Raw genomic sequence first — 72,089 nt, forward strand, 5'->3', positions numbered from 1 at the left:
TAGTAGTAGTAATAGTAGTATTTTCCCTAATTATCCTTGTTCCTGGTTATCTCTATGTGTAGGTCATTCATTTGAAAATAGTTGATGCAGGTCATGTAGTTTCATGTTCACATCACCATGGTGTTCCCTCCTATATTTGCTGATTCCAAGGACAATATTTTAGGTTGCCTATCTGCAAGACCTGTTTGCTGCCATTCATACCCTGTCTTCTTCAAAAAAAGATTGTGTTGCTACTGCTTTGTGAGAGATGGGTCTGGATGCTCACAAAGGAAGGGTCAAAGAAATCCCACCCAGTGATCACTTAATTCACTACTCACATGGAACGCTGGAAAATCTATCCCTTATACCTTAGAATCCTGTGCAATTGTAAGCATGGTGAAGCTAAGTTACTTATCAAAGTTCTTAATTGGCAGTATGCTGTATTTTTAAAAAATAGATCTGTTGATATCAGGCCACATGTCAAAATGATGGATGAAAGATTGACAGTTTCCTTCTTTTTTTTCTTTTCTTTTTTTGGTGTTTCTGTGGCCTGATGCAGAAATGTACATTTCACAGATCAGTTGATGACTGTAACTGTAAGTGATGAATGACATGCATGATTTGGTGATCACAGACATACCTCAAATGGATTGTTAATTTCACCACACATCATCAGCCACCTTCTCAAAAGTTGTGACTCGATTCAGGCAGCATGTACCCAAACCTCCAAATTATTGTTTGGAAGTTTCAGAATGTGACATGAGCACATGTGCTTCCCATGTACAAAGTAGGGACTGATGTTGTTGAACACAACACTCCCCACATTGCAACAGCAAATTCTGCAGAACTGAAGCATTAGCTGTAAGCAGGTAAGTAAAAAGGGGCTACTGGAGGCAAACACTTTATTCTCCTTTTAGGAGATCCAAATAATTACCTTGCAGTGGTCCACCAGTATGCCAATCTTGTGTTGAAGGAGATGCTTGACAGCAAAGTGGACTGAGTACTATTTCTCCAACTGTGGAACTCCCCAGTCTGAACTACATAGCAACGTCATGGCAACCACCTTAATTGGACAGCCACCTAACAGCTAAAACCACACAATCTTCAGTGGAGATGGATTTGCATAGGATTGTTCTCTGTCTGCAGCTGTGGATGGAGTAGATCTACAAATTCAAAAAGGTCTTGTGGAATTAGCTAGCCATCACTCATCACCCTCAAATCCTACAACATCTGTGTACCACCAGTGCCTACTTTTAGGCTAGATCCACCACCAATGTGACAGAGAGCCAAAGGCAAGCACAGCTACAGCAGCAGGAGAGCTAGCAATAAATGTTTTAATAGGCATTCTCTGGAACAACAAATATGGATCAATGCATGCCTCTGCTTGCTACAATGGGTATTTATGGTCAAGAGAATAACTTGCCTCCTCTGGCTCATGTTCTACAGAAATGTTTCGCACTGCAGAGACATAACATCCAAAACACATACCAGAAGTTTGATATGACATTTCAGTAACAGGAGTAAAGAACACAGCTCTATTACAATCAGGGTAAACCAATCTATTCCACTCCACAAATGCCTTTTCCCTGAAGAAGTGGAAAGGAAGGCAAACTTCCAATATGAAGATCTTGCACACATCCTGCTTTTAAACTTTGGAGTGAGGGTAGCTCACGCGCAGAACGAGAAGACAAACTGCCAACTTGAAGATTTTGCCTGCTTTTTGTTATCTTTTTCATGCACAGACAGCTTGGACTCACTTGCGCACATCCCAACAAAGAACGCAGAATAGGAACAAGCAAATGGAGAACACAGGGGAAGGGAAGGGAAGGATTACAGTCAGGAATTACAACCCTGATATTTTCCCAGCTCATCAATGTGGATGACTGGAGAAATGGGAACCTTTTGTGTTGTGGAAAATAATACTGAAATAACACATAGTTCCAGATTTTTTTTTAAAAAAAAATGCAAACCAACAACTCGCTCCCATAAAAATTCTACTATCTGAGTACAGAGAGAGAAAGTGAGAGCATTTCTGGCTCTGTAAGCATCTTAGGTTAGGGTGTTGGCTGTCTTCCTGGAGATTTATAGCTTTGCTACATGAGCAATTTATCACACAGTCATGATTGGCCACTCATGAAAGTTTATGGGTCATTTACATGATGCTGTCAACCACCAGGATGTCTCCTGTGCCTACCCCCAGTAATTTTGCTTTTAAAAAGATCAGAGATAGTGCACTACTTAAAATTATTGGAGGATGTCCCTGATATATAAAGTCCCTGATATATAAAGTATATATTGTTATACTATAATACAGCCACTAGACGGTGCTGTTTCACTAAACTTTAGGGAGCATTAACGAGAGGGGAAGTTTTTAATTACAGATCATGTGGTCTCTGTCGGTTGTTATCTAAAGGAGCTGTAGTAAACATGGAAAGCCCCCAGAAGAAGAAAGCCTGTTAAGGGTTAGGGTTTTTTCCTTAATGGAGAGACAGTCCTAATGTGAGAGCGGTGTGCTTTGGCTGTCTGTTGGAGTAATTAAGTTGTACCTCCACCTATACCCAACCTGTATGTAAATAAATGCAAAATGCAATAAGCCACCAATGATCTCCTTCCAAATAGGACAAAATCTTGGCAAGCACTGTACACCTGGAAATTCTCATTGGTCAGATGAAGCAGGGTAAGCATAACACTATGTTGATCTTCTAGATTTAGATCCATTCTAAAATATCCACTTGATCTGCAACTACTTCCTCAGTGCAGTTGGACTCTTCTGGTAAAACACCTAGAGAATTTTATTCTATGAGGCATTGAATAAAACTCTGCCTGCTTCCATTCTCCACCCACCTAATTCTTGGAGAGTGTTGATGCACACTTTTGCTGTGCCTTGGCTCAGAAGGTCAAGCCAGAAATGTGGGATGAGATAAGATTATTAAAACTTCACCTCTCCCAGATCAGAACACACAGATCAATTAACCAAAACATTTGTTTTATCAACAAACACAAAGCACATAATAGTTCAGTCAAGCAAATAAAAAGAAACTGTTCATTCTGACTTCTAATATTTGTTCTAGCTGGTAGAAAAGTTAGGTAGGTCATAGCTTAGGGACTAGAAGAATAAAAGATAATTATTGAGTTAGGAATCAAGAGTCTCTGTCATCCTGGCAGAATAGGCGTCATGGATTCCAGAAAGCATCATTTCCAAGAACTCCAAGCTAAGGCAAGGCTTGAGTGAACACTTATAAGAATTGGCCTGAGAAATGGATGCAGTGGCATAGCCTTCATTAGGATGAAGGGCAGCAGAGGTGAACCAAAGGTCTCCACCGTGCCAGCTCCAGGTTTGGGGAAGCCCTCAGATGGACCTCTCTCCTCCCCACTGCCTACTCATTCTCCCTGTTCTTCCTCTGTGCCCAATCCTGACTGCTGCCTACAGGCAAGTAAACTGGCAGTAGCAGCTGCTGCTCCTCTTCACTCATGTGCGTCTAGGGCCTAGGCTACAGGGAGAGAGCAGGTGAGGCGGCAATGGCAAGAGGAGGAGGAGCCAAAGCAGGGGGCCTCTGGTGCCCCCCTGATGAGGCAGGGCTCCCTGCACATGCCTGATGACACTGACCCATTAGGAAGGCAGGTGGGTTGAGTGGTCAGATAGAAACATATTATAGCCCCCTGAGGGATGCCTGGACCAAACCCCTTTCTGGCCCTTAGAGCTTCTGTAGGGGACTGAAGGGCTATAATCTGAGGAGCTTGACAGAGAAGCCTGAGGAGAGTTTCAAGAGAGGAAAGGGGAAAGTCTGAAGAGATCAACACAGGAGTTAAGGTCATTCAGAGAGAAGTTAAGGAGAAAGCAGCAGTTGCCACCTTCTGCTCTCACATGGCATCCAGCAGCAGTTCCCCAGCCAGGGACTGACAGAGATAGAGGCCTTCCGCTGTACCTCAGGTCAAGACTGTGTAGCCAGAGACAGGGCTGAAAGATGAATCATTCAATTCAGGGTGACTGAATGACTGGACTCCATCAGCTCCAGCTTGTATACCTGCACTGTTCCCTTTGCTTCCTCCCCTCTTGCATTTTCTATTATATTACATTGCACGCTGGTTTTCTTCCTATCTCTTTTCAGGAAATCTGTACACCTGGAGGCACCATGCAGTATTTTGACACCCACACCCAAGATTTCCCTCCTCACCCAGCCCACTACAGTTTGAACCTAGGTTAGTTATCACAGATTAACCTGATATATCCTTTGCCCCGTAAAACCATCAAATGACAATTCTCATGGTCTTTTGGAAATTCATGATAATTAATCAGGTAGAAAACCAACATACGCTTGTAGTCTATGGTTGGCTTTTTAAACCAGGCGAAGTTTCTTCACCTGCTAAGTGTCACTCTATCCAGAATTTGGGAGCATATAGGGTCTGGTGACACACCACTATTCATACTAAATACACCACATATTCAGTAACTAAACGCATGAAGCAAAGCAGGACAGTAACAGTTCCCCTCCCTCTTTTCCCCTGTCTAAATAGGTAAGGTGGTTAGAAAATCTATGGGGGGGCGGAGAGAAAGTGCACCAAGCTGTACATATAAACTGTGCTGCCCGATCCTTTGCACATTTTCTTGATAAAGAAAATAAAAACACCCTCCCACGGAGTTCAGTAGGGCTTACTTCCGAGTAAATTCACCCTCTTTCCTTCTTGGCCTCCCTTTCTGTTCCTCTTCTCTCTGCAGCCAAACTCTGTGCCTGTTTTCCTTCGTTCTCTTGGCTTATGATGCCAGCAGCGCTGCTGCTTGTGGCTGCCACCGCTTTTGCCACCTTTGCCGCAACCTCAGCCCGTCTTCCTTGCCCTCGGAAGACAGCAATCCACGCCCTGGGCAGCCACCCACGGTCGGTCGGTGGGCCCTGCAATGCTGGGGGGGGGGGGAGGGCAAAGATGCTCCCTTGGGGTTTGGGAATGAGAAAGGGGTGGGTGGGGCTTGCCTTGCTGGTTATGTTTGACCTGGCACCAGGCAAGTGATGAGCCTCTGGCAGGGCTCCAGTCCTGGGGGACGGGGGGGGGGGGAGGAAGGGGGAGAGGGTCTAGCCACCGTTGCGCCGGCCCCCTCAGCTCCTGTTTTGAGAAGACTACAGGGAGGGGAGGATGAATACATTTGGAGGGCGGGGGGAGAGATTCAGGGGTGGGGCTGGTGGGATCTATTATTACAGGCCCTTCGACCTTTCCCCCATCATTCGAGCACTGGCTTCTCGCTGCGTGTAGTTCCCCCCTGTTCACCGTCCACGCTCTTCCCCACCGACATGCTAAGGTGGCCCTCCCGAGCCCGGCCAGGGCTACCGCCGCCCGCTTGCCTCCTCCTCCTCCTCGCCGTCTCGGTCTCGCTGCTCTTGCCGCTCTCCCAGGCATGTGGCTTCATCCGCTATCACCCCTACGACCTGGTGAAGGTGCTGGATGCAGACACGCTGAGGGATAACGTCCTTTCCTCCCGCAGCGCCTGGGTGATCGAGTTTTATGCAAACTGGTGCAGCGACTGCTTTGCGTTTGCCCCCACCTGGCGAGCGCTGGCCAAAGACGTCAAGGGTAAGTACACACACACACACACGTTGGTTTTCCAAATGGAGCTGGCTGGGGTCAAAAAAGCCTTCATCCTCCCTGGGAAGTTGAGATCCTACCAGGGGACCATCAAACTCTGTCAAACGCACCCTCCGATTTCACAGTTGCCCTTAGTGGCTGAATGTGAGGGAAGATACTCTGCTCATGGTCAGAGGTACTTTTTTATGGTTGCATCATATGTTGTTTATCAGGACCATCCTTGCAATTAAGCCCTGGTTAAAGAAGCTATCATCCATCCTCAGCCCAAGGAAAACAGGACTGCTGCAATTTCAGGGACACTTACCAACATATTCTCTTTTCTCACTCAACCTTTGGGATGCCAGCATGCTCTGTCCCTTGCATTTCCTGCCCAGATTTTTTTTTAAAAAAATTGTTGTGTTTATTGGGTGCCCTTAACGTTGTCTTTTGGGAAAGAACAATCAGCTGTAGCCCCATATCCACCCCGTATCACTTCATGTATGCCCCTCTTTTCAGACTGGAGACCTACTGTGATGTTGGGTGTGATAGACTGTGGCGAGATGTCCAATGAGAAAATATGTTCAATCTTTGGAATCAAGAAATACCCAACTTTGAAGGTAAAGATTAAGGAAAACTCAGGGGTAACAGAATAAAAAGCCTAGTCTAGTGCTTTATTTATTGCCATCTGTTTAAATATGGTATTTGCCGTGATAATTTAAATTCCACTTATTGTTTAGGGTTGGTTTTTCCATCATTACGGTTTAATCTGTGCATTTGCTTTAAAGCACTATAATAAAGTGTTAATAAAAATTACATATATCTAAGTCCTACACTTTAATGTACATTAGTAATTCCATGAATCATCTCTAAACATGAATAATCTCTAAACAATATCTTACATTATTTTGCCTGACATTTTCATTATGCTTGGTTCTATTCCAATATCTAATGAAGCTATGTCAACACTCTAATGGTGTGTTTTGACTGATTCTTTTCTGTTTTCCCATAATATTTTAAAATATGTACGTTTATTCATAAATACATTGATGCCTTCTTGTGCCATTCATTTATTGTGGGTAATCTGTGCTGCATTCAGAAGCCCAGAGGGTCTAACTCATTGACAAGCACCCAGCAGACCAGAAATCTAACTCATTGGCTAGAATTCAGGAGACTTGAGGTACAACTCATTGGCTCCTAGTGTCCCTGTGTTCTCAACATCCTCAGTTCTAATGATGTTTGTCCTACCTTGCTTGTCCCCTGTGCCTGTGCATGAGCTTGGCCCCTGCTGCTATAGAATTCCTTCAACTCTTTTTTTATTCAGAGTCCAGTGCATAGGTGTATGACCAAGGATTGTACCAGGAGGTGGCGTCAAGCATTAAGTTGACTTCTGCTTCCTTTTAGCTCTTCAAATTCCCATTCTCTCTTCTTTGTTCATTTTCATCTGAAACATCTGACAGTTCCCATTCTCTCTTTGTTCATTTTCTTAAAAGCTTCAATGCAGATCCTGGTGAAATCTGTAGTAATTTAGCTGTTACGTATCTGGAACTAGAGTTCACAAGAAGGAACTTAAAAGCCTAGTCTATTTGTGGCTTTTAAGGTTTCAAGGTACATTTAACAAAATTAGATAAAAATCCCAGAGCAGGGCCAGGGCCAGAAGTAGGCAAAGACCATATCCAGGTCTGGTTTCAGGTTGTAGGTGGTCCTCAGCAAGATGTTATATAGCAGGCCTCATCACTATCTGTTCAGGTGGGCAAGTGGGAGTGAACAGTGCCACTATCTGCCATGAACAGTTGCCCCCTGCCTGCTCCTAGCTGACATTACCGATCACTCCTTGGATAAACAATGGCAGCTATGCACAGAACCTGCCACTGACCACTTGTTCTCGCTTGTTCCCTCCCCCATCAAAGCTGCCTGCCCCTGGATTGTGTGGTAGAGTGGCAGGAAGAGGACAGGGAGGAGCTGCTGTCACAGAGGGTGGCATGGCATGAACGAGGGCATGAAGGGGGCATCCTTCTAGGTGGCTCAGTGCCAGTGTGTGTGTGTGTGTGTGTGTGTGTGTGTGTGTGTGTGTGAGAGAGAGAGAGAGAGAGAGAGAGAGAGAGAGAGAGAGAGAGAGAGAGACTAAAATGAAGAAGAGCCCAGCTTCAGTTTGTTAAAAAAAACCTAAAAAACAAAACAAAACAACATCCTCCTCTTTGTTAGTACCAGATAGATGTGATCACTGGGTTGCAACCAGGTACTGAACTGTTCAGTGCCCTCACAATATATTGTAGCAGAGTTCTAAAAGTGGCATGTAATAGCAAAAACTGTTTCCTTCCAGTTTTTCAAGCCGTTCTCCAAGCATCCTGATGATGGTATAAAGATCAGTGGTACGTACATTGTGACATGAATTCTTATCTGAGTTTTCTACCTACATCTAGAACTCTCACTACTGAGGACCCTATGGGTACCTACTAATCTTGTCGTTATTTGTTTGATCACCACTTGAAATAATAACCTGCCCCTCCCCTGAAAATCAGCCATTTTGGTGTTAATTCATACTCTCATCTTGAAGTACAGAGATTAATAATTTACATGTACTCAAAAATAATAATCCATATCTAAATTAATACAGGTCATGGGAATATATGTTCTGGCCTTGAAACATTGTTTAGGAAGAAAAGATGTGAAATGGCTTCCTGACTTGGGTATTTGAGTCAAAATCAGGACACACGCTGTCATACAAGCAGTCCAACTTAGAATAGCCCAGGAAGATAAATGTTCTGATTAAGAAACATGGTCTCTGCACTTGTATTTTGTAATGCATCTGTTGCAAATTGAATTTTAATTTGTGATAGGTGTTTTTTTAATTGTCAAAATCTTTAATTGTACTGTTTGGTTGCTTATTATTGCTTTCTTTGGGTTTAACCTGCATTTGGTTACCTAATAAATGTATTTATTTATTTATTGCATTTCTATACTGCCCAATAGTCGAAGCTCTCTGGATGGTTCACAAAAATTAAGACCATTCAAAGTAGAAAACAACAGTATAAAACCATAATATAAAACACAATATAAAAGCACAACCAGGATGTCTTTTATTTCCCTGGTATTTAGTAGAATGGGAAAGAAAAGTGGGGGTGCAGCACATGAAAGAAATAAAAAAAAGAGGGAAAGGCTAAAACTGATGCTCAAAACAAAAGTAATAATTTACTACTACTCTGCAATTTTCTGTATTTTGATAATAGTCTTCCTTATGGTCAAGACATCTTCAGATATGTTACTCTGGAAAAGTATATTGAATTGACTTAACTGATGCATCAGAGTAACATACAGGAAAATCCCTTGAAGAAATCAGTTATCCAAAGGCTTTATTTTTTAATGTTAGGCCACTGTAAAGGGCACAGTAAGGTGGCGAGATGCAAAAGAGGACAGGTCTCCTGCATCTTTAATAGCTGTGTAGAAGAAGGAACATAGGAAGCCACCTTATAGTATGTTAGACCTTTGGTTCATCTAGCCTAATATTGCCATCATTGACTGCCAGGGGGTCTCCAGGGTTTCAGGGAGTAATTTGTCAAGCCCTGGGACCTTGCATTAATAGCATGTGTTCTACCATTGAGCTATGGTCTTTTTGGAATTCCAGCATGGGTAGTTTATATGAAAAGCCTACAGGAGTAGAATGTACTGGTGCAGGAGCCCTGCGGGAGCCCTGCCACTTTTCATCTGGCTAGTAGGTGGAGCCAGTTAAAAGGTTGGCTTTTGTACTGGACATCTGCAAAGCAGCTGGGAGCTCCATCACACCTGAATTTTTGCCCTTGTATTATCCCTCTCTGTTTACTTAGCATTTGAAAGCCTTACGTTTCATTCATCTTCACACCTCTCCCCTCAGAATCGCTGTTTTCCCCCACCGCACAGATCTCATTTGTACCTCCCCTTACAGTCTATTGGTTGTTCACAGGGACACCTCGCCCAGGCACGCCCCCTCCCTTCAATCAGCAATGCCTCCCACCCTCAGAACATCAGATTGAGTACGATGGGATAAAAATACACATAGAGGGTTGAGTGCATTGCTGGAAAAACTGTTCCTTTCCCACACTTGGAAACCTCGCAAAGAGTGGGGGGAAGAGGAGAGATCAGGGCAGGACATGGATGGTGGAGTCTGAGTCCTTTGTATGCAACACACCATGACAGCGGGCTTTAACGCTGTTGTGATGGAGCTCTCTGATTGCTAGTTGTGGCATCCTGAGATTTGCCTCCTACTAAACCAGTGGTTCTCAACCTGTGGGTCGGGACCCCTTTGGGGGTCGAATGACCCTTTCACAGGGGTCGCCTAAGACCATCGGAAAACACATATTTCCGATGGCCTTAGGAAACTGTATTGACTGAACTACGTCATGTATCATCTTTTGTATTATTAAAGCTATTGTTATGTATTATTTTCATTAGCAAACCATCCCATGACAATGGATCATGTAGAGAAGAACGAAAATAATTTTATGGTTGGGGGTCGCCACAACATGAGGAACTGTATTAAAGGGTCGCGGCACTAGGAAGGTTGAGAACCACTGTACTAAACCAACCACTGCAGGAGCCATATAGCATTTCCTCTCTCTTTTCTGGAAGCTTCTTATTATTGTAAAGCTGTAGGCCAACGCATAGCTACCCTCTCTTAGAAAAGCCCAGCAGCCGATAACTACACCTGAACTTGATCAAGCAGCTATTTTGCCTGATATTATCCCAATGTTTGAGAGGTTCTGTTCAAGAAAAATGTCCAGAGTGCCTCATGCTCTCTATGTGAGGCATCCCCATTTAAGTGGGAAACATAATAATAACTTATTGGTAAGAGAGGGCCTGTGGCTCAGTGATTGAGCACCTGCTTTGCATGCAGAAGGTCTCTGGTTCAATGTCAGGTATCTCCAGGTAGCACTGGGAAAAATCCTCCCTGAAATCCTGGAAAGCTGATGCCAGTCAGTGTCAATAGTACTGGTCGAGATGGACCAGTGGTTTGACTCCGTATGAGGCATCTTCCTATATTCCTATGAGCTATATAGGACCTAAGTGGTGAGTAGTTCCCTGGCTGTATTTTAGGGGTGTTGTTGTTGCTTTTGCTGTGCAGTGCTATCTTTCTCATATTCATCAGGCAGCAGTTACTGTTCTCTAACCTCTTGGTAGAGAACATTGGATTGGGTCCCCTGGAGTAGGATGAATGGTACTTTCAGAAGATCATGTCCTGGGATAGTGATGCGCCGCTACCGCCGCTGCCACTGCTGCTGGTGCTTGAAGACAAGCATTTGCTGGGGGTTTCCTCCTCCCATCTTTGTCTTGGCCTCTAAAAGGAACTCTGCAAGTTGTGGCTAGTGGGCTGCCCTTGCAGGACAAGGGAGTGGTGTTGCTGTGGGGAGAAGAAGCACCACAGGCAGGAAGCCTATACACCAGTAGCTGGGGAACATGGGTGGGAGGATGCTGTTCCACCATGTCCTCCTGTGGGTCCCTGGCCGACAGCTGGTTGGCCACTGTGTGAGCAGGGTGGTGGACTAGATGGACCCTTGGTGTGATCCAGCATGGCTCTTCTTATGTTCTTAAGGTTAACCCTCATGCCCAAATCTGTAAAATACCTTCACCTTATTCACATATTTGGATATGCAGCTGCAGAATGGATGTTGCATACTTTCCCAACAACAGTCAACTGGTGCAGTTTGGGTGTGGATTAAAAAATGCAAGCTAAATTGTAAGTGTGTGTGTGTGTGTGTCAAACATTTAAGAAACTTTATCCCATAATGATCCCCATAAGTCAGATATAGTAGAACCTTGTGCTGGCAAGTTGTTTTTGCTAACGCATGGCAACTATTTGTTAGTGCATGTGGGTTGGATAGTGCACTGCGGCTGACCTGTGAGTTAATTGTAATATGCTTTTATTTCCTACACAGAGACAGGGGATGACCTGCAACGCCTGAGGGAAAGCATAATTACATTGGTAGAGAGTCATGAAAATGCATTCTTGTCCCGTGACTCCCCTCTACTGATGCCACTCAGGTAACATAAGAAAAAGCTGTGACACGGAACAGAACACGTAGGCCTATTCTAAAAATGCGTTTTCTCTCTGCATTCCTTAATGCAGCTTTATTTCCCTTCACTAGGCCATACATCAGTGTGCCAAATCCAGTTAGACTGTGGGATCTTTGCTTGGTTTATATGTAGGAATGAATGCTGAGCAATTGGGAGGATCTCTTAAAGTGGAATGAAGTTGGGAAGTCCAGAGTTTTACACGAACGTAACAATCACAATTTTGTTCAATATATGATTTTTCTTTGTGTTTTTATAGTGCTAATGACTCCTTCCAGTTCCAGGACAATAATGTGGTTGTGATATTTGAGGATAAGGACTCATTTCTGGGCAGAGAGGTAACTCTTGATATTAATATGAGCATTACAGCAAGCTTGCAAATACCCACTTGCCTGGTTGCCTATGGGAACTAAGAATTGCCCCAAGCTACAGTGGCCAGATGCAGAAGAGAGCTGGGCACTGGTCCTTTTAGTAGTTGTGCAGACAAAGGAGCTTCAGCCGTTGCAACTTTCATGTCAAGCTATACCTGCTGAAACGGCCTCTTCTGCACACAGGCAGCTCAGCCTCCCTTTGCATCTGGCCACCAGCCTACTCCAGACAAACAGATAGTGACTGGCCTTAGCTAGACCAGGCTTTATCATGGGGTGATCCCCATGATCGTCCCTGTGCATCCACATGACGCACAGGGGATCCCAGGATCAGGGAGGGATCATCTCTCCCTTGCCCCAGGATAGAGCCCTCCACTTTGGGCCCGCTTTTTCCGCAGTCTCGGGCTGAGCCTGAGACCGCAGAACGTGTGGCCCGTTGCCGCAGTTTGATCCAGCTCCACACAATTCCTCACGCAGAGCCGTGAGCAGTACATGGAGCGCAACACTCCTGAGGAACACTGCGCCCATCAGGGGTAGGGTGAGGGGAGCAGGGAAATTAAGTTAAATTTTAAAAAGACTTACCTTAAGCACATGAGCGTTCGTGCGCTGCTTCTCCTTTAAAAATAAAAATGGCAGGCGCGATGCCTCTCTTCCTGAGGTCGTCGCACCTCACATGTAAATGGAGGAGGGATATTGCGTTAATCGCAACACGAGATCTTCCCTCCTCTGTCCTGGATTATCAGGTAGGTCTAGCTAATGCCACAGTTTACAAAACATTTCTTTTTATATTACAAGTGGCTGAAGGTATGTGTGAACAAACAGGCAAATAAAAACAAAACAGAGGCAGAACTAACAAGATTAGAATAGCCACCTATAGGGCATCTTCATTACTGGATGGTCTACTAACGGTCTCCAACGTGGCTCCCACCTCTCTTGGGGCTCCCCAAGGTTTTTATTTATTTATTTTTTATTTATTTATTTATTTAATTACATTTCTATACTGCCCAATAGCCAGAGCTCTCTGGGCAGTTCACAAAAATTAAAAAACTGTCCCTCCTAGCCTCTGTTTTAGTTCTCTTACGATTTTGTATTTTAAAATTTAACTGGTAGGCTGACATGCTGTAAAGTACAATGCTGATCTCTCACACCATCTTTATTTTCAAGAATGCTTCTGTGCCAACACGGGCCCCAAAGATTCTTGGCAAATAAAAATGGAGGGTGGCTGCAGCCACTTTGACTCAAGGGAGGGTATTTTGCCCATGTGAGTGTGTGTGATAGCTGGTTGTTTTGGCATGGTTTGTTTTGGCGTGGCGTATGTTTTTCCTAGTTTTGAAGGTGGTGTTTTGTGTGTGTATGTGTGTGTATGTGTGTGTGTGTGTTTGTGTGTGTGTGTGTGTGTGTGTGAGAGAGAGAGAGAGAGAGAGAGAGGGAAAGAGAGAGAGAGAGCATCATCACCTCTACTTTGTACTCAATTTCTTGGCCAAGTTACTTGTCTGAACCTCCTCAGTTTGCCTTCTGTGAAATGAGTATTAGAACAGAAAATTGTGCATTCAAAATAGGAAGATTAGAAGCTCCACATCAACCTCTACACATAGCGCTCACATGTCCTTAGCATGATTAATGTCATAATGGCTTGTTAACACCATTGGATATGTCAGCCAGGTTTCCCTAATTACTCTTGCTGGCACAGCTTGCCATATCATTCGAACCCGGGCAGTATGTTTGAGGGGGCAGCAACCCTCAAATAACTCATGTGCTCTGAGCTGCATGGCTTGTTTGCCAACCCCAAACAAGCCAGGCTGCCCAGGTCCAGATGACATGGCAAGCCACACCAGGTGATTACGGAAATCCAGCTGGCATGCAAAGCAGGAAAAATAAAGCACAAATAATTTCCCTCAGCATGATTGTGTGAACAGACCCACTGAATGAATGTCAAATGTAGCCAGGCCACTACTCCCTTCCCTATTAGCTTAGTTTTCCACCCAACCAGCTCCTTCTTGTCCCAACACTCCCCACACTCTCAAAATTCTCTTTCCCCCCCTACTCCCACAAGTGTTAAGAATTTCACATTACCTAATTTCCCCCTCCTTGTACTATCACCCCAAACCCCTCCCCCCCCCCCCCGGCCACCACAGAACGGACTGCTTATGCAGGTCTGCAACCTCATTTTGGGTGTTTAAGAATTGGCCTTGCTGAGAACATATCTAATTACTCCTGCAGCATACAGTTCTCAAGGAAGACTTGCAGGTTCATTGTCCATGTTACAACTGTGTTTAAAATGATAATGTTGTACCAAGTTAATGTATCCAAAACCAATTGTACATTTTAAATTCTTGCTGGAATGATTAAATGTGCCAAGGGTCATTGCCCTAAAACTTTTGTGTGAGTGTAATCCTTGGATGGGAGATCTTCTCTTAGCATAGACCCTCTATGGCCAATGTCTAAAAGTCCCTGTTGGGTTTAAAGAGTATGTGTCCGTGGGAATGTGAACAAGGGTATATATGTATCTGCACATGTGGGAGCATATTTGGTAACAAAGGCCTTAGCTAGATCTACCTTTTGTTCCGGGACAGAGGAGGGGAGATCTCGCATTGTGATTAATGTGAGATCTCTCCCCCGTTTACACGTAAGGTGCGACGACCTCAGGAAGAGAGGCGTCACGCCCGCCATTTTTTATTTTCTTAAAGTGACGGCAGCGCACGAATGGTCGTGCTCAAAAATAAGTGTTCTTTAACATTTAAATTAATTTCCCCGTTACCCCCCCCCATCCCCAATGGGCGCAGCTCCCGGCTCCGTGTGAGTAATCGCATGGAGAGGGGTCAAGCCGCGGAAATGGGCCACATGTTCCGCGGTCTCAGGCTCAGCCTGGGACCGCAGAAAAAGCGGACCCAAAGTGGAGGGCTCTATCCTGGGGCAAGGGAGGGATCATCCCTCCCTGATCCCAGGATCCCCTGTGCGTCATGTGGATGCACATGTGCAGATACATATATACCCTTGTCTAGGTATATAGCCTGGGCTAGCTAAGGCCATAGTTCAATCAGGACAATAGAGGAGGAGAGGTGGCATATAGCTGTAAGGGATTAGCAGTAACTAATGCAATATGTACCTTCGATCTTAGGTAATACTGGGCATGGCCCAGTTTGCAAATATTACTGTGAGGAGAGTCCTGAAAGGTGATGAAAAGCTAGTGGATAGATGTGGTGTCCCCACTTTGCCTTCTCTCTTCCTGCTTCCAAGCAAGGACTCTTGTGTTCCCATCATTTTGTGAGTTGCTGCTGTTTTCATAAGCTACCTTCCTACATTTTCTATTTTTATATAACAATGTTTTTACTGTGTTTGTATAATCCACAATCATTTTAAAGCCCCATGCCTATTCACCACTCTTATTACGTAGCCTGGGAACTGAGGTTCACAGATGATGACTCTTCTAAAGGAGTTTCCATGCAGCCATCAAGCACATGTTGCTGTAAAAACTCCATTCATCTTTGCGGGGCTTTGACAGTGTTGCTGTGCAAACCACATAGAAACAATTGTTGGGGTTGTGTTTAGTAGAATCATGTTTTGTTTCTGAGTACTCCAGAATAATGAACTAAAGGATCTTGAGTGTGATCAAAATCTGATTCTGGAGTTCATTATGCATGACAGACAGCTTTTTTTGAAATAGAATTAATTAAAGTGGGAAATGGATTATTTGTTGACTTAGGCCTTTGCTAGACCTACCTTTAAATCCATGTGGGAGGGGAGGCGAGCCCACGATTGAAGTAGTGCGGGCTGTTGCCCCAGTCTAAACGTCAGACATGACGGGCTAAAGGAAAGCCCCATCACGTCTGCCATTTTTTTTTCTTAAAGGGCCAGGTGCGTAGGAGTGCACGATCAACCAAAGTGAGTTGGGTTTGTTGTTGTTTTTAAAAAAAGGTTTTCCTGCTTCCCCCCAACCTGCCCCCAATCTCCCCCCTGCAGCAATCTCCCCCCTGCCGTGATTTCCCCACCACCACGATCTCCCATCCCCTGGCTGCGATCTCTCCCCGTGCCCCGATGGGTACAGCGCTCCTGAGGAGTGCTGCGCCCCATCTGCCGCTTTTCCTAGCTACTCGCGAGTAATTGCGGTAGCCAGGAAAAGCAGTGGAACAGTCTACATGCTCGTGGTCTCAGGCTCAGCCCGAGGCCACAGGAAATACCGGGCTACAATTGGAGCCCATTACCCTGGGGCAAGGGAGGGTTGACCCCTGCCTGAGCCCGGGATCCCCTGTGCGTCATCTGGACACACAGACAAGCCTGAAGTTCACCCTGGGCTAACCCATGGTCTAGCAAAGGCCTAAGGCGCAGTGTGAAAACTCCACTCAACGCTTGTGTTTTTAAGGGGCACTCCCCACACGACACGTTCTAACTCCACCATTGTATGAGTATGGGCTACCATGAGGTTGAGTAAAAGTCAACATGGCATTTGAGTGCCAGTTCCTCCTCCCTCTCTCCTCCTTCGATCCTCCTGATGGTATCCCATCCGCCATTGCTGCGAGAAAAAAAAACCCTGATGGCTCTCCTAGATCATCACTCCCCCCCATTCGCTGCTCTTGCCAGAGAACTCCATAGCCAGTGAGAAAAGTCAACTCAACACAATGGAAAACTCTGTGGGGCCCGCCACACAACATGCAACACAATGGTTGTGCAGGAACTCTCCTCTGCACAGTGTGGATATTCTGGGTGGAGTGTTTTCCCAAAAAAACTGCACTGTTGAGTGGAGTGCCCACACACACACACACACAGAGACAACACATTTCTCAATGACACTGTAAAACCAACATTGAGAATCATGTTGTCTGAACTGAGCCTAATTATGCTTCTTTATTATTTTAAACAACATAATTATTTATTAGGGGCAAACAGTGAAGATCCATGCCATGCCACAGTGGTCCAGTTGGTATCCAGTTGGGACTGATATGCAGTTCTACAAGGCTGGATAATCCAATACTATGACTTATCATTCTGAGTACATACCAACTACTCCTGCTGTATCTGCATATAGGTGCACACACAGCATTTTAAGCAGAAAGTAAGGTAACAAACAAGACCCACACCCCAGAGATAATTTGTCTCATAATGTTCTGTTGAAGAAAATGATGGTTCAGTTAGGTTGGAGATCTTTTTATAGACAGATAACTTGCAAGAAATTTCTCAGCTTTCTTTTCAAGGCTTGTGCAACACTATAATATGAATGTTGCAGGTCAGTCAGTGAGAGGTGGGGGTTGAGATTAGTACTGAAAGTTTTTTTTGGGGGGGGGTAGGGTTGCTGCAGAATCTTTTATAAGAAGGATTTGAAGCTCCAGGTCCTTTCAAGTTGAAAATTTTATTGACAATATCTCTATTCTAATTTTCAGCAATAATGGCTCTCAAAACAATTCAAAATAATGCATTTTGATGAATAGGGAGATTATCTTGCCTTCACAATAACAGTTTTGGAAATATTAGTTGATGTGATGAGTTTCCAGACTCTTCTTTGAGAGGTAGTGGCAACATGTACCACTGGTGTGATAGATGTTCTCTCCACAGTCCACCAGGCCTTCCTGCTGCTACTACCACTACTACTACTGCTGCTCTGAACATATGGTACTAATAGTTTCCATCCCCTGTCATTCTCAAAGGGCATTGAGGGATTGAATAGCATTCTGTAAATTCCATCCCAACCCAAACTGGAAATTTCCTGGCCCATTCCAGACATGCTGTAACTCTGCAGGGGAGGTGCAGAGTACAACCCACACCATGAAGTCAACCAGAGCCATAGAGGCCTCCTGGCCTAGTACATGCCAGTAATTTTGTCACCAGTGGTACCAGGGTCCTAGAGACTTCAGGGCAAGCTTCACATAACAGTCAGGTGCAAAATGAGTGTGATTTGGATCAATCCAGAAATTGCCATATTTAAAATGCAGCATTTTAAAAGGTTTGAAGGTCTTTCTACAAGCAGCGTTTAGGCTAGCTAACAGCATGCTCTCTAGCATTATCATTCTCAGCAATTTATTTTGAGAAAATTGCTGGCATACCTCATTTCAGGGGTAATTTGGGTTTCCTTGAGACAAACTCTAAAATGTTTTTCGTAGAGCTAAAAAAGAGATGCATAAGTGCATATGGTTGCTATAAAAATGAACAGTCAGTGCAATTTCTTTGACTATCTTGTATGTGGGTTAAACAGGTTTTCTGACAACTGAAAAGGCTGTATGGTATAGATTGGAAGTTTAAAATTGAAAGGATCACCTTATGAAAGGCTCACCTTATATTTTACTTCCCTTACAGGAGAAACATGTCAAGATGTATTTGCACAACCCACCTCCAGAAACTATCTGGTGTCTTCAGAAAAATTAACTTTACAGATCCAGATTCACCAAGTGTGGAACCAAAGATTAACCATACCCTCTGGGAGGTTGCAAACAGGTGAGAACTTTCTTAGCTGTCCCTTTTAGTATCCTCTTCTCACTGTATTTTTGTAACATGCAGTTTGATGACTGCATGTAGTTGATCAGGCACAACTCTGAGAGAAAGGGTGAAGAAAACCCTATCTGGGCTCAATGAACTATATGGCAAGGTGTGATGGTCAAGGAAGAGCTACCAGATGAAGGTATCATCTAAGAAATTTGCCAGGGCTACCACAATGCATGAGATAAACCCTGTTCTTGGCACTGACTGAACTGGAAAATTTTGGTGAAAGATGAATGGGGGACAGAAGGCATGTCCATTAATCTCACAACACCACTATCCTGCCAGAATGCTACCAAATTCTTTCTCTTTTCATTTCCAGAATAGGTCAGTGTGAATGCCTACCTCAGCTGGGATGTTAGCTAGTTTAGAAAACACCTCATTTTATTTATTTACTTGATGCTGTCTCCACTCTCTTATTTTCCTAGCCTTGGGGTGAGATAATCCCAGACCAACAGATTAATTGTTTAGGTACAGCTTTGAGTAAAGTCTTTCCAGTGACAGCAGGACAGAGCCCAGTCTGTTGTGTCTTTCCCTCCCTTTCAAATAAGTATGTAGTATTTGGAATGGATGGGGAGAGCGCAACTCTACTGGTTCTCCTAGACCTCACAATGGTTTTTTTCTTCTTCTTCCTTTCATTGGCCATGGTATCCTGCAGGAGCATCTCTCTGGGGTTGAATTTGGGTGTGTGGGGTGTGTGTGGGTGCATGCTTCAGTCCTTTGTGGGGGGGAAAGACCCAGAAAGTCGTGCTGGGGGACTTTTGTTCCACCCTTTGACTATTGACATGTGGGGTACCTCAAGTTTCCATCTTGTCCCCATGCTTTTCATGATACCACTGGGAGAAGTCATCTGGAGATTTGGGATGGGGGTGCCATCAATATGTTGATGGCACAAAATTCTACCTCTGTTTTCCACCTATCTATTCCTAGGTACCAGGGAGGGGAGGGCAGGTACCACGGAGGGGAGCAGTAACTTAAGGATACAGAGAGATGGGGAAATCAAGTAGCATGTCATCTATGGTTCAGTTGAGGAGGAGTGTAGACAACAAAATCAGAGGCAGAACTGACTTCCTTTTATCCCTGGGATCAGCAAGAAGGCTGATCAGAGAAGGAGATAATCCTCCAATCCAGATAATCCTCCAAGCCAGTTCTCCTTGATGGTGGCCTTGTTCTTAAGGATGTGTGAGAATTTCACTTCAGTTCACAAATCACTTGAAAATGCCCCATTTGCAGTCGCAAACACAAATGCAAACAGAAGAGCATTTTCTCTGAAAATGTTCACAAATTCATTCACTTCATTCATGCATTATTTCATATCTATTCCGCCCAATAGATGAAGCCCTCAGGGTGAATTATAAAGATTAAAAACCATTAAAATACATTATACACAGTATGAAATGTTTTACATACAAACATAAACATGCAGCACGCATGCAGACACACATATATCTAACCAATTTTAAACAATCAACAATAAGAAAAATTCAGAACCTGATTAAACTTTCACCACATGCTGCCAAATGCCTAAGAGAAGAGGAAGGTCTTAACCTGGTGTCAAAAAGATAACCATGTTGGCACCTGGTAGGCTTTGTCGGAGAGGTAGTTCTGTAATTGGGGGAAAACCAAGAAGGTCTTCTCCGTCGTTGCTGCCTTCCAGGCCTCCCTTAGAAGAGGCTTCCAAAGGAGGGCCTGAGGTGGTGAACATAGTGTACAGGTAAGTTTATGCCAGGAGAGGTGTTCCATCAGGTATTGTGGTCCATGTAAGGCTTTATAGGTCGAGCCCAGCACCTTGAATCGGGCTTAGCAAGCAGCCAGTGCCAGCAGGCCAGAACTGTTGTTATATGTCCAGATCTTCTTGTCTCTCTTATCAATCTGGCCACTGCATTTTGCAAGAGCTGCAGCTTCTGAACCATCTTCAAAGGGAGTCCTACACAGAGTGCATTGCAGTAATCTGGCTTGGAGGTCAAATTCTCAAATTTGCCTTCATGTTCGCAAAATGTGTACTTGAAAAATGCACATCTTTTATAAAGTACACGACTTTTGTAAAATACACAACTTTCCCAAAAGCCACAACTTGCTCCAAATGTGCACTTTGTAAATCACCCACGCTTTCGTTTATGGGGGAAATTTGTCCAGTTTTGGAAATGTATGCAAAATTGGGAATTGTTTCCACAATGTTCACATTCAATAGCTGTTTGCTCTCAGTAATTTTCATGTTCGCAAAAATGAAAGTGAGCGCACATCAGAAAGAGACGAGCAGTGAGCCAATGTCAGAGAACCTTTGTGAGCCCATAAATCACTCATTTGCTCATCCCTACTTGTTACTGTTGAGATCCATGAGCTTCATCTCATACAAAGAGCAGAGTGAGATTGGTCACTAAGCACTTGCCAACAACCCAACACAGTAGGACAAAAGGTGTGAATAAGAGATGCATCCCCCTGACTCCTGGCAGACGAGATATCCTAATAAGGAAAGCTTCATTCTGGGATGTTTAGCATGTGAAGGGATGGAAACCATGCAATGAAAGTTCCCTCTTTTAGGGCCAAATAGAGAGATTTTAAAGGAGACAGGTGCTGCATTCTCAACTCCACTTCATAGCCAGTATTCTCTTTAGCTCAGGACATGAGGAAAGTCTCAGGCAAGTCTGTTAATGTAACATGCAGCAAAGGTAGCAAGAACAAGAAACTCCTATGGCACCTTAATGACTTTCCTTGTCAGATGCATGGGGAGGTTGGACTGTAGCCCAGAAAAACACAGAGAGCTTCGGCTATTGGGCGGTATAAAAATGTAATAAATAAATAAATAAATAAATAATGCCACAATACATTCACCACTCATCAGGAGGCTGCAAAAGTCACTTGCTATTTTTTTTAGCTCCAGTAGATGAACATGGGTGGACTTCTAGGTTTTGGCAAAGGCTGATCAGGAATTAGTTTTACTGAAAGTCCACTTTGAGCAATGGGGGATGACAGATCTGAGTTTCCTCTCTCTTCGCTTGTGGATAGTCACCACATTCTATGTCTACAGCTGCTCCTAGTTCTACACACATGACCACTGGTGATGCCGAAGAAGTGGCTGTGGAAGCAAGTTGCTGATTCATGCTATGTCAATGATGTGGCTGCCACTACATGGACTGGGCTTTCTCTCTTTCTCTCATTTTCTGCTACAGGTCAAAGATATACATGGCTGATCTGCAGTCTGCAGTGTTTTGTAGCCTACGGCAAATTGAAATACGATTCTCTTACCTTGACAAAGAGCGAGTTGATGCATTGAAGAAGTATGTGAATGCATTGGCCAAGGTAAGCGTCAGGAAGTCTTTAGCACAAAGGGTCTCACTACACAGTCTTCCTAACCTGCATCCCATCAGTTCTACATACAAGCTTACCTGTCTGTTATTGACATAGTAGCTATTCCATGTTTAAAGTTCTGGAAGTGCTATTAATTATGTTCTGGGTTTTCTCATTTTTTAAAAGCCTCTTGTAAGTTATTAATCCTTTCTTTTGCTTGGAAAAGAACGACAACACTTGCCCCATTATAAAAACTGGAGTGGGAAAAGCAATTTTGTAAGGCGATTTTGTCAGTGGAATTTTAGAAATGGTCAAGTTAGGAATGTAACACATATGTTTGTGATTATGGTTTGTATTTCTGGGTAATTGTGAGGAAACTTTTGGTCAGTTTTTTTTTAGAAATGGTCAACTTTCTTCTTCCTAAAAATAGGGGGCTTCTAGTAGAAAGATGCAGCGGATTTGGCTGATACCCAAGCCAAATTGGGCCCCTACGTAGGAATAGGGAGGAGTTCTGGTTTCGAAGAAATAAAACTAAGATTCTCAAGAGTTTTTCTCTGCATCCAGTATCATATTCTTCCATAACATTCCAGTACATTCACAATCCTAGACTTATCCCTTAAATCTTGACTCCCTCTTCATTCACCTCACTTGCAGATAGGAGTTAACAGCACCTGTAGTTAATCTTGTTTCCTGCTGCTTTTCATTTCTTCATCAGTATTTTCCTGCAAACTCCATGGTCAAGAACGACCTTCACAAACTGAATGACTGGCTAAAGCTATACGTGACAACAGATATTTCACGGAGCAAATGGACAAAAGCTTTCATGCCTATTAAAAAGGTACACTATCCAAACAAGGTGTTCCCCCCCCTCCAACTTAGAAGCATCTATGGGCTCATCTACACTAAGCAGGATGTTCCACTATGAAAGTGTATGAAAGCAGTATATGAAAGGCAGGAGCCACACTACTGCTTTATAGCAGTGCACTGACAACTGTTGGGGCCCATTGACACATCTACACCAAGCAAGATATAACACTATGAAAGTGGTATGAAAGCGGTATATGGTATGTATCAATGGGCCCCAACAGTTGTCAGTGCACTTTAATACTGCTATAAATCAGTAGTGTGGCTCCTGCCTTTTATATACTGCTTTCATACCGCTTTCATAGTGGAATATCCTGCTTGGTGTAGATGAACCCTATGTTTTATTCCCATTTTCTATAATTTCTACTTGAGTAACTTGAGTAACTTAAAATTATCATCTTCAGAGAACTCTTTCTGCACAAACATGTAATGGAGAACCCCTGTGTGTAATATGATCTGCAGCACACAGGGATTCTGGGGAATGTTCCAGAGCATTCATGTAGGAGTGAAGGTCCATTGGGCATCTGAACATTATCTAGCATAGATTGAAAGTTCACCTAGAAAGGACCCAATGAATATATCCAGCTTATATAATATTGACAAGTCACAGCAATAAATTTAGAATAATGGTTTAAAAATATTATTGGTTCTAAGTTGCTGGAAATGTAATATTTATTTATTTATTTATTTATTTATTTATTTATTTATTTATGCTGATTTTTTAAATCAGATTTTGGAGCTGTCCCAAGATAAACATTTATTGGGCAACTATTTTAAGGCTACAATCCAATACATAATTACTTTGAAGTAAGCTCCATTGAACGCAATAGGATTTACTTCTGAGTAGAGATGTATAGGGTTTCACTGTCAGTCTCCTTAAGGATATGATTGGTCTAGCTATTCCTTGTGGTCCAAAAATGTTTATTTAAAATGACTTATTAAAAAAACAGACATGGAATTTATAGTCACCTTTTTAGCAGTGAAATTACACATAACCTCCTGCCCTGATTATTTGTGAATGATTTAAAAGGTGTAGAATATATGATGATATAAATAATAAATTTGCTATATAAGTACCTATCTCCTATTATTAAGAGAAAGGAAATCAAATAGCTCATAAATATATATGGAGAGCTAGTCAATCTTCATACTGTATTGAAATGATAAAGAAAGTGATAATTTTGTGCTATATTGTTTTCAGGGTATTTATTTGTTTCTTTTTGGTGTGGGGAGGAATCAGTTTTGTTTAGTCATTAAAAAGGATTTTAAAAAATGCAAATATCCCCACTCCCCAACACACATACACTCCTACACAGTTCATAGAGGAGATCAGAGTGATGGCGTAGTTCATCATTATCAATCTGCAATCTTCATTTTGAGGAATCCCTGCTGAGCTTCTGAGGAACCCCAAGTCTCTTTGTTTTGTCTCCGTCTTCCCTTTCCAGCCTGGTATTCCATGAGAGTTTTTCCACCCTGTGTTTTAGGCTCTAAATGGCACAAAGTCAGATGCTCGGACCTGGGTGGGATGTCAGGGAAGCCAACCTCTGCTCCGAGGTTATCCATGCTCTATCTGGACTCTCTTCCACTTCCTGACGGTGCAAGAAGGACTGCCAGTACCAAACAATGAGAATGGCAGTAAGTAATGCACCCTCTGTTTGGTCATCTATTCTAAAGCTGTAGTTCTGAACCAATGTGTTTCAGGTACTAGAGTAGAGACTCAGGGTTTTTCCCCCCAGATGAGGCTTGTGCAATTGCACTGCCCGATTCACAGAATTGTACTTGGGGGGTGGGAAGTCTTCTGCCGATGGCATAGTCATCGTTTAGCCCTTGAGGTTTTCCTGTAACCTCTTCCATCCTTTTTCTTACCAGAACAAAATCTGTTGGAAGACTTTTTTTGGGGGGGGGGAAGGGGAATGAAATAGCAGCACAATAGTGTACAAAGCCCTAAGCAAGCAACTTGGGACCCGGATACCTAGGAGAGAGCCTTCTCCCCTATCTACCTGCTCAGTCACTGAGGTCATCTGAAGGCATGCTCCTGGTGGTTCCACATAGACTTACCTATTGGAAATTATCTTTTGTTTTGTTTTATTAATTTCTTTTATGGAGAGGGGGTAGATTCTAATCTTTCACAACCCAGGCAACTTTATTTATTGATTTATTGATTGATTTATTACATAAGGGATAAAAGATGATAATGGGTACATTCAGTTTTATACTTTTTAAGAGCCTGAGAGGAGGAAGGAGGAACGCATATGGGCAACATTCAGGAGAGCCAAACTGAAATGAAAATCAATATGACTTAATCTGCTTGTGCAGATACTAGGTGCTCTCAAACAGTGGCATTTTACACCACCAGTCACTTCAAGCAATAACGTTCTTTGCTTTTTTATTGTTCACCATGCTGATTCAGTTTACTTCCTAGTGTGGGCTAAACATCTTCAAACGGGAATGGGGAAATGGCAAGATTGCATCAGAGAAGTAATGGCAGGAGAAGGGTGCTTAATTCTTCCCCCTCCCCATCTGCTACTTTCCTCCCAGAAACCCTGGCCCTCAGCTTGTTTCCATCTCAATGAGGCAATAATAATAATAATAATAATAATAATAATAATAATAATAAATGGCCAGAACCCCAGAGTGGCAGATGGGAAAGGGTTAAGAAGTCCTTTCCTTTCTGCCCTTCTCTACTACAAATTTTGCTTTCCTCCACTGCTTTTAATGAGCCTCGTGTGGCACAGAGTGGTAAGCGGCAGTTACTGCAGCCGAAACTCTCCCCATGGTCTGAGTTCGATCCCAGCGGAAGCTGGTTCTCAGGCAGCCGGCTCAGGTCAACTCAGCCTTCCATCCTTCCGAGGTCGGTAAAATGAGTACCCAGCTAGCTGGGGGAAAGGTAACCACGACTGGGGAAGGCAATGGCAAACCACCCCGCTACAAAGTCTGCCAAGAAAACGTCAGTGAAAGCAGGCGTCCCTCTAGGAGTCAGTAACAACTCAAGTGCTTGCATGAAAGGTTCCTTTCCTTCCCCCCCCCCCCACTGCTTTGCAGTTTGGCAGGCTGAGTTCATAGACCAGGTATGCTGTTGAACATTTTCTCCGGGCTTCAATTGAGGGTGCGGCCAGTGCAGAACTTTATTGTTGAGGTTATTGCTGGAGTCAACGACCACTGTTTAAAAGCCAAGGGGGAAATGCATCCACAATACATCTGATGCTGTTCTTATGTAATGACTGCAGAAGTAGTTGTGTTTCGGGGAACAGAACTGAAGATCTGAATGCTGTCTGAAAGAATAAGACAGTTTGCAGGTGCTGAGCAAATTGATTTTGTTCTCACCTATTTATTACTCGAATTGTACCAGGTCTAGCCTTTGTTCTGTTCTGTCTCCTCCTAGCACCATCAGTAGCCCTTTCAACCTTGAGAGAATTTATGAAGAACTTCTACGGGTGCCGGAAGTGTGCAAAATCCTTTGAGATCATGGCAAAAGAATCCATGGATGAAGTGAAGAACACAGATGAGGCTATTCTCTGGCTTTGGTCAAAGCATAACATAGTCAACTTTTGGTTGGCAGGTAAGGGTCTCACTGATGCTGGGGTGCATATTGACCATTGCTGTTTCAGGGCAAGATATGACTGTACTGGCCATTGTTAGTAATTGGCTAACAAATGCCCACTTTTTCCTCAGATCTGTCCTGAGTGCTCATTGAGAAGTGGGGCAGGGGGGGAGATGCAATCTTCTGAAAATACAGGCCGTCTTTATTTGTTATCTGGAGCTCTAACTATTGCTACGCTACGCCATTAGGAGGTGGATCTCCTGCATAGTATGTAACCACACACTCAACCATAGCCATATTCAGGCATTCATAGAGAAGGCATGAACAAGGCTGTGTGGGGCTGTACAGGAAATTCTTTCTCCCAATGTTGCTATTCAAGATAGAGACCTTCACACAGATTCTAAGTGTGTTTGAGTGAACATGCTTAGAATCCACACCACAGACAAGGCTCCCACTCACCAGGAGAACTCTGAACACATTCACCTGAACATGCTTAGAATCCCACTTCACAGCTTTGTGTTTAATGCACAAAGGTCTATATCAGGAGCAGGGATGTTGGGACGTGGCTTGTGCATGCAGCTGCATTGATGTGTTCCCTATAAATGCTTGAATAGGGCTAGAATGGGCAGAAACCACACACATTTCCTAGAGAATGTTGGAGAAACCATGAAAGTAGCAGCAACCATCATCACCTTGAAATCAGAGCCTGCAAAAGGTCTGTAAGCAAGACTGGGCCAGAGCCTCCTCTTGGCTTCTTTGATGGGAGTTTGCTCTCTTTCTGCCAGCTAAGAACCTTGCACTGGGACAAGCACTTTATGGCTTATGTGATTTTGTGGCCCTGCAGGAGAGCTAGCCTCCCACCTCAGAGACTGTGTGGTCCTCAAAAGCTGACTGTCTAATCATTGCCTTTGCCCCCAGATGGCTCCGGATCTGTGCAGTGGTGGTTATATAACACAGCCACCGATTCGGAGCCACCCCAGGGCAAAGAGCTGAAAATCCACAGTAGAAAAGTCAAAGACTTATCTTGACTTTTTCTGCCATCTGTCCTCGCTGTAGTGCAGTGCCTGTTCCCAGGCAGAAGGTGACCTCCCATTGGTTGCCAAAAGCTGCGAGGGTGGGGGGCAGCGAGCCTAATGGCCGCTAGAAAGCCTGCACTGCCTCCCCCAGGAGCTCTGTGCCCATCAGGGGTGGGGGGATTATTATTTTTATTATTTTAAAAAAGGCTTACCTTCTGCGCACAAGCGCTCATGCACTCCTTCTTTAAAACAAAAAAATGGCAGCCGGGGTGTTGCGCACCACATGTAGACCAGTGCGACGATCGCACAATCATAAAATCGTAAGATTGTCGTGGTAAAAAACCCTGGTCTAGCTGAGACCTTAGAGTCATAGAGTTGGAAGGTACTTTGGGTGACATCTAATCCAGCCCTCTGCTCAATGCTTAATCTCTGCTTAAATACTTCCAGCAATGGGGAATTCATTACCTCCACAGGTGATATGTTCCACTGCTGAGCAGCTCTCATAGCTAGAAAATTTCTCTTAAGCCTTTCTAAAATCTGCTTCCCTGCAATTTCTACCCATTGATTCTAGTCCTGCCCTCAGAGAAACAGGGAGCTACATGACAGCCTTTCAGATATTTGAAGACTGCTGTTATGTCTCTCCTTAAACTTCTCTTCTCCAAGCTAACCATACCCATCTCTTTCAACCATTCCTCATAGATTTGGTTGCTAGATCATTCACCTTCATGATTGCCCTTCTCTGGATGTAGTGCAGTTTGTCAATGTCCTTGTCATGCAGTGTTGGGAATCTAGGCGACGAATGGGAAACTGCTTAGAAATGGCAACGTTTAATTCTAGTTTCAACCTTGTCACCAAAGCTGTGTTGTTCCTTCCTTTCTGCCAGCCTTCCTCTCCTCCTTCATAAGTGAGCAATCAGGATTGACCTTTAGTTCACTCCTGACAATATGCTGATGCAGATTAAGCTGCTATTTCAAGTCGTGTGCAAAGGGTCTTCCATTGGAATTAGCTGGACAGGTGACATGAAGTCCATGGCATCCATCTACCAAGAGGACAGATAGATAGAAAGGAAGTATTAGATGGTAATATCTTCTCTTTTACTTCTTGTTATTCAGGTGAACCAAGCGAGGATGCCAAATTTCCCAAAATCCAGTGGCCTTCCCAAGACTTGTGCCTATCGTGCAACAGAACTATCAATGGGAAAGATGCATGGAATAAGATGGCAGTTTTGAACTTCATCAAGCAGCATTTCTCAACAGATAACATTTCATTGGAATTCATAAGCTAGTCCTTCAACTCAAACAAACAACCTAAATCCAATTCAACCTATAATCAAATTAACTCACAAATAAATCACCAAAAACTCAGAAAAATGGGACATGTCTTGCCTGTTGCCTAAAAGATAATAAAGAAGGAACCAGGTAGATCTCCACAAACTGGATATGACCCCAGAAAATGTCCTCTTCCTGGTAACCATTTTGACAGATGATGACACCTACAGAAGGGCCTCCAATGAAAATCTCACCGAAATGGCAACCAGAGAAAATCAGGGGCTCTTCTCTATGTGCAAAGGGAAATATGGGCAGGATCTACACTACTGCTTTAAAATGGTTTATAACAACGGTTTGGGCCCAGGACACACTACATATACAGTTTTCAAACCATTTCAGAGTGCTTGGTATAGATCTGGCCATGGTGAATTAAACATGTCTGTGTCCTTCAGAGTTGCTCTAGCATGTGTGTGCTTATGTATCTGTACAAGAGTACAAATAGTTCACAGAAATAGTTCATGTGGGAGTCAACTATTGAACACATGAATCAGCCCAATTATAAAAATCATCTTCTGAGGCCATTCTCCAGGTAACCCTCTACCTAAGATCAGGTGGGTGGTGACCACGGAAAGAGCCTTATTGGTTGTGTCACCTTCCTAATCTCTGGCATATTTTCTCAGGAGGTCCCACGTGGGGCCAAATCCCATTACCTTTCGGCAGCAGGCAGATACCCTTTTATTTGCCCAGGACTTTTAGCTTCTAAGTTGTTATTTATTTTGCTCATGTTGCTGCTCAAGGAATGTTTCATTACTATTCTGCTCCTTTGCTTTAGTTTTAGAGTTTATTGCTCTTTTAGGATTGTTTTAAAAACTTTGATTTTGGTAAAATCAATTACATTGAAGGTTAGTGTATTTTAGAAGAGAGAGGAAGGGGGTTTATATCTCAGACCACCTGCTGACAGTGCCTTTGATTTTATGGGAAGCTAGAGAGGCCTCTTAATTATTATTATTATTTTAAAAAATTACTTCTCCTTGGGAGTAGCTAGCTGAAACTACTGCAGAGGTGACTTAGGGCAGGGGGGAAGTGATGCAGAGCTTATTTATTTATTTATTTATTTATTACATTCCTATACCGCCCAATAGCTGGAGCTCTCTGGGATGACCACAAAAATTAAAAACATTCAAAGTATAAAACAACAGTATAAAACCATACTATAAAATACAATATAAAAGCTCAACCAGATAAAAACAGCAGCAATGCAAAATTGCAAATTTAAAACACCAAGTTAAAATTTATTTATAGACTGTTAAAATGCTGGGAGAATAAAAAGGTCTTCACCTGGCGTCTAAAAGCATGTAATGTAGGTGCCAAGTGAACCTCCTTAGGTGTGGAGGGGGAAGTTAGAAGGAAGACTTTACCACCACCACCACCACTGCCCCCCTTGCCATCCCCACAGTTCTTCATTCCAGCAGCTGCCCCTTAAGCTGTGCATAGGAATGAGAGGTTAGGGTGGGTGAAGATGGCTTTGCAAAGAAGAGATAGAAGAAGAATCCCATCAAAGGAAAAAGTAAGTAACAAGTCCAGCTTACTGGTCATACGTGCAAAGCGTCAGCTATAAAAGGCATAATTAGAAAAGGAATTGAGAATAAAATGGCCAGTACTGACTTTATACAAATCTATGGAATGACCACACTTAGAATACTGGGTACAATTCTGGTCAACACACCTAAAAAACAATATTATAGAGCTGGAAAAAGTGCAGAAAAGGGCAACTAAAATGATTAAGGGGCTGGAGCATCTCCCCTATGAGGGAAGGTTACATCAACTGGGATTGTTTAGCTTGGAAAAAAGGAGGCTAAGGGGAGACATGATAGAGGTGTACTAAATTATGCATGGTGTGGAGAATGTGGATAGGGAGACATTTTTGTTCCTCTCCCATAATACTAGAACCTGGGGTCATCCCATAAAGCTGATTGGTGGGAGATTCAGGACCAATAAAAGGAAGTACTTCTTCATACAGCACATAGTTAAATTATGGAATTCACTACCAAAAGATGTAGCGATGGCCACCAAATTGGATGGCTTTAAAAGGGAATTAGATAAATTCATGGAGGAGATGGCTATCAATGGCTACTAGTCCTGATGGCTATATGGAACATCCAGTACAGAAAGAGTAAGCCTATGGACAGTAGTTACCGGTGAACATGGACGGGAAGGTGCTGTTGCATTCATCTCCTGCTTGTGGGTTCCTGATCAGCAGCTGGTTAGCCACTGTGTGAACAGAATGCTGGACTAGATGGGCCTTTGGTCTAATCTAGCATGGCTTTTTTAAGTCCTTAAACAAAGAGCATGTGCAAAAAAACCATTAGAATTCTGTTTGTTAATAAGTGTGTTTCTCATCTGAAAAGATCATAAGTAGCCCTATAGAAATATGTATGATTCCCCCGGCTTCTGCTGTTAGCATTTAATCCTTTCCCCTCCATTCCTATGGATATAATTTCTTGAAAAGATGCATGAAAATATTTTTCAATGAGACAAGAAAAGCACCAACAACTTCATAGTATCATATATATATAAGAGAGTATAACTAGGATTTTTTATTCACAGCCAAACAATGACCCCTACCTGCTAAGTGCAGACAGCATCTTTTCTCCAGTGAATTGTTCAATTCCCATTCTGGGCAGTGGAGTCACGAAAAGAGGGTCCTTGAGAAGGATTGCTGTAGTTGCTTTAAATAATAAGGCATTTGTGTAGGTAGGACTGGGAAGCTCCTGCATGGAATATCAGGGACCTGAAAAGGAGACTCACTCTAAAAGGTTTAATTATAGATAAACCTCAGCTTTCGGGTGTGTTGCTCACAATAAGGGCCAGGGGACGTGAGATATTTTTGGCATGGGGCATATCAGAAAGTCACTTTACTGAGAAAAAGAAAATCCTCTTTCATTAGGATTGTTATAGCCACATGCTCTAATCTGTGTACATAAGTTAGTGCTGTATCTCCCCCCAAAATATAGAGGGAATCATCAATCTCTGGATGCCCTCACACAAGCAGGGGACATATGACGGAGCAGCATGTGTCAGTGGCATCTTAGGCAGAAAATCCCACAAGCATTTCTCACCCTACCTGGCAGTAAAAACTACAGTAATAATACATTATGCGTGCAATCCTATGCATGTTTAGACAGACAAAAGCCCTACAGTTCCCAGTATGCACCAGCTAGCATGTCAGGCTGGAATGACGGTGGGAATTGTAGGACTTTTTCTGTCTAAACATGCATGGGATTGCACTCTAAATAACTAACCATTTGCTGCCCTTTAATGACACCTAAAATCAGCTGCTTGAGGTAGGAACCATACCCTGCCTAATGGTAGGGCCAGCCCAGCTGCACTAAGGGACTATCCCCACATTGGTGATGTCCTCCCATATGCCCATAGCTGCACAGGTGTGTGCAGAGCTGAATGCATGCATTGTAATGAGCATTGTCATGGGAGCCCTGGGCATCTGCCCACAGATCTGGTGATAACAGTACCATTGCCCTTGGCAGAACTTCATACTGTACTGTACACAGGGAGAAGTGTCAAGAGGTCCTAAGCCATTTAGGGCTTCAAATGCTATCAATAACACTTTGAACACAAAACAGAAACAGATTTCAAAACCACTGTTATATGATTTTTATAAATTCATCCCAACACTCTGCACTAGGTTCTGCTTTCAGGTTGTTGTCAAGGGGAGCCTCACAAGGATCACATTGCAGTAATCAAAATGGGATGTTACCAGTGTGGCCAGGTTATCACTGTCGAGAAACTGGGTGGCTGGTGGGCCAACTGAAGCTGGCCAAAAGTACTCTGAGCCACCAAGTCTTCAAAGATGAGTCTATGAGTACTCCCAAGCTGCTCCTTTAGGGTAATCCAAGGCAGACCTGAGAGCCCCCAGTCTACAGAGCCTTCATCTTGTCAGGATTCATTTTCAGTTTATTGGTCCTCATCCAGCCCATGACAGTATCTAGACATCAGTCCAGCACTTGCACAGTCCCATCTGACTGTGGAACTACCATAACACCATGCCATGGTATCTTATTCGACAGAGATGGCCCAATAAGATATGATGGTCAATGATATCAAAAGCCACTGAAAGGACTGGGAGGATCAACAGGGATTCACTTCCCCTCTCTCTTTCCTAGAGCAGGTCACCCATTATTGCAACCAAGGCTGTTTTGATTCCAAACCCTGGCCTAGAACCAGACTGGAATGGTCTAGAATCAATCATCTGGTTCCTTTAAGAATGTCTGAATCTGACCAGCCACCAGTGTCTTAATCCTTTCAATACTAATACTACTACATGCAGACATTCTTTATCTTTCCCTTCTCAGAAAAAGCTCATGCTGTCAAACTGAAACATACTTGTATAAACACACTCCTTTTTGCTTTGCTTACTTTTCACACATACTTTCTACCTCATGTGAAGGTAGAACAAGCACCTCAGGAACCTGTTACCACTGGATCTAGCATGGATCCCATGAAACAAGACATTAACGGCTCACAAAAGTGAGGTAGAAGACTGTGAGGGAACTGGCTGTCATTTCCGGTTATGACCTTAATGAAGGCCGTGTTCTTTGCGCATGCCTGAAGTCCGAGGCAGACATTCCTACCGAACAGGTTTGAACCGGTTGTGCTATGCTGCCAAGATGCGCACGCAATTCCTTTGTGTAAAAGTGTGGGCGTTTCCTCTGCATGAGGGGCGTGTATAAAAAGCCCCTCCTCCCAGTCCCCAGGGCAGCTGCCCGTGGACTCATCCCGGGCTGCTGTTTCGCTAGCGAATAAAGCTATCTGTTTGGACAAGAACTTTGGTGTGGACTCCGGTTTCTCCGTGTGGGCTCCAGTTTTTCCGTAACATTCCTGGCGCCCAACGTGGGGCCGCTTCCTTCAACAAGGAAACCTCACAGAGTACTGGACAGCCTGCCAGGGAGATTTCCCCCACTCCAGCTTGCCTCCTCGCAGCTCCCCCCCAGGCGTCCGCCGACACTCATCGGGAGCGCGCCGTCAGCTTGCCTTCGGCTTCGCTGATGCCTGGTGATGTGGGGACGGACCGACCTGAGGGGGCGGCGTGGACGCAGCTGAACCTCTGTGGAAGTTTTGCTACAGATACCTTTCTAACCGGCGCCGGAACTTCAAACAGGCAAGTAACAATGAGCTCTCTGTAATCTGTTTCTGTTCTGTTCAGCCAGCTCCCAGGAGCTGAAGGAGGGGCTGGATCAACCCCTCAGAAGCCGGAATGTTTCTCTCTGTAATCTGTTTCTGTTCTGTTCAGCCGGCTCCCAGGAGCTGAAGGAGGGGCTGGATCAACCCCTCAGAAGCCGGAAGGTTTCTCTGTTTTCTGTTTCTCTGCTGGGCTGGATTTGGGAAAGAGGGTGTTGTCTGTGTAATTGGTGTGTGAATGGCAGCCTGATTTCCATAGTTGGCCGTTGGATCCATCAGTCCTCTGGTGCCATTTGGTGCCTGGAAATTCCGGCAACGTGGGCTGGCAGCGTGTGATTGTGAACCTATTGTTTCACCAACTGACTCCCCCACTACCGATAGCCAGTTGGTTCCCCGTCTACCCACCTGATTTGTCTGTCTGTCTGGTGAATTTAGAAAGTTAGGATGGGGGGAGGTTCTTCCACTCCATTAGATCTCATGGTAGAGCATTTTGCACAAGTTTTTGATACTTCGCAGTGTAATGTTCAAACCATGACTTATAAGTGCCATTGGACTTGGCCGAGCCAAGGCCCCCTTGTGGCCTGGCCGCCACAAGGCACCTTTTCTGAATCCTATATTACCAGAATATATAATTTAGCTATAGTAGAAGGGGGGCCTCTGACTCCAGAAGATATCCCATACATTGAAGGGTGGCTGAAAGTGGCTAAGCTCCCCCCACCATGGGCGAAAAAGATGGTTGAAAAGGCAGCCCTAATAATGATGAACCAGGCGAAGAAAGATAAAAGAATCCAACTCCACCGCCTGAAGCAGCTCACTTACACTGCTTCAAAGGACAAACCAATCATACCTTGTCCTCAGGAAGAACTGCCGCCGCCTTATGTTTCGCCTACGGTGCCCCAGATGAGGCCCCCACCAACAATGCCCACTGTTCAGTTCCGCTACTACAGAAAAGTTGGTGTTGTGTTAAAGTGGAAAAAAAAATTGTCAGTTTATGTTTTCCACCCGGCCCAAGTGAAAAGAGAATGTTTTTTTGTTTCCCTCCTACACATCCCCTTTGCAGCCTCCTCCTCCCTAGTGTTTTTTTTTTTTTGCTTCTCCTATGCTTAGCAGCTAGAGATAAGCAGTTTTGTTTCAGTAAAAGTTTTGTTCTCAGTAGAAGTAGTCCAAAGATTTTGAAGACTTTCTGTATTTTGTCTTTCACTAACCTCAGATAATTAGAAAATGTAGAGCCCCATTTTCACGGAAGAAATGTCTTCCATAGCTTTGAAGATTCACTGCCTGAGTTAAAAAGCTCCTTGTAAGCACAAATAGTTTTGCCAACCGTTGTGCCAAGATGGGAGAAAGGGAAAGTATGTTGATTTGAAGTGAAGTTGATTTGAAGAAGAGTAAAGTGTATGTGAATAGAAGGAGATAAGAAGTTGAAACGTAAAAAAAAAAAAAAGAAAGAAAGTGTTTGAAGGTTAGTGTACGTGGCATGGTTTTTGACCAGAAGGAAAAGGGGGGTGAAGAAGCCCTGCCTTGAAAAAGTTAGTGAATGGACAATCTTGCGTCCTCTGCTGACGAAGATTGGAAATACTGAATTGCTATATTTTTGTGTGTTTTGAACGTTGTGTTCTGAAAATTGCCCAGCCCTAAATGCAACTACAATTGAAATCTAAAAGCACCCCTGTGTTCTTGCATCAGTATCCTTTGAAATTAGAAGCCAGAAGAAGAATACAGCTATTGCTTTTTAAAAATGGACTTGTGAAATGATTAAAGCAATTAAAAACTCCAGCTTGCATTACTGTGTTTGCAATACCAGCCTCAAGCGTGCTGTGCCAACAACATGGCACAGACCAGTGGAGTACAGTGGAAGAAGCTGACACCTGAACCCTGCCTGCCAGTCCAGATATGAGATCAACCTCCTTGTGGACCCAAGGCTTGCCTCATTGAATCCTGCCACGTTGATACCTGAACTACAAAGAAGAAGTTCCAGAGCATGACTTGAAGTCTTGCAACTTGGCACCAAACCTCGCCCAGACCTATACGATGACCTCGAGTTGTTTACTGATGGATCCAGCTACAATTGTACAACAAGCAGCTGAACTCGTAGTATGCACAGAAGCCCTGATGCTTGTTTCAGGCAAAAGACTATATTTACTGATTCAAAATATCACATGGACAGATTTGGAAAGAAAGAAGATTTGTGACTGCCTATAGAGCAGTGACCCATGGAGAATTAACAGTTGATCTGTTAGAAGCCCTGATGTTGCCAAAAGAATTGGCTAATTTGTCTACAAACAGCTGCCATAATTGGAGCTAGCCCATTTCTCAGTATTTGAATCCACCTTATGCAAAAGAAGACTTGGAATTAGCACAATAACTCAAAGTTTTCAAGAACCCAGAAAGATGGGATTTGTTACCCCTGAGGTGCCAAGAATCATCATGACCTCCCTGTTTAAAGACCAGGTGTTTAAAGACCTCACAAGATGGACATTGATCAGACTCTTCAATGACTGAAAGACTTTTTTTGAGAACCATGATCAGCCAAGGAATATAAATGCTCAGTGAATTGTTTTTACTGGCTTCACTTGCAAAGGCATCAAAAGAAAAGCCCCTGCAGACATGGACTTGTTATCTTTTTTTTTTCTTTTTTTTAAGAATCCAGAACACCATCGCCCTGCTCAGACATCTGGAGACTGCAGGTTACCGTGCTAGTCAAGCCAAAGCCCAAATCTGCAAACAAGAAGTGACATATCTGGGCTTTATCATCAAGAAGAACACTCAACTTTTAGCTGCCAGCAGGACCCAGGCAATCAATTGTATACCCCAGCCCCGGAACAAAAAGAATTATGAGTTTTCCTGGGCATGGCAGGGTACTGCCAGATCTGGATCCTGAACTACGCCGCCCTGACACAGTCCCTCTATGAACTCTTGAAACAGAAAGTCCCTGAATCCGGGACCCTAGACTGGACATCTAAAGCAAAAGAGAGCCTCCGGAATCTTAAATCAGCCCTTACCAGTCCACCCGCTCTAGGACTACCTGATATCAGCAAGCCCTTCCACCTCTATGTAGACGAAAAGAAGGGCACAGCCGTGGGCGTTCTGACCCAGAGAGTGGGTTCGTGGAATCGGCCTGTAGCATACCTAAGCAAGAATACTGATCCTGTGAGCAGAGGTTGGCCAGGATGTCTCCGATGTATCGCTGCCGCATGCCTGCCCTTAACTGAAGCCATTAAACTTACCTATGGGCAGCACATAGAAATCACTGCCTCGCACTCCATGAAAGCCCTGCTGGAAACCCACGGACCAAAGTGGATGACCAACTACGCCTACTGCTTTAAAGGTCCAAGGGAATTCCAGTTGGATTCATTGGAGCCGAGCAAAATTAGCCGCACCCGAGAGATGGCAGGCCACGAAAGGTGCGGGCCTAAAGCTCACCCTGAGGAAACAGCCCTCACCGCTGGACGCGACGGGAGAAGACTCCTCGGGACCGGCAACCGAGGGAGCGAAATAACTGGGGGCGCTGCATCCCCTCTCAACCTGGAAAGAAGAGGTGGACACCGCCCGAAGCACGTTTTGCCTATTTTGCTCTTCCTGCTGACCCTGAGCATATCATCCCAGAAGTCAAAACTTGATCTCTGCTCCTCTTGTATACAAACAGTGAAACTGCATAACCAAATCAAACAGACTATTATATATCAGAGTAAATTGCAGTGTACTGAGACCAAAACGTCTTGCACTTTCCGTAATGTTTCTTTCTCAGCATGTTCTCTGAATGACAAAGTCACATGTTTTGATCCCAGAGAAAATCCTGTTAAATGGCACCTAGAGGTCAGAGATGCTAACCAGCAAGGTACACTATTGCAGAAAATACCCCTTAGAACCCCAAATTCTCCAGCTTCTGTGATCATAGACCCTTGTAAGATCTCCCACTGGCCAGATCAGTGTGGGGATCTCAGTTGGGAGAAAACATACATGCACGAAGACAAATATATATGCCCCTCCACAGACCCGATGCAGACTACCATCCCCAAACAAGCCAATTGCGGTAACAGCTGTCCTTATTAGAACTGTGTATGGTGGGCCACTTATCCAACAACACCCCCCCTTAGTAAAATCCACGCCTCTTTAACCAAAGTGCCAGTCCTCAGTAACTGCAAAGCACAACAGTGCAACTTAGTGAATTTTACCGTTTTTAACCCACAACAGTTCGTGACCACTTTTGGGAACCAATTCGGGCTCCGCATTCATGGACGGGGAGCAGATCCCCTGGGGCGGATTTATCTGAAGCTCACCCAGTTTGTAGAAACAGGCCACACCATACAAGAGCACTTCTTCCAAGACTTTAGAAAGAAGTCGAACAGCCTTTTGAAGTGCCAGAGATAGCGCGCAACCTTTTTGTCACTTTTGCAGAAACTGTCGCTGCGACTCTGAATGTATCTAATTGTTATGTATGTGGAGGAACCAACCTAGGAGACCAATGGCCTTAGGAAGCCCAAGAATACAATGTCAGCCAGCCGTATAATAAGACCACTGACCCCAATCCCCATAGTCAGTGGATGCTGACAAACACCCTAATTGGAAGGCGGTGCATCCAAAGAATATCTTCCGGGGGTCCCAAGATCGGAGAAACCCCGTGTCAGACCATTACCACGCTGAACCAAACTATCTTGTCCTAATGACCAAATCAAACCGTCATACCTCCTAATCGCCCATGGCCAAGCTCACTTCAGGCCAGGGCTTAGGCTCATGGTTCAATTAGTTTGGTGGGCTAAAAGAGATGATCAGTATTGTTGTTATAAGAATTATGTTATGCTTGCTGTTACCCTGTCTTATGCCAATGATTATACAAAGTTTGAAGGACATGATAGAGCAAATTGCAGATAAACGTACTGCAGTGCATCTAATGGCCTTGCAGGATTACAGGCCAGTCCCTGTCAATGATGACAATCTAGGATAATGATAGCACTCTGTGCCTTCGCTAAGAGTGTATCAAAGGGGGGAATGTGAGGGAACTGGCTGTCATTTCCGGTTATGACCTTAATGAAGACCGTGTTCTTTGCGCATGCCTGAAGTCCGAGGCAGACATTCCTACCGAACAGGTTTGAACCGGTTGTGCTATGCTGCCAAGATGCGCACGCAATTCCTTTGTGTAAAAGTGTGGGCGTTTCCTCTGCATGAGGGGCGTGTATAAAAAGCCCCTCCTCCCAGTCCCCAGGGCAGCTGCCCGTGGACTCATCCCGGGCTGCTGTTTCGCTAGCGAATAAAGCTATCTGTTTGGACAAGAACTTTGGTGTGGACTCCGGTTTCTCCGTGTGGGCTCCAGTTTTTCCGTAACAAGACTAAGGGTAGGATATACATGGGAAGAACAACTAAACCAACTAAAAGCATGCATAGCATAAAACCCAGTCAATTGGTAAAACAAGAAAATCCTAAGTAGGGCCTTGCCAACGCCCCCACCATGGCTCTGCACATTCTTTTGGAATAGACAAGACAAGACGCTTGGGGATATATACTCTGGTTATATACTCTTTTTCCTGTTTCTTCTTTGGCTCCTCCCTTCCTTGGCATCGGCCTGGCACCTCCGTTTCACACCTCCCTGGGCCCATTCCTCCCTCCAGCCGCTCAGAATAGTTTATGACCTTGGTGTAGACAAGGTTTCTTCCTGGTGCCAAGGCCTCGCTATCTCGCCTTCCTCCCTCCTCCAGGTGGCCCGGCCAAGGCTCTTTGTGATTTAAAACTTCATGCCTAAAATATAATGCTAAAACTACCCTCTCACAACTACTTCACCCTTTTTGTCCTCTACCCAGCACAGTCTATCTGCTCTCCTTCACACCTCATACTAGCATTATATTAGTGGAAAGGTGGGATATAAATTGAATAAATAAATAGATAAATAACACACACTGGTGAGAAGTATTCAGTTCAACAGAGGGCAGTGTAGCAGTCAAAATACTGCATCATTTTATTCATTGCAGAGATATTTGAATGAGGAAAACAGTGCAAAGCTCTAATTTAGCTTGAGTGACACCAGCAGAAGTCATGTGGTCCCAGCTCTCTAACCACCTTCTGAATGGCAACAGTGACGGGTGCAAGCTCACCTCTGATCCATGGAATATGTAGCATCGATAAAAAGGCTCAATACGTTCTCAAAAGACTTAGTTATCCTCATGCAAATGAGCTCTGTGAGTGTTTTGCAGATGCTTGCCTGAGCCTGAGGTCAGGGCTGAACAGGCAATGAATTCCATCACATGCCCATCGCCCAGTAATCCTGCATAATGTTGCCTGCCTACATGATTATGAAGCCAGTGCCAAAATGTCACTCAAGATCCAAAAATGAACAGGAAGACCCCAACAATATAGGATGGCATGGCCAAAGCAAAATGCAGCAAGAATGATAAGGAAGTTTTAAAAGCCCATCAGGTACACACACACACACACACACACACACACACACACACACACACCTCCTGTTATGCAAAATTAAGGAGAACCCAAAGCCCTCATGTCTATCCTGGTGAAACGGGTTCTGCAGCTCTGATATATTATTGCTTACTCTCTCCCTATTTGTTTGCCTAGCTGCTTGTGTACAGCAATAGATGTCACAAAGACACATGACAAATCATAAAATACAACCATTTGTTTTAGTTCTCATCATCAGAAATGTCTTCCTGGATATTTAAACAATCTTTCCTCCATCAGTTTAAGCTGATTCATTCCTACCATTCATCAGCCACTAGCGCCAAACATAAGCTGTTTCTCACTTGGCTGATAAAGGTATTTATGTATATTTGAAAAGTGTTACCATATCTCTGATTGCTCCAGCCTTCCCTGGGGGGAAGTAAGAAAAAAGGAAAACAAGGAACACTATTTCAGTAATTCTTACAGCCCCTCAGTAAGGTAGACCAGTGTAATTTCCCCCACATTCCAAATTGTATGTATGTGTGTATATGGCCTCAGATAGACCTACCTGGTCTAGCGCGATTGAGGGGTGAAGATCTCACGATATTTTTATCGCAAGATCTCACCCTCTGTTTACACATGGTGTGCGATGACCTTGGAGGGAGAGGATGTTGTGCCCGCCATTTTGTTTTTGTTTTTTCTTAAAGGGGCAGAGCGCACAAACGCTCATGCGCAAAAGGTAAGCTATTTTTTTATTTTTTACACTTTTCTCTGTTCACTGCACCCCACCCCCGATGGGCGCAGAGCTCCTCAGGAGCTCTGCACCCCATGTGCGGATCACAGCTCCTCACGAGTAACCATGAGAAGCCAGGACAAATCACGATGCCCGGACACACGTTCCGTGGTCTCCTGATCAGCCCGAGACTGCAGAAAAAGCAGGCTCAAAGGCAAGGGAAAGATCCCGGGGCAAGGGAGGGACCATCCCTCTCTGATCCTGGGATCCCCTGTGCATCATGTTAATGCACAGGGACGATCCCGGGGATCGCCCCGGGATATTGCCCTGTCTAGCTATGGCCTATGTTTGCCAAGTTTCCTGAAGCTGCTCAGTATACAAACGGCTAGGTTGAGGTTTGAAGCAAAGAACTTCCCAGTTCAAACCACTATGTCATGCTAGTTAGGTAATTACGATATACCAATAGATTAAAGGGTGAGTTAAGTGCTGGAGACCATAAAAATCAATTAATAAACATTTATTTATTCATTCATTTATTAAAATATTTGTATCCCACCCTATTATCACTAGGATCTCAGGTCAGCGTACAGATAAAACATGAGTTACTAGAAGACATGAGTAAATAGAATCCCCTTTCTTCTCCCTCACATTATGCTTAAAGAATCCCCCAAATAGCCACTGAAGGTAGGAGGACAGACTTCCTGGTTGAACCGCGGGCTCAATTGAAGAAGGCGAGGGACCGCGGATGGACACAGGTAAGGGAGAAGAGGGGGGGTTACCAGGCCCTGCCGCTGTCGCCGCATGGACGACAGCGACAGCAGCAGGGCCCGGTAAACCCCACTTACCTTTCTGGCAGAGCTCCGGATCGAGGCAAAGGATCCGCCTTCACCCCGATCCTCTTCGCCACGCTCCGCCGGCCCCCCAATCCTCTTCGCCTCCGCCTTAAGGGCAGGCGAAGCCCCCCGCTCCGCTCCTGCTTCTCCGGTTCGAGGAGAAGCAGAGCACATCCCTAGTATTAAAGACTCATTCAGGCAAAACTCATATCAGGGACTGGGAGTGCTCCAGCTTGCTCTGGTCTCCACTGGTTCCCAGAAATAACAAGCAAATATATATAACTAGTGATGGTGCTAAAGTCCTTCATCTGTGCCAAAGCATGTGTGGGTGGGGTGAAACAGTACACTTTACCAGAGCCTGGAGGTTATCTATATGAAGCTTTTACTCCAGTTCTACATCTCCAAGTCGATCGTGTCAGATGATGCACAGCCCTCTCCATAGCTAGTGTGGTGTTTCTTGCCATAAATATGGGTTTTTTTCCCCCAAACTCATTTTGTGATGGATTTTTGCATAACTGTGGATGCTCTCTCCTGCTGTGTGCCGCTGAAGCAGCGTGATTAAAACACCCGACTGAATGGGCCTCGTGCTCATTGTTTACTTCCTGTTTTAAAACAGGAAGTAACTGAGCAATGAAACCAGGAGCGGAGAAGTGACGGTAGGGAGCGTGTTTTCCCATGTGTGATGGAGCCCTGTGTGAAAGGAATAGGGCAGCAAGAGGGAGGTCAGAGGGATGAGAGCCAGTTCGTGTCCCTGTCTTCCCCTCTGGCTGCCTGGTTCCTTTCCTCTCGCATCTATAGATTAAAAGGGGAAGGAGGAACAGGGCAGTGAGAGGGGGAGGAAGACAGGGACATGAACTGGCTCACCTCCCTCTGACCTCCCTCTCACTGCCCCATTCCTTCCACACACACCTTTTTTATCTGTAGATGCGATCCTTCGCATCTATAGATAAAAAAAATGGGGGGTGGCTGCAGGGGGGGTCCCCCCTTCCTGGTGCTTGGTGGCTGCAATTCCGCACTCAACACACCTTCTGGTGCAGATGCCAGGAAGAAGCCTGAGTGCGGGAGCCCGAGGCCTCCCAGCGCCAAGGCACTGTAGTCAAGACAGGCGCCCAGAGTTCCTTGCGCAATGTCCCTGATTATCCCACATAATCACATAATCACCGTCCCTGATTGTCCCACATAATTGACACAATAGGAGCCAGAACTTCTAGTAGAATTTACAGGACCAAAATATATCTGAGCAAATGTCTAGTTTACACACACACACACCATACTGCCATGTCTGGCTATAAACAAATGAGGCAGCCAGAAAGGTAAGAAGTTAAACAAAGGGAACTGAAAGAATACCAATCAATTTTCTAGTTTTTCAAGACAGACGAGGTCTGGCTCAGACAATGCACTAATAGGGACATAGATGAACAAAAATAAAAGAAACAAAACCAATGAAAAATGTTTTCAACATAGAGAATGTGTTTGATGGCAATTGTTGATGGAAAAAAAGCTGCCAGCCACATCATGCAATTCTAATTAAGTGACTTCAGTCCAAAGATCACCAATATCACAATTAGCACCACTATATTCAGAAGGTTTACAAAAAGCAGAAGAAAATAATGTGATGCTGTCTGATTCATATTTTTTCAAAGATCTAGGCTTATGGTCTTAAAACTTAAAAGATTCTATCCATCAAAAATTGTTTTATGTGGTGTCCTGACTTTTTAAGAGGTATGAAAGCTAGCAAAGTCATGTTGGCTCTATGCTACCTCCACTATCAGAGGCTGTAAGTCTATGCACACCAGTTGCTGGGGAACATGGGCGGGAGGGTGCTGTCACACTCATGTCCTGCTTGTGGGTTTCCCATGGGCATCTGGTTGGCCACTGTGTGAACAGAATGCTGGACTAGATGGACCTTTGGTCAGATCCTGCACAGCTATTTATATGTTCTTAAAGTCAAAAATGTTGGTGGGCATAATTTCCCTGAATTTCTCCTCAAATGTAAGCTCTCCAACAAGAGAGAGAGAAAACAGTAAGAAATAACTTGTTTAGAATTACAAAAAAAAAAAAAGTATTTTTAAAACGTCAAAAATAGGCTGAATCTATATTAAACAAAAATAGCAAAAAGTTGTACTTGTATGTGTTTTGGGGGGCATGACGGAAAAGCCCCAGTTTGAGCCATGGTATAATTAGTAATTTTATTTCATGACTCATGAGATTGTATATATGTCCCTGGCTGACAGCTGGTGGGCCACTGTGTGAACAGAGTGCTGGACTAGATGGACTCCTGGTCTGATCCAGCAGGGCCCTTCTTATGTTCTTATCGAAGTATGTGTGTGGGAGTGGGCCCATGTTACACGAGTTTTTACTGAGCAAAAAAATGATGCTTGGGCCCTGTTCGTTATTGCCTTTCTCAGAATGCAAATTTGTCCTTTTTGTAGTGCTTGGTTGAATTATGAAGCGAGCACTATTTTCTTCAAAAGTTGATTTCCAGCTACAATCTTAATTTGAGCCACTGGAGCGGGATACGGTATTCCCCTTCTTTTCAGATTGACATAACGGAGCCTGATCTAACATTCCACTTCCTTTTTTTTAATCCCACTTCAGACAGTGGTTTTAGCTGAACAAACAGCCAGAGAATTTGAGGGTGGTGCACTCTTCGTTTAAAGTTATCAACTACAATAGCAGCACGGCCTGTACCATAATTAATACTACTAGGTTATAAAACCTTTTTATTGCTAAAATGGGAGTCATAGACATTCCTGCATTGAGCAGGGGTTGGACTCAATGACCTTAAAGGCCCCTTCCAACTCTACTATTCTATGATTCTATTATTCTATGACAATACACACTATTAGATCTAAATTGATGCTGATAACAATCATGGTGCCTCTAAATCTGCTTAATCATACATTACGGAAATGTCCAGCATTTGTTTTCTGATTGGTAAGTTAATTATTATATAATGATGTACATGATACCTATGATATAAGACCTCCATAGACTACTAGGGAGTTCTATTCACAGCATCTTTTGAAGACTGGATATCCCAGAGTATTGTTTAGTCCAGAGTCATTATCCTTTCCTCCTTCATTATTTACAGGGAGGTCAGGCAATGTTCGCAACCCAGGGTGTAACGATGTTTTTCCAACATTTCTTCTTACATCCTTTCTCCGACTACAGAAAATCAGACTCTATTTTTTCTTTTCTTTTTTGAATGAATGGAACAGCAGTGCAATCACCTCAGGTGTTTTAGTTTTCAGTTTCAGCTTATTTATTTTGGTCACAGACCAGTACAGCAGAAAACATCAGCAGTAGTAGTAGTAGTAGTAGTAGTAGTAATAATAATCATCATCATCATCATCATCATCATCATCATCATCACATTCTGATAAAATATATACATAAAATACATGGATAAAATACATTGGATTAAACACAACAGTCCCAACCTGAATCTAAAATATTATTGTTCAACAAAACCATTCAACATCAATTTCCATTGGCTTATTGCAGCTGCACAAAAACTGGCCACTTTTAGAGTAACTTGAGGATCCTGATCCAACAAGAGATGGTTTAGGTAATATTCATCTGATCTACCTGGGGTTCATTGTAAGATAGGGATTATAACTGTTCGGCACAAATCCCGGTAAAAGGAGCAATCCAACAGATCATGGCCTCCTGTTTCCACTTCACTGATCTCTCAAGCGCATATCTGTTCTTGATAGCATATACTTCCAAACCTTCCGTCCAATAGGGTGAAAGGCTGAACATTGACCCTGGCCAGGGTGAAAGCTTTCCTGAATTTAGAAATATTCAAATCTACCAGATACTTTGCATGCACAAATGTCATCCTATTGTCTCTAAATTCAGGGTACATTATGGCCAGGTTCAAATGATGTTGTAATTCCATATCCCAAATACACTGTTGAATTGTTATTTTAGCCTTTTGGTAACCAAGAGCAACGAGGGCATCTGGTGAGAAGCCCAGATTTCACAATTACTCTTATCGTGTGGATTTCCATTTCGTCTGGCATGTATCAATCAGTGTCAACGAAGCCAAACCCACTGGGGAGAAAATCAGCTTTAGACAGTAATGAATCCTATGGATCCGTGCACAGCCTCAACTGAGATTTGCACTGCCTCTAAATGAACAATTGCATTGGGACCACAACTTGGGTCTCCCAACACTGCACGTGACTTCAATGGGGCAAAACTTTTATATGCACACAACTGAAATACATATAACATCTGGAAGCTGGTCTTTGCCTTGAATACTTGAATACCTGAGGAAATATATTGGCCTCCTTTCATGTTAAAAAGAAAAAAAAAAGAAAGCGGAGGAGAGCCTTAATGCTTCTCTGTGCATTCTCAATGGCATTTTTAGTTTGTAAACTCCATGAGCCAGAAGAATGAAAGGTTATGTACAAGTATCTAAAAGATTAAACTTGTTCAATAGGGTGGTTGTAAATCTGCCATTTATGCTTTAACCTTTTTAACCTTTAACCTCAGATTTAAGATGGTTAATCAACAGTAGTTCCTTTTTGCAATAAATGTCTAAAGCTCATGGGGAAGGTGCCTGACAGCAGTTTGTGGGGAAGGAGCTGCACCGGTTGGACCCTGAGCCGAAGCTTGCGTTCGTTGCTGTCCTTGCCCACCAGGTACTTAAGGCAGGGTTACCAGGTGGCTTCTTCAAAACAAGTGGTCCCAACATCACATTGTCTTACACTGTGGCACGAGGACTCATCTCAAGGTCGGAAGAATCTTCTATGGGATTTGGCCTCACCAATGTTCTCCCCTTGTAAAACTGGTGCTATAGCTACTTCGCAATTTTTTTTTATCTAGGACTTCTGGAGCGACTACGCTGAGGTTATTATTTTAGATCTCATTACAATATTTATCCACATTTTATGTTTTAGTTAGAAATATAGTATTGTGATTCTTACAGTTTCAGAGGAGATAAGGCTAAAATAGCCTCTTCTGGCTGCTAAAGTTCTGGGCCCATGGAAAACTATTTTAATGCAGAAAGTTTCATATCTTTAGTTTTTAGTCATCTCGGGTGTAGATTCTTCTTAGTTCTGTTCTTCTGTCAATTTTTAACCTCCACCTGCTTGTGCTAAATCAATTATTTCCACTTTATTTGTCCCCAAGGCAAGTGGCCAGTGATCCTGGCTCAGGGGGTGCACCAACATTTTAGGTGCTTTCCTTGTTCAGCCCTCCCCCATTTTGAAAGGAATGGCTGGCGGAGCTTGTAGTAGCAAGGGACCCTTTGGGCGTTTTGTCTGGAGTGTGCTTTGGAGTTTGTAAGACAGTGAGATGTCTTTCCCTCCCTTCATCTCTGGATCCATACCAGCCACCTACATTGTACCTCATGCAGGATGTGTTCAGTTTTTTCTCCTTTTTTTCTCCACTGTTTTGCAATGACCTTTGGTTTTAAGCAAATAAAGGTTGAACTGAATACATTCAGCCAGAGTAGAGTATCTGCTCCTCCAGTTTCTAGGAGAGAGAAGCAGATCCCCCCCCCCCTCCTTCATCTCATTGCTATGCAGCAGTGCAGCTACAGGATCATTTTTTATAAAGGAGAGATCCCAGCACAGTGTCCAAGAAGATGTTCCCTTTACACTGAATGGGACTTCCTTTTGAGTAAACATTCCTACACTCTTGCTGCAAAGTTGCGATTGTGCCTCCTCCACGGGGATGAGAATGAATGAGGATGCCATGTTGGAAGCACAATTACAATTGCACTTCCAGCTAATTATGGAAGAGCAATGTTTCAGCACCTGTAAATGGCCCAAGTGTGTAACTCTTATAGATGCAGCCAAGAGACTGGAGCTCCAGGAGGCTTGAAAGCTAAACCTCAATCATTAATAGAAGTTAGTTTAAAGAAAGCTGCCACCTTCCTTCCTTCTTATCTATCCTCTGGGTCCACCAAAGAATGATTTTGTCAACAATAAATTCTCCTTGCAGGGAGAGGAGGTAGGGATGAGCAAAAAACCCGAGGCCCAATATTTTCAACTCCTACCTTCATCAATCCCATTTTTCTTTTGGCTTCATAAAGCAATTTCTCCTTTTCAGATTATTCCTAAAATGTTTTCATTTTCAAAGCACTCCAGTTGTCTTCTTCCTTCTTTCCTTTATGCCTGGCCAAAGCTGTCCCAAGTAAAAAAAAAAAAGAAAGAAATCAGCCTAACCCTAAACAAGTTGGACAGCTGTTTATTATCATCAGAGCAACGCATCTGAGCTGTCACTTGCGATACCTTCCTGGCAGATCAGCTGTCAATGAATCTTCCAACCCAAACAAACCGCAGCTTGCTTTTGAAATTCACCTCAATGCCAGCACTCTTGTGGGCAACTTCCCCAGAAGAATGTAACCCTTTCTGATACCAAAGCCTGCTCTTTGCTGATCTCTATTTTCATTTCCAAGCTTCACAAAAGCTTGGAATTCTCACAAGCGGTTTATGAAAAGGCTTCTTCCAAAGAGTGTATCAGTAGCTTTTTCATTCGGTCTCTGGCTGCCAAGAAGAAACAGCATCAATGAGCTGCACGGACGGCTTGCTGTGTGTTGGCCAGCATTAGCACAACCAGTCAAAGTGCTGCTTCTTTAAAAGAGAGCCTAGCTAGCTCAGTGCAATTGCAGTTCCACAATGCTGAACGTCACTGAGCAGCATAAATAGCAGGCATGAGTGGATGCGAGGATTGGGAGGGCACGGATTTCAAACGTGCTTGGCTCGATAGCACTCTCGCTCTCTCCATCTTCTTTGCCCAACCATTCCAGATGCTCTGAGAACTGGGTCCTGCGCTGTTTCTTTGTGTCTACGAAGGTCCTTCAGACACGTTCCAACCAAGTCTTCTGTTATTGATTTATTTTCCCCTAAGAAGAAGAAAACTCCATCAGCTGGATTTGACTGAAGACAGGTTTGGATCTGGAATTTCAGTTTTGATTTTCATTTCCTCTCGTATTTCATTTCGTTCAGTAACTCCTTGAAATGTGTGTCGTTGACCTGATGGGTCACACAGGGGAAGGGCAGGAAGGATCATTTCTGTTTAGAGTCCTTAGAAAGGCGATTGTGTTTTTTTCCGTTGATACAAAATGTAAAGATAAATATGTGTGTCCCGCCAATAATCTTACTTTACAAACTGTTTCTGGTTTTCTTGCTCAGTTCAGGAGCTCAGGAAGATACTGTTGTTCTCATTTTTAGGAAAGTGGATTATTGTCTGTCTCTTTTTAGCATCTTCCCAAACTGGGGCAAATACCAATTGATCTGTTAAGAGTAGAGTAATTCTGTCTGTAGGCTGCTATCCTATATATACTTACTTGAAGTTGGACCAAACTAGATGTGAAGTTAAATGCGTCTTTGCATTTTATGTGCAGTTGTTTTTTAAATGCAAATCCCATCAGCTGGGGAGGGGGGCTGATAATTATTGGAATTGCAGCAGGTTTGCAGGGGGGGATTTAACTACTACCTCCCCAGCTGCAGTCCTGAGGAATATCCCTCATCTGAAGCTGTTATCTGCTTTGGGGGGAAATTTCCATTGGTTCCACTCCAGACCACCACCACCCCATTTTGCTAGTTTTGTTTAAAAAAATCATTTAGTCAGTTAGTTGTATTACAAAAATGCATAGTGTCCCTCACTAATATTTATTTATATAGATAAGCAGTGCCTTTTAGAGTTAGATGCAAGTCATATAACAAATACACGAATCCTGTGAAGTAGACTAGGCTGAGAGATATGGACAGCCAATGAACTTCATGGCTGAGTGGGGGATTTCAATTTGAGGCTTTCTGGTCTCACATTTGGCATTCTATTAAAAGAAAAAGTCATAAAGGTATTAAAGCCTATGGCTCCTGGCTCCTTATTAAACGCTTCAAATTCACCAACAGGATGCAAAATTTAGTTTCATGGAAGCAAGCATTTTAACAGCTGAATTTACATTTTCAATTTGGCAGTCTCAAAAGTCCCGAGATTGTTTTGGAAATCTGACTCTCAAGGATGAGCATAAGAAGAACGCTGAGGAGAGAAATGTAATAAATGAAATTAAATGTGTTAAGACCAATGGTCCACCTAGTCCAGCAATGGTCCACCTAGTCCAGCTTCCTGTTTTGCCTAGCTACTAACCAGATGTCCACAAGCAGGACATGAAGACAAGAACTCTCTCCTGCGTTGCTCCCAGCAAGTAGTGTTCAGAGATATACTGCCTCTGATCCTGGGGACAGCATATCACCATCATAACTACTAGCATGGGTAGACTTCTTCTCCATGAATGTGTCTAAAGCCATCATCACATCAGATTCAAAGAGATGTCTGAAATTCACTGCTATAAGATGTAGTGATGGCCTCTTGCTCCAGGGCTTTAAAAGGCCAATTCATGGCAAGTAAGTTATATGGAATTGCAGAGAGTGAACACTATTTGCACACCTCTGATGGTGCACAGGTGCCAGCTGGAGGATCCAAACCTTTGGATTAAGTCTCAATCCACATAGATTTATTTATTTTATTTTATTTTATTTTATTTTGCTATAGTGCTTTTGCCCTTAAGATGACAGCATGCAGACGACCGCCTAATATCAAATTGATATGAATTATTATTAATATTTATGTGCATGGTGCTTTACAGAAAACAGGTTGGATAGGTCCAGCTTACACTCTAAAATAGCCACAGGAAACCACAGGGGAAGGGGGATAATGAAGCCATGGGTTAGCAGGGGAAGGATATATGATGATTTCCATTGCACATATTTTGGCTTAGTTACCATAAGGTGTAGGAATGAGAGGGAAGACCTAAAGTCTTCCCTGAAAAGGTATTTTTTGAGGAGGGAGTTAAAAGAAACAATGGAGCTGGTCACCCAGAGTTCTTGGAGGCAGTTCCAGGCATAAAGGGCAGCAAGGGAAAATGAGTGGGATCTTTTTCAGTGAGCCAGAGATCATTGGATGGCTGAAGGCAGTGGAACAGGACAAGGATAGGTCACAGAAAGGGAAGTGCTGGGAAATGTGCAGAGAAATAACCAAGGACTGAGGCCACAGGGCATTTTTAGGCACAGGCAGGAATGTGCAGGTTCCAGGAGTGGTCAGAAAGTCAGTGAGGGATCTAAGGAGGGAGTTATTTAGTCAAAGGGATGAGAGAGCTGAATAATTTGGGCAGGAGAGTACTGGATGGTCATGAGCGAACAAAGGTGGCAAAACTGAAGAAACAGAGAGAGGGAAATTGCAATAGTCATATGTAAATAGGTCTTTAGACACACTATTCAGGGTTAATTCATTATTGAATATTATTACATTTTACAATGGACCATTGAGGTTGTTTCCAATAAACAATAAAATTTCCATTAGCTATAAGTCATCTTGGACACGTTTGACCATGCTCATTCCTGGTATCTGCTTGTAGCACCATGTGATGGTATCTAACAAGCAAATCTTTTAGGGCAGTTGGGCGGTAAAGCTCCTGTCTTCTTAATGGACTAGATGATCAGAGACTCAAAGTTCAAAGGAACCCAAAATAGGTAAAGCCACTGCAAAAAAGATGGGCTATCTATCTACTAGTTCACCAAACCATCACTACAGGACTCAGGACTTTTGCACTTCTACCTTTCTGTGATTCTGCCTAACACTGTCTGTTGTGTTCCTTTTCTAGAACAAACAGTGGATGTGGAAACCAGGGAGCAGCTTCAGCAAAAAATTCATACCAGCTAAGAAATGAATTCTTCCCTTTCCCCTAATTCTCTTGGTGTCTGGCATCCACAGCTGGAACAAACTCACTTTGAATTGTGCAAGGTATGTTAAAGTAGACCCTTCAAGAGGATGGAGGGGACCATCTCCTCAACTGTGAGGATGGTCACAGACAAGAGCAACTCACTCAGAATCAACCCCAATATTTCCTACAACAATACCTGGGATGAGTCCCTCACAGCCACCTCTATGGAGGACATCATAGCCACCTGCACCATCGGGACAATCCTCTCTCTCATGTGCATTATCGGAGTGACAGGCAATGTCTACACCTTGGTGGTGATGTGCCACTATCTCAGATACTCAGCCTCTATGTACATCTACATCATCAACCTTGCCCTCGCAGACCTCCTCTACCTCCTCACCATCCCTTTCATTGTCGGGACCTATTTCATCCAGGAATGGTACTTTGGGGATGCTGGGTGCCGGATCCTTTTCAGTTTGGATTTCCTCACCATGCACGCTAGCATTTTCACTTTGATGGTGATGAGCACAGAGAGATACTATGCAGTGCTGAAGCCTTTGGATACTGTGAAAAGGTCTAAGAGCTACCGGAAAGGTATTGCCATGGTCATCTGGATAGTGTCTCTGCTTCTCACCCTCCCAATGCTGATCATGATCCAGCTGGTACAAGGGGACAAGAACATCTGCCTTCCGACCTGGAGCAAACTGTCCTACAAGATCTACATCACTGTCCTCTTCTGCACCAGCATTGTGGGGCCAGGGGTCGTCATCGGGTATCTTTACATTAGACTGGCACGAACGTATTGGGTGTCCCAAACAACATCTTTGAAAGAGACCAAGCGGCTTCCTAACCAAAAAGTGCTCTATTTAATCTTCACGATTGTGCTGGTCTTCTGGGCCTGCTTCCTGCCTTTCTGGATATGGCAGCTCCTCTCCCAATACTGTGAGCCTTTCCCCGTCTCCCAGAAGGCCACAAGGAACATCAACTACCTGACCACATGCCTGACATACAGCAACAGTTGCATCAATCCCTTCCTCTACACCCTGCTGACCAAAAACTACAAGGAGTATTTGAGGAACAGGCAGCGTTCCTTTAACAGCAGCGGCAGTGCTGCCTACTTTCAGAGGAGGAACAGGTTTCAGAGAATCTCTGGGAGATCCTTGTCCACAAGCAGCCAGCACTACACTGAGACCTTTGTGCTCCCTCCCATCCCTGGAGGAAGCAACAGTCCCTGAAGAAAAAAGCACATCTCCAGATGCCGGCTGTCATCAAGGTAGCCTTGAGTGAAAGAAGGCAAAATCATAGAGGAGGCACAAAGTATCAAGGGAGGGAGCATCATAAAAGAGGCACAGACAGCCTTACTTGGAGTACCCAGAGGCCCCTAGCCATTGTTTTGTGTCTTACAAGTAATTTTTGGTGAGCTCTCTCTGTTACAGTAAATCACACACAAAAAAATGTAATATATGTTAACGTAAGTTATTGAACAAATGTTTGTCAAGGGTTTCTTAAATTATTATTATTATTAACTGTATGGCCAAAGCACAATTCTTTTGGAGAATAATCTAAATCAGTCCGTGTTTGTGATCATTTGTGTGTTGTTCAGTTTGACAATGAACTTGTATTTGAGGAAAATGGGAAGATGAATTCACTGGGGCTAGTTTTAGAGTCAGGGTACGGCTTTAACTCTTAAACTCTTTTACCCTGACACCCTGTCAGGTTCTACAGGATTAACAACTATGGGTTAAGTGCCCGACTTTTTTGGTGCGGAGTTTCCAGGGTTTGCCCCCAGATGGCTTCGCAGTGGCGGCTGCGTCATGTAGATGAGGTGCCGCTACTGCGAATCAGCCCCAGGGCAAACCCTTCGTGTAGACGTGGCCCTAGCCAGGAGTTTAGTTGGCACAATTTAATGCACATTTAATTCCATTTGCTTTTAAGTCTGTTTGCTTTTTGTCTCTCCTTTTATATCAATATAACATGATAGGGTGATGCTAAGGGCAGAGTTAAATTCTAAATGTTAGAAGAACTCTCAATCAAATCAAGAAGTATTAAAGAAAAATAAGGGTTGTTTAGAGGTAAAATCAATTCAGGATTATTAAAAATAAAAAAAGTGTAGAATCATTCTGATATAATTGATACAGACACTAAATAGTATTGGTTTGGTCAGAGGACATGGACCCAATTGGCATAATCAAAATAAGCTTATTTAAATCACAGTATGTGCTGGACTCAGTTTCCATGATCACTGTCCAGGCCCAGCTTGTTGCTTTGTCTGAACCCGGGCGGCATGGCTTATTGGCAGGGAAAGCCTCCAATACCCCATGAGCGGGTTGGGGAGAGTTATTTTCCCCTCCAACAAGCCACTATTGAAGGGTTGTTTCCCTGTCCAATACACCATTATTAGAGGGCTGTTTTCCCATCCAACATGCCGTGTCACACGGGCTTGAACAGCATGACAAGTCGTGCCTGGGAGGTGATTATGGAAATTGCTTAAGCCACCATGTCTTGTTTGGATCATGTGAGCCAGCCCATAAAGTTACATCGGATCATTCTTAGAGAGCAAAGTGCTGTCTCTGAATCTTCTTGGCTGGACAGAAGCTGTCTGCAGCAAGTATTTATTTATTTATTTATTGCATTTTTATACCGCCCAACAGCCGAAGCTCCCTGGGTGGTTCACAAAAACTAAAAGTATTCATGTAAAGTATCCATGTAAACATGTTTTATCAGTCACATAAAGCCTGACTCTTATGAAAGAGGAAAGCCCTTTGGTCACAATCCCACATAGTAGCAGGAGTCACCCAAAGAATCTTTTTGAAGTTTTCAATTTAACAAAGAACTCATTAATATGCAGAGAATATATTGAGGGGGAACAGGAAAGAAACTTACCATGTAAGAAACATATTAAACCCATTAGCCCAGTGTCACCATGAATACTGAGCCCCAGGGTATTGACGGGGGTGGGCGGAAGAGAGGAAGGTATATAATAGGTGAAACACACTTCCATATGCTTTCAAGAACAAAGGTCAGCAAGTGCGGGAAGACTCACACTTTGCTTCTTTGCAAGTTTTAAAATCTAATCAAATATGCAGTATAGGGATATCCATATTTCTGTCACGCCCAAACACCCAGGTTCAGATCATTGACAGATCAATGTATCTTCTTCTATAGAACCTTCAAGTGAACAAGACCTCAATATTGCCAAAGTCTACATATAGATGTCTGGGGCATTTTATAGAACAGCTATTGGTATGCCACACAATTGTGTATTCTTTTACATAAATGCTTAGTTATAAACAGTGGCTAACAGTACCTACTTTGGCTTTTCAAGTGTCAATCAGTAATCAACCCCATAAGGCCAACAACCTAAACTGAGAAGTGAGTAGGTCATTATATAGATCTAGAAAACAAATGGATATCTTGGACTCTCACTTTGCAGGGTAACTTTAGGCCTAGAACAACAGATATACTATCTTTTGGTTTCCCTATCATAAATCACTTTCTAGAACTTGGGAAGTACGAAGTGAGGCTCTAGCCTGTGAGCTGTTCACTACACTCACTGGAGCCTGACAAAAGGAGCTGCCTGCCTCCTTGTCAGCAGAGATGAATGGCCTGGATAATGGAATCTGCAAAATAATTATTGTGCCTTATCAGTTCTTCCTGGTGAAATTTATTTCTTTTCAAACAGCTGAGATTCTACCCTCACGTCCTCACTTTTTGACCTGGAATACAAAAGGCAGGAATGTCAGCACTCCACAATTGTTTTTTGAATTCTTTGGGGCATGAAAAGAACTAGTCTGCTCCATGGTATGCACACAGTGCACATCTGTGCATACGTGCGTGCATGTGTAGATTAGGAATAAGAGTGTTGCTCATCATTTCCCTCTTTTCTCCCTCTCCATGCATACACGTAGTGCAAAAGTCAGGAAAGTGACATAAAACCAGTGTGGTGAGTGGGTGGGTGTACATACACAGCATATTTCAAGATCCACAAACACAACAAGGTTTGAGTAAAAACATTAACCTTGAGAAATATTATGTTCTCCTTATTCCAGGAACTCATCATAATACTGGATTCAATGCACACTGTGGATGCACACTTCCTTTCCCTGAGCAGTCAAATTGAGAATATCAGGACTGCAGGACTGCACTTCCTATGGCTTGTTTTTGTAATTAAATTTATAAAATCAGAGATTCCAAATATGTAATTTCTCTAGGCTATTCCATGTTGCAAAAATTCAGGGAGAGTGTTTCTGAGTTATCCCCCCTACAAGTAAAGAGAGAAGCTCCGTCAGACTATAAGCTGCCTAAGTAAGCATAATAGAATAGAAGAAATAAAATGTAACCTTTCAGAGCATCTGAAAGCTACCCATCTCCTCTGGGCAGCACAAAATGATATTTTAATTAAATCAACAGCAACCACTTCTTTGTTATGAAATCATCCCAAGTGAATTCATTCCATTAAATTATTCCATTTAATATCTGAAGAAAAACCTGTTGGATTCAAATACTTTCAGAGCTTTTAAACCATTAGTTGGTCTAAGGCAAATTATAATTTCATCTAAGCTATGTTTTTATTCTGCAGCAAATTGACACTCATTATATTGGCCTTGTTGGGAAGTGGTGGAGTGGGGGGAGAATATATATATATATATATATATATATGATCAAATGGTCAAATTCAAATCCAGATCCAGATAAAATACGATACGCTAAAATGTATTCACCTTACAGCTAAGGGGTTTTGGAGAATGTGAAAAAATGCCCACTATTTTGTGACATCTTGCCCCTAATAAAAGTACTGCCCAACTGTAGTTTTTGGTGTTGGTTTTTACACCAAGCTCCACGAGATGTTTCAGGTGATGTCACCTTTGCCAGAAGCACAAGCAGATAAGTTTAGTTTGGGCACCCTGTGGGCCTTCCCATTCTGGGTGTGCAACCACAAGCTGAGGTCGTTAACCCTTTGTAGGCTCCTTGAAATCCTATGGAGCTGGGCCTTTGCAGTGGGAGAGAAAGCAGCATCACTGCTTATGAGTTGCTAACTCGAAGCCCAGTGGCCAACTCATTTAGCGGTCAAGCTGAGTGCCTGGGGCATTGTCCTGAGGTTTTTCAGGGTCTTGAGCCAAGCACAACCACATACCTAAACACTTAGCTAGCTCCCTTCCTTGCCTCCTTCCCATCAATTCCTTTGCCTCTCCCCATGTCTGTTATTTTCCTCAGATTAGTCACAATCCAAGGAGAGATCTCATTCTTAGGCTCTCCAGTACAAATTCTATTTTTGCAACCATACTGTTTGCTTCCAACATCCATAATAACAGTGTAGTACTTCAGTCTGCCCCCCCATTGTGTTGGAAGTACCTTGAGGTCTATCAGCTCTTTGGGCTGTTCCTGGAGAGTGTCTTGCTCCAGGTTGTTTAGGCAGCCAGGGCAAATGCCCCCCCCTTTAAATTTATGATCAAAAGCCAAGGTACGTATACTCATGAATAGGGAGGCACAAAGATACACAAGGTCCACTGATCGCATGAAGAGCTCCATTCATGTCCAAACAAACATGGGTAAAACACTTCTTCAGGTGTTGCCACTCAATGCAGCAAGGTCAGCGGTTAAGAGTGCACATGAGATATAGTGGGTGGCACCAGAATATGTGGTCCCATGGCCCTATTCACAAGTTTATTTATCCAAGGCTTTTATCTCTAATATCCCTATTGGGAACAGTCTGCAAGTCCAGTATTACGGGGTTGGTTTACTAATTTAACCTTCTTCTTTCTGTAAATAATTTATGGTAAAATAAAACTGTGTTATTTCTTCATAATTTTGTCAAGGAGGTCATTCCACATTGTCTTGAAGGATATTGCACGATCAGCTGTATGTGCACCGCACCTCTGCAAAAGATCCCAAGTTCATCACATACCTGTGTACACATGCGAGTTCACGCACACGTCTTAATGAGGACATTCAGTAACACTGCATACAGAATAAAAAGGAATGGCAACAGGAAAAAAACATAGACGCAACTAAAATACAAACTAAAAATTTCAGCAACAGCAAACAACAGCAATAAAAGCCAGTATCATAAATCATAGTAACAAATGGAGGAAATAGACCATAAAGGAGCTGAGGAGAATACAATTTGCACTCTTTAGAATTCTTTCAATAGGGAGAACCAACTAGCCCTATAAGTACTTCATAACCTCACCATTGAGACAATTTTTACACTTTGAGCTAAAAAATAATAATCCCTAAATACGGAAAAGATTTCACTTGTTCAATATTTTTGGACTCTATATGCTAAATACAAAAGACTCCTTTGTACCCAAAGATACTCGCTTTGGTTTTATCACACTTAATATTCATTGAATTCTTTTTTTACAGAAATTCTGTTGGCAGCCTACATAAGTCCACCTGGGTATTGGGGAATATCAAAATGTCATCTGCATAAACAAAGAGGAGAAAAATAAACTGTCATGCTTGAGCTCCAAAACAATATCATTTATATATATATAAAAAAATCAAATAAGACAGGGGGCAGAGTACATCTCTGCTGCACAACTGGAATAGTGTTGATTTTTTAAAAAAACCTACAAGTAAACTGCATGATACAGGTACACATATCATGCATTACAAACAGCAAGTGATAGTTCAAATTTGCACTACAAACTTTGACCCAGAATTTCTCCATATCAACAGTATCAGTTGTGGTGATAATGTGTATTACGGGAAGGAGAACAAAATATTTATCCACAGTTGAAAAGCCAGATCTGAAACTTGCCTCCTCCTCAACAGGATGTTATCAGCAGCTATCAATTTCTTACATTTGTATTTAGCAAATATGTAACATATGACATGTACGCAGATACACTACTTAACATATTATTTTGCCACAATATCAACTAAACTGATAGGTCTATAGTTGGAGGGGAGTTTCTTATCCTGCTTCTTGCACATAGGGACAACTAGACTCACATTTCAGCCAGTAGGAATAATATACTGGGACAGAATAATGGGCTTACCTGCATATACTAGGAACATGCAAACTGTGTCACTTTGGGTCCTTTTTAAGTGTGCATTTGTGTTTTTTTAAAAATTGTGCTTCCTGGGTGAGTCTTCTGTGCTACACTGCATGAGCCCTCAAATAGCCCTTCAAAGGGGGGGGGCTCTCAAGAAAGGTTACTCCCACCCAAACAGCAATGCTCCTTTTAAAAAAAAATTGTATCAAACAAGCCAGAGATTTTATTATTGTTATTATTTTTGGAGCAAATCTAGCCTTGCTGCAGTAGGGATCCCCTGCACATCTGGACAGATGTCCCACTATGACTACAGAAAGCCATTCCTGTCTCTCCTAAGCACAGTCATTTCCATTTGCACTCATCCAAAGAAAAATGGCAATGACTGGTAAATGATCCATGAGAGGCAGGAAGAGTATGTGGGTTAAACAAAAAACAAAAAACCACCGGTTGTTGTTTTTCAGTTTGTGTGGATTAAATATGACATTGCTCCTGAAAGTACCTGGCTAAGATCAGGAGCCACCAAAAACTTCACTATGGTGATAATCTTTGTGAAAGAGCACTATATTAAGCAAATCCATGTCTCCTTTCCATCATCTCCAAAGTGTGCTAGAAAATGCCTTCAAGACCTGGGTGGTTTCTGTTCTTTACTACATGCATTTGAAACAGCTTCTTTGGCTGTAATGATATGAGACAGATGATATGTGTGAACTCTACTTGGTACATGCCAAACTCAAAGTAGTATGCAATTATCTTTGGCATCGCTCTCAGGTGTGGAAGTGATATTCATAAGCGCACTCTTTTAAATGAAAGAAAAATAAATATGGGCTGAGTTACATGACAGCTACTTCCTTATGCTGAAGTGAGGTAAGGGAATGAAGAAAAGAATTTCACTAGCTGTGACCAATTCTTGGCAAGTTCTTCTCTCGATGCAGAGATGTATTTACTTACTGTTAAGAACGTAAGTGCCATGCTGGATCAGACTGAGGGTCCATCTAGTCCAGCACTCTGTTCACACAGTGGCCAACCAACCATCGACCAGGGTTGAACAAGCAGGACTTGGTGCAACAGCACCCTCCCACCCATGTTCCCCAGCCACTGGTGCACACAGGCTTACTGCCTTGAATACTGGTGGTTATTTATTTATTTATTTATTTATTTCTATACCGCTCAATAGCCGAAGCTCTCTGGGTAGCACACAACCATCAGGGCTAGTAGCCATTGATAGCCTTTGCCTCCAGGAATTTATCCAACCCCCTTTTAAAGCCATCCAAATTGGTGGCCAACACTACATCCTGTGGTAGTGATAGTGAGTTCCATAATTTAACTATGTGCTGTGTGAAGAAGTACTTCCTTTTATTTGTCCTGGATCGCCAACCAAACAGCTTCCTGGGATGACCCCAGGTTCTAGTATTATGAGAGAGGGAGAAAAATGTCTCCCTATCCACATTCTCATGCATAATTTTGTACACCTCTATCATGTCTCCCTTAGCCCCCTTTTTTCCAAGCTAAACAATCCCAGTTGAAGTAATCTTCCCTCATAGGGGAGATGCTCCAGCCCCTTAATCATTTTAGTTGCCCTTTTCTGCACTTTTTCTAATTCTCTAATATCCTTTTTTAGGTGTGGTGACCAGAACTGTACACAGTATTCTAAGTGTGGTCACACCATAGATTTGTATAAGGGCAGTATGATACTGGCTGCTTTATTCTCAATTCCTTTTCTTATAATGCCTAACATGGGCAACCAGGATGATCAGGGGTCTGGAAACCTCCTATGAAGAGAGACTGAAACAACTGGGAATGTTTAGCCTGGAGAAGAGACGGTTGAGGGGAGACAAGATAGCACTCTTCAAATACTTAAAAGGTTGTCACACAGAGGAGGGCCAGGATCTCTTCTCGATCCACCCAGAGTGCAGGACACAGAATAACGGGCTCAAGTTACAGGAAGGCAGATTCCGGCCGGACATCAGGAAAAACTTCCTGACAGTTAGAGCAGTACGACAATGGAACCAGTTACCTAGGGAGGTTGTGGGCTCTCCCACACCAGAAGCATTCAACCATCTGTCAGGTATGCTTTAGGGTGGATTCCTGCATTGAGCAGGGGGTTGGACTCGATGGCCTTGTAGGCCCCTTCCAACTCTGCTATTCTATTAGTTTGCTTTCCTTACAGCGGCCGCACACTGGATGTTCATTGTGCTGTATCCCAAGATCTCTTTCTTGTTTGGTCACCGTCAGCTCAGATCCCATTAGGTTATACTTGAAGTTGGGGGTGGGGGGAGTTTGCCACAACGTGCATCACTTTACACTTGCTTACATTGAACCACATCTGCCATTTGGATGCCCACTCTCCCAGCTTGGAGAGATCCCTTTGGAGCTCTTCACAATACCTTTGTGTTTTAACAAACTTAAATAATTTGGCCACGTCACTGCTCACCCCTAATTCCAGATTCACTCCTAATTCTGTTTACATTTGCTGAATGCACATTATTTTCCACTATGCAAATCCTGAGAGGTTGTTGGTGATTCCTGAATACTAGGCATGTGCTCTGCTCCGATTAGGAGCGGAGAAGCAGTAGCGGATTGGCCTGCTCTGCCTTACCCAGAGGCGGAGTAGAAGCGGACCGCGGACCCCTAGAAGCAAGGCGAAGAGAAGCGCCCATTTTTCGGAGCTCCTAGTTCAGGCGGAGCACTCCGATCGCCATCTTGAAACATTTCGCCCATAGGATTGCATTGCGGAAAACAATCGGGGATAACTGGGTTGATTTTTAAGCTATTGTTCTGAAAATTCTTGTGCACAGAGAGTCGTGGATGGGGGTCATTTTGAGACTACTCTCACCTCTCTGTGTCATGTGGTTCGCGTGCTATATTTTTTAAAAAATCGGGTAAACAAACATTACAAACAGGGACAGCGCGGGTCAAATGGAGGTTTTCGCCCTTAGGATTGCATTGCGGAAAACAATAGGGGATAACTGGGTTGATTTTTAAGCTATTGTTCTGAAAATTCTTGTGCACAGAGAGTCGTGGATGGGGGTCATTTTGAGACTACTCTCACCTCTCTGCGTGGTGCGGGTTGCGCGCTAGAATTTTTTTAAAAATCGGCGGGAAAAATACCTTTTTCAAAGGGCTGAGGGGCAGAGTCAGCTCCCGGTCATGATCACATGATCCCAAAGTTAGAGGAGGGCATAGGCAAAACGGGTAACTTGGGATTCTGGGAAACTTCTCTTTCTTAATCTGAAAGGACTTTTCCCCATGTTTTTTAACACAGTAGCCCCACCAAATGCACAAACACAACCTGAAATCATATACTAAGCAAAGAATAAGAGATAGAAACACAGCACTACTACCCACCCTAACTTTGGGGAACAACTGAAAAGATGTGGCGCAAGGGGATGAGCTCCCCTAGGGCATCTCATCGTGGACGTGCCCCCACTCTCTCCTGCACTGGAAGGCCATTAGAGCCTTCCAAAGAGAGTAAAACGGTGGAGCAATGCCTATCATGAGTCGAAGTGAGCGTTTACTTCTTAGTGGTGGAGCGATGCCTATTATGAGTTGAAGTGAGCGTTTACTTCTCAATCTCAGAGCTGTTGGTGAAGCAATGGCTTTCTTGAGCTGAACTGGCAGCTGCTTCCCCTTCCCCTGGGCACGTCCCCCTATTGCTGGTAAAAGACAGATATAGCCTTTTTAAAAAAGTTCTTCTTGTTGTTTATGCCTATCATGAGTTGAACTGGCAGCTGCTTCCCCCTCCCCTGGGCACGTCCCCCTATTGCTGGTAAAAGACAGATATAGCCTTTTTTAAAAAGTTCTTCTTGTTGTTTATTCAGCAACACTGCTGCTTTTAATTCCACCCCTTCTTTGTTTATTTGTTTATTTATTCCATTTTATATGCATTACTGGCTTATCCTTGGCTCACTTCCTTATGCCCCCAGAAATGCCAGCTGCATGCCTGCCTGCCTTCCCTCCCTCCTCCCCTGCCCACCTCGCAGGGATGTTGTGTGTGTGTGGCTTTGACTCAGGGGAGAAGTCCTTCCTGCGCTCACTTGGAGTTTTGGAAGTTCCAAATTTTGCAGGTTTAAGCCCCGCCAAAAAACAGGGGATGATGGGACTGCCTTGAGTCTCGGCGTGTGGCGTATGTATCCCTGGATAAGCTGTCATGGTGGTGAGTTTGAGGGGTTTTTTTAACGTGCAAAATTGACGGAGCTATGGAAAGGGGTGTTGGATTTTCATAAATTCCCCAAAAATCAGGGGATGATGGGACTGCCTTGAGTCTCGGCGTGCGTATGTATCCCTGGATAAGCTTTCATGGTGGCGAGTTTGAGGTTTCTAACGTGCAAATTGACGGAGCTATGGAAAGGGGTGTGAATGGGGTGCCTGATTTTAATAAATTCCCCAAAAATCAGGGGATGATGGGACTGCCTTGAGTCTCGGCATGCATATGTATCCCTGGATAAGCTTTCATGGTGGCGAGTTTGAGGTTTCTAACGTGCAAATTGACGGAGCTATGGAAAGGGGTGTGAATGGTGTGCCCGATTTTCAAAAATTCCCCAAAAATCAGGGGATGATGGGATTGCTTTGAAACTTGGCGTGCGTGTGTATACCCCCATGAGGTGTCATGGTGCCAAACGTGAGATTTCTAACTTTTACAGAAAAAAAGTTGTATAATTTTTTAGCTTTCAATGCAAGCCTATGGGGGGGGGGAAACGGAGCTCCGATCCGGATCCGGAGCTCCGAGCGGAGCGGAGCGGAAGTGGGCGGAGCGGGGGCGGGGTGAAGCAGCCCGCTCCGAAAATCGCGGATCTGCAAGTGAAGCGGAGCGGGGGGTCCGTGCACACCCCTACTGAATACTGGAGTAGGGTGCACAATGCTGGCTAATGTTCTGGAGTATTAAGGTACAACCAGATGCAAGGGTGGATATTGCCCTCCCATGTTACCCTTTTTGCTAGTTATTCTTTTTCATTTCTCCAGTCCTAGCAGGAATCCCAGATCACCTGGGAATGGCTGAAAATGGCCTCCGTGTTGCAGTCATCATGTCCTAGTGTCTGGAACAGAAAGTTGCCGCATCAGCATCAGTTACCTTGAGAATTGGCAGCTGTGGCATGGAAATTCTCTACACCTACTGCTAGAATGTCACAATGGCCAGGGCTAACACTAAAGTCACAGCAGGGATAAATCATCGCATGGCAGCTGTGTGTAGCAGTTTCTGCTTGATGCATGTCAACATTGTAATTGCCTGGAGCCTTGAGTGCTGCATAAGAATTACTATACTCATAAACTCACTTCTGTTTCTCAGTGGTAGCCCTTTCTCCTCTGGAGCAACCTCCCCAACCTGGTGCCCTCCAGATGTTTTTGACTACACTGTTTAGCATTCCTGACCATTGGCCATCTTTGCTGGAGCTGATAGAAGTTGAAGTCCATAATAACTGGTGGATACCAGGCTAGGGTGAAACTGCATCCTATACAGCTCACAATGTCAGGACAGAGATTGTATCATTTCTAGATAATGTATGTTGGATAATGCAAAACTTTGGAGCTGTTCCAGACAAACCAGGGACAACCCAAGACATTTTGATGACTGAGGCAATTCCCATTCCATGTATAAACACCAACTGGACTGTGTTTCTTACACATTGGCAATGGGGTAACATCCTCTACCACACCTGAAGGAAGGAGGCTGATTTAGGGAGCACAGGCAGGCCACATGGCCCACAGCTCTGTCATCCAAAATCTTGCTACCACCTCCCAATATCTGTTGCCTGCCTCACTCTGCCTAATAATAGGGCCAGCCCTGAGACCAAGACAACCTTCAATACACAGAGCTAAGGATGTTTCCAGGCAGAACTTTATGCATTCTGTATTGGTCTCTTTAAAGCAACCTTCTCCAATCTGGTGTCCTCCAGGTATCTGTTGAACTACAATCCCACCATCCCCATCCAGCATGGCCTGGCTGGCAGATGATGGGTGTTGCAGTCCAACTCATCTAGAGGGGGGGAAACAGGTTGGGGGAGATTGCTTTAAAGAGCAGAGAATGCAGAGCTTGCATTGAACAACTTGGAAACATTTCCATTCTCACAAATGCTAAAAGAAGCTTCATGAAATGTGGCCTTTTCTTTGTCCAGCAAAGCCACAGACTTGTAAGCTGCCTCTTTGGTCACCACTTACAGCTCAAATGTGTGGGGCCTACAGAGAAAGGCTGGCTATACAGACTAAGCAAACAGCGAAAAATGAAAGGAGCTTAGAAAACCCAGCTGGAAGCAAGGGGACTCTGAATTAATCTACTCTTGAAAGGCCAGCCAAGCATATTAATCTACTCTTGAAAGGCTGGCAGAGGCCACATGCATGGGAGATTTTTTGCCTGCCATGCATGTTTGTGCTATATATATATAATCACCCAAATTTCTGGTCTGGATCTGACCCAGAAGCTCTCATATCCACTTGCTCAGTATATTTCTGTCTGAATTTGGGATGAGCCTGGAAATTCTGTACTTCCCACACTTGCTGAAACAGTGTTTTCCATTTTTAATTTACAAGGAAGCGGTGGCCATAGAAATCCATTATAGTCAGGTGGAGATTTGGAAAAGCCGAATTATGATTGCCAAAAGGCTTTTGCTCTTTTATCGACACAGGTTTGCTGTTCTTTTGAAATACATGTGATCAGGCTCCTTGCTAGACTGCTCCGGGTACATTGCCACCCTCACCATTTATTTATTTATTGAATTTTTATCCCACGCCTTGGCCAAAAAAGGCTTCCAGAGTGGTTTACAATCAATCAGTAAAGAAGACGGTCCCTGCGTTCAGGTTTACATTCTAAAAAAGACATGAAACATAAGAAAAAGGGTATGGGGAGGGAAGATGGGGAAAGAAAAAGAAATTAAGGAGACTGTTCAGCAGGGCTTCCCTCCCACATCCTCGTATCTTCCAAAGGAGGGGCAGACCAATTCCTTCTTCTTCCCCACAGGGTCATGTCAGCTAGCTGGGCAGGGGAAGGGGCCAGAAAATTTGACCAGGCCCTGATGGTGTCTCTGCCTGCTCCTGTCTCCCTCACTTCTTTTTCTCCACAGGTTCAAGATGTCCATTAGCCCTGGGGGTTGGGGGGCGGGATACAGCTTGCCATTAGCTTCCTGGAAGAGCTGAGCCTCTGCAAGAAGGGAGGCTGGTGTAGGTGACTTAACTCATGGGAGATGGGTCCGACATGAAGAAGTGTACTAAAAATGGGAGGGGCTTGGATTTCTTTCATATGTAAAACAGGATGAAATAGAAAATGAAGACCACAGTCTCGAGTGAAGCCTGTGGTGTCCTGCATACTTGTGTTAGGCATATCATAAAATGGGTGGGCAAGCTGTGGTCCTTGAGATGTTTTTGGACTCCAAGTCCCATCAACCCCAAACCACATGGCCACTTGTCAGGATGATGGGAAATGGAGTCTAACATCTGAAGGGCCACAGGTTGCCTATCCCTGCCATAAAACCTGAGGCTATATTGGGAAATCCAACGAAGTTTTCATCATCTACAATTCCCAGGATTCTATTGGGAAAGTCTGGTATAAAACACATATTGGTAGTAAAGAGGAGGAATATATGCCCAGTGTCTCAACAGGTCCTGCCAAGACAGCAAGGAAATAGAATGTGGGAGGAAAGAGGCTTTTACTCTTCTCCCTGACAGAACTGTGTGACAGAGCGGACAATAATAAAAAAGTAACTTCTCCATCCCCATTTCTCCTTATTTCCACTCTGTAGTAGGTTTAAGGTCCAAACTACATATTACACTCAGTCATGTATACCTCTCTTTAATGTTTTCATCTCTTTTGTTTTTTTAATTGGAAGTAGCCTCTACGTTCTGTTGACAATTCCATTTTTCTGCTGAAGACATTCCCTGTCCCCCATGGATGCTTGCTCCCTGTCCTACAAAGGAAAAGGTACCTGTATCTCTCATACTGAGCAAATAGCAGTGGTGGAGGGATGATGTTGAATGGGAAAATAGTTACTGTAGAAGACATGTCAGTGCTGAAACTCACTGTCTCAGAGGCCTCTCTCTCTATTTTTAAAAATAGAAAGGTTGTGACCCAGTTCGCACAATTGCCAGCATGACTATAGTTTAAATAAACCATGCTGTATTGCAGTGCATACTGGCCACCACTGTGAATATTCAAGCCATGAAGTAATATCATGATGTGTGAACTTGTTGCCATGGGTAATAAGCCACCCAGAACTCATGGGCTGAAGTAGGGTTCTGATGTGACTTGTTAATTATGGCAATAAGCCACCCTGCCTGGGTTCACACAACATGATAAGCTGCAGCTGTGCTCACCCACTGCAGCTACGTCCCTCTGTGTAATGTGTAGTTTGGCCCTTAGATACTATGTTCTCAAGATTCAGATTTAACCTGGTATTTATATCCTCAACAGTGCACCACAAGCGGAGAGACTTTAAACAACAAGCAAAAACAAATTTGGCACAAACTTAGCCTGTGACCTATAGTGGCTTTATAGAAAGTTAGGCCACTGTGGGCAGCATAATGGACACCTTATCTCCATGGCAAAGAGCTGCATAGAGCCTGCAAACCACTCAGATATTTTGCTAGTCACATATGTTGAGTACATTTGTTTCTTGCAATTTAAGTATCCATCTTGGAAAGTGACATTTCTCTTAATGACTTCACTGTGGGACTCATAAGGAACACTTCATCTGTTTTTAGGGGGGAAAGGCATCCAGCCTTCTATATAAACCTTGTCAGAAGTTGACAGGATGCTATTGTATTAATTTAAACTTATATTTTAAATTCAGGCACCAAGTTGGAGTTCAACAGGTCCAAGCAAACACAGAGCCCTTGGCAAAGCTCATCAGTTGCTGGGGAATTTGGAGACAGAAACAAAATTCTGAATATGTATTAACCAGCAGCTTCAAGGCGGAAAACAGCACTATCCCTCACCTTTATAGCAATGAGTCAGAAAAGAGGGGAAAACAAGCAGGGGGAGGGAATTGCAACTCCAACAGCATATCCCAGTATTATGTTTCCCATTACAGGAATGCCAAGGAATGACAGGATATACCTGAACATACAAAGACAGATTGTAGTGGGGAGGAGGGGGAGACACACACACACAGAGGGGGTGTGTGTCAAATATACTATTCTCTAGCTCTGGGTTTCCTGCATTGAACCTATAAGGCTAACTGTATGATTCTATACCACTGTACATACTACTCACACTACCTATAATCTAAATTATTTGGGTTTCAGAGGATTTATGCACCAATCACATGCATATTTTTAAAAAAAATTAAATTAAGCCTCATTGATTTCAAAGCTGTTTACTTCCAAGTAATTCTTTTGTTGGGATCAGGGTGTTAGTTCTTTATTGTCAATGGAACTGCATCCTTTTAGATCAAAGTACCATGGCATTAGGTTGAGTGGAGTTTGCATTGCAGCCCAAGCCCTGCCCTATGTTCCGTGTGACACGGGCGCTGCTGAAATGCCACCAGACCATTCAGCTGTGAAATTAAGCGTCGGCAACATCAGCCACTGTAGAAGCAAAGTGAATAGGAGTGCTGGTTCCTTACTCTCACTCTCTTCTGTGCATTTCCTATGGCAGGGTGCTGTGGGGAGTTGTTTTTCAAAGCACATAAAAGAACTGCTGACAGTCAGGGAGCAGGGGCGGGTGGAGGCTGATCTGTCTGGGCAAAAAAGTTTTAAATAAGCTGCCCATTAATTAATTAATTAATTACCAGATAACAGGGGTTGCTTGTATGTGGAGCTGCATATTAGAGACGCATGATAAAGCCTAGTCAGGCTCAATTAATCATATCACTTTGTGCAGCTGGAGACATTTAGCTAAACTTGTCTTCAAAATATATTTGTTGGAATAAATTCTCACTTCAACTATATATGGCTGGCTGGCACATTTTGTATCCCCAGGTTTGACAGTACACTCATGCACATTTAGAAGAAGAAGAAGAAGAAGAAGAAGAAGAAGAAGAAGAAGAAGAAGAAGAAGAAGAAGAAGAAGAAGAAGAAGAAGAAGAAGAAGTTGTTACAGCTCTGTCTCAATGAGATGATAAGTTGTTGCTGGTGGAATTTTAGACAGCAGAAGGTGGGGGGCAGGGAGAGATTAGAAGTACAACCCTCACTATCAGACTATGAACCATGGTCAAGGAACATGTGGCCCTCAAAATGTTGTTGGACTGCAACTCCCATCAACCCTAACCAGCATAGCCAACAGAGAGCAATGACAGGAGATGCAGCCAAACAACATCCGGAGAGCCACATCTTCCCCATTCATGGCATAAACCATTACAGCTGCTTCATCTGCTGTTTCAGGCTGTGTTTCTCCTTGCTGGTCCTATGGCTGGCAAGGGCTGGCATACGCAGTTAAGCCTGCATGGCTGACACAAGGAACATGTGTTGAAGAAAATGTACATGAGTACATCAAAACGTACAGTGTGCACTGTTGTGTACTACAATGCCCAATCAAGAGTATGGAGAACTATAGCCTTGACAAACCCATATATTATATGATATGGGATCATACCCTGTCTGTTTTACTCAATATTATATATTCCTGTCTTTCATATATGGGCTTTCTGGATCCATTCCTATTATTGGCTAGCAATGAATCTGATAAATATTTAATCTTCCTGATGTAATTTTTCTCAGCAGAACAAATACTACCGTACTAATCTTACTAAGGGCACAATCCTATGCATGTTTAGACAGAAAAAGATGGAGGATGCTGGAAGTTTTCTATCTAAATATGCCTAGGACTGTCTCATAAGTGCCTGACCACAGTAAAGTGTAAAAATCTGTCCCGGAGTAACTTTCCCATGTGTAGACTAAACATATGGAGTGGAAGCAGGGCCATCTCTGAGAGCCTTGCCTCTAATGACATGCATTTTATCAGCCTTTCTCTCAGTGTCTGAATGATGTCTAAAAGAGGTTATTTATTTATTTATTTATTGCATTTTTATACCACCCAATAGCCGAAGCTCCCTGGGTGGTTCACAGTTTCCACATGTACAGCTGGATGCACTTAGACTCTCCTTTTCAAAGATGTGGGTGCTGGAGGCGGGGCATGGGACTTTGAGGGTGGAGCCAGCAGGCACAGTCCGCACTCCCCTTCCATGAGTTTATTTTATGTGTGAAGGAGCTTGTGAATGGGATTGTGTAACCTCTCATTCATTTAAACTAATCTCTTCCAAGGCTGACCAAATCTGACAGTTTCGCTTTTGCGTGCAGTTGAATGGTTTAAAATCTCAAGTTCTTTCCATTCTGAATATGAAGAAATGTGCAGCTTTTGGTAAATTCTTATCAAGAACGAACTGAAACTAAATTCTCACCTATCTTCACTGCCAAATTCAGCTAATCCCAGTATGGAGAAGACCATGCACTACTCGTTAAAGACCAGGAGCCTGTCACAATAAAGAGAGGGCAACCTGATTCAGCAGTACTAATATGATTGAACGCAGAGGGATTTTGGACCCAGGCTTTTAAGATCAAGGCCTAGCAGGATGAATCTGTCAGTTCAGTTTCTCCCACAACTAATTTTTTTTAAAAAAAAAATCTCAAATCCTTTTCATCTCAGATATGGAGACATTTACAAAAAAAAAAAAAAATAGATCCGTATCAAACTGGAAAAAAAATCCTCACCTATCCCTAATCTCCTTGTGCTTCAGACGGGCTACTGAATTTTATTTCATTTTCTCTCAGAATTTGAGCTTTGCAGGCAGTTTGGGTACCTGGAAAAATGAAGAGCAAATACAATACCCTCCAGTAGAAAGACATTTCACTAACAACAAAAATGCTCTTTGTATCTATTTGTTCCCTCATCGTCAGTATCACAAATTTGTAGAGCTCCTTCTCCCATTATGCACCCCATTATGCATTAAATGAAAACATTTGAAAACCCTTCTCAGGAAGCAGAGGCAGAATAAGTGCTGTGCTTGTAAGAAAAAGTGAGTATTGTTGTTGTTATTTATTATTATTATTATTATCGTATAGAACACCTAAATTTTTCTAACCACTGTACAGATAGTAAAAGATACAGTTCTTATTCACAAGGGGCTGCTTAGTTGCTCTAAAAGGCCCATGGTAGGTGTGCAGTAGTGCTGCGTCAGTTATACCTTGCAGCAGCCATCTCACAGCCATCGTGGGGCTTTCCTACAAAGCTGCGAGTTTTAAAAGTCAAGGATTTACCGTGTCTTTTTTGTTGGCGTGAGGAGAATACAGAGCATTCGCCGCCTAACCTAACTCCGGAGTCTCAGCGAAGGCATTCCTGGGCAGATGGTGACCCTTGATTGGTCTCCAGCCACCTAGGCAGAGGATGGGCCTGGTGGGCCAAATAGTCACCAGAAACCCCACGCTTTCTCTGTGTAAGGATTAACCACTGCCATTCCACAGCAGAGAAAGTGGGGGGTGTCTTTAAACATGGCAGCAAAATGGTGGGGTCTAGGCAGCCCCAGGGTCACAATCTAATAGACACAATAGAAAAGGGAAAAGGAATGGGTAGGGAAGAAGATAGCAAACACTGGAGCAGCTGCAATTTCAATGGCCGATGGGTGGGGCCAGGTTGGTCTTCCCTTGCAGTGATGTACTTCCTCGGAAGCAGGGGGTGGAGCTTCATAGAATCATAGGCTCATAGACTAGAAGAGTTGGAAGGGGCCTATAAAGCCATCAAGACCAACCTGCTCAATGCAGGAATCCACCTTAAAGGATACTTGACAGATGGCAGTCCAGCTGCCTCTTGAATGCCTCTAGTGTGGGAGAGCCCACAACCTCCCTAGGTAACTGGTTCCATTGTCATACTGCTCTTCCCTGTAGCCCTGGGTCCCCTGGCCAATAGCAGAGGCCAAAGTGTACCTACCCTTCAACTCTGCAGTCTGAGGGCAGAAGGAAGGAAAACTGAGACTACCAGGCTGTATACTGCAGCTTGCCTCTCTTGGATGGCTGACAATTAGCTTGGGGAGGGGGTGGGGACAGGTGGAATAGGTGGATCAGGTGGAACAGGAGGAAAAGGTCTCCACAGGCAAGCAGAACTCCCCACCCACTTCCAGCCCTGCTGGCAACTGCTGGTGCAAAGGTATAGAGTTCGGCTATGGGGTGGTATATAAATGCAATAAATAAATATATCCCCATATATCCAGAGTACAAAAGAAGGATAATTCTCTGAATGGTGGAGAAGGAGAATGTTAGGAGATTAGATATTGTTAGGAACTTAGATCCCTACCTAGATTAAGAGGGGGAAATGCATTAAAATCAATGTGTTGATTTTCTCAAAATTACCTGCAATTTCGTGTTATGCAATAATTCCAGGGGTTTGTCAGAAAAACTTTGAAGGAAGTGAGCTTTTAAAACAAACTTTCATGTTGGCCTGCCCTAGAATCATGGAGAACTCCTGAGTCTCTTATTTTAAGATAACTTCCAAGTCCACTCACTTTTTAAATGCTCTTTATGCATGCTTTTCTTCTTCTTTTTTGAATAATTCAGTACTAAATTGTGCTACAGATTTTGCATTGATGAAAATTTGAATGAAACAAGCATGCATTTTTCTGGATCAGGACTTGGCATTTAGAGGAAAATGATCTTGTGACCCATTTTATATTTTACTTTATAATGAGGGTGAAGTATATACAGTAGAACTCAAACAAGCTTGGAATGAGTTGTCTCTGGCTAAAGATAGCATTTTAGTAGAGAAAGGAGGAGGAGGCCAATTTTCTGTCCTTCAGTATCTGTAGATCCATTAACTGTTCACTGCTGCTTTCAGAATCAAACAGGGACAAGGGTACATTTTTTGCCAAATTCAATGAAACAAATTTGTTTTCTTTTACACCAATTGAGTCTTCCACTCCCCTAGAGAATTATGTTCCTTCTTGTAAATGGGAGTTTAACAGCTATA

General features: G+C 43.5%; 2 protein-coding genes across 2 annotated transcripts; both read left to right on the forward strand.

Moving 5' to 3' along the window:
* The first annotated feature begins 5,261 nt into the window (after positions 1-5,261).
* Positions 5,262-28,435, forward strand: LOC134395348 (sulfhydryl oxidase 1-like). The gene is made up of 12 exons (XM_063121510.1): positions 5,262-5,541; positions 6,049-6,149; positions 7,853-7,901; positions 11,439-11,544; positions 11,834-11,912; positions 15,061-15,206; positions 18,228-18,365; positions 21,578-21,707; positions 22,411-22,533; positions 24,044-24,194; positions 25,942-26,118; positions 28,229-28,435. The coding sequence occupies exons 1-12, from the start codon at positions 5,262-5,264 to the stop codon at positions 28,399-28,401; spliced, it is 1,653 nt and encodes a 550-aa protein (XP_062977580.1). The 3' UTR covers positions 28,402-28,435.
* A 19,568-nt stretch (positions 28,436-48,003) lies between these two features.
* On the forward strand, positions 48,004-56,935 carry LOC134394711 (urotensin-2 receptor-like). The gene is made up of 2 exons (XM_063120382.1): positions 48,004-48,436; positions 51,153-56,935. Exon 2 carries the CDS (start codon positions 51,320-51,322, stop codon positions 52,445-52,447), a length of 1,128 nt encoding a protein of 375 aa, XP_062976452.1. The 5' UTR covers positions 48,004-48,436; positions 51,153-51,319; the 3' UTR covers positions 52,448-56,935.
* The last annotated feature ends 15,154 nt before the right edge of the window (positions 56,936-72,089 follow it).

Source organism: Elgaria multicarinata, chromosome 3, assembly GCF_023053635.1.
Source record: "Elgaria multicarinata webbii isolate HBS135686 ecotype San Diego chromosome 3, rElgMul1.1.pri, whole genome shotgun sequence".
Classification (NCBI taxonomy): Eukaryota; Metazoa; Chordata; class Lepidosauria; order Squamata; family Anguidae; genus Elgaria; species Elgaria multicarinata.

What these genes read in the sequence shown, in the direction of transcription:
- LOC134395348 (XM_063121510.1), top strand. Translation starts at nt 5,262, where the DNA reads ATGCTAAGGTGGCCCTCCCGAGCCCGGCCAGGGCTACCGCCGCCCGCT. An exon ending in GCTGGCCAAAGACGTCAAGG is followed by an intron (nt 5,542 to 6,048) that starts GTAAGTACACAC and finishes CCCTCTTTTCAG; the next exon opens with ACTGGAGACCTACTGTGATG. An exon ending in CTTTCATGCCTATTAAAAAG is followed by an intron (nt 22,534 to 24,043) that starts GTACACTATCCA and finishes CCTGTGTTTTAG; the next exon opens with GCTCTAAATGGCACAAAGTC.
- LOC134394711 (XM_063120382.1), top strand. Translation starts at nt 51,320, where the DNA reads ATGGAGGGGACCATCTCCTCAACTGTGAGGATGGTCACAGACAAGAGC.